Source organism: Pteronotus mesoamericanus, unplaced genomic scaffold (genome assembly GCF_021234165.1).
Source record: "Pteronotus mesoamericanus isolate MK-2021 breed Mesoamerican mustached bat unplaced genomic scaffold, CSHL_Meso_final contig_180, whole genome shotgun sequence".
Lineage (NCBI taxonomy): Eukaryota > Metazoa > Chordata > Mammalia > Chiroptera > Mormoopidae > Pteronotus > Pteronotus mesoamericanus.
The window spans coordinates 5,227,280-5,299,368 of record NW_026555076.1 but is presented as its reverse complement, the minus strand read 5'-3'; the positions used below and the strand labels follow the sequence as shown (position 1 = coordinate 5,299,368).

Here is a 72,089-nt window from a genome sequence, read left to right as displayed (position 1 = left end):
TGGTTTGTTTTTGGGTCTTTTTTGTTTTTGTTTCTGGGGTTTTTTTGTTTGGTTTGGTTTGGTTTGGTTTACACTCTTACCTTCCTGGAAAATAAATTTCTGGGACAAAAATAAATGTGTTATATTATCATAAGTAGCCACAGTCCTCTATCCTCTCTTGCAATTAGTCTTATACCTGTGCTAAACAACAAACCAGTGTCATCTGGGGACATGATCACTCCAAGTCTGATCAACTCTTTGTGGAGTATGATCACATAACAAGCTCCTGGTTGTGGTCATGTCAATCTTTATAAAGTTTAAGTTTCCCTATACTTTTTGTTGTATGATTGCTTAGGGGAAATAGCTGTATAATAGCATTTAAGACTCAGGAGATCACACATTTAAGTACTGCAATATAGCAAATACTAAGAAAAGATTATCAAAGTTTTCAGTTTTTCTCTAGCCCAGAAGTTAAGAGTGCCCAAATTAAACCAAGAAAACAGATCCTTTTATCAACTTAAAAAGTTCATAGCATGAAATACTGAGGATTAATCAAACCAAATGTGTCATCTTATGTGTGTGTATTAGATCTGTATACATAAGAATATATGCATGCATTTTATAGACTGAATTGTGTCTCCCAAAATTCATATGTTGAAGTCCTAACAACTATTACCTCAAAATGTGGCTTTATTTGGAAAGAGAGGCTTTAAAGTGGTAATTAAATTAAAATGAGGTCATTAGAATGAACCTTAATCAAACATGACCAGTGTCCTTAAAAGAAGAAGAGATTCAAACACAGACACAGAGGAAAGACCATGTCACCACACAGGGAGAAGGTGGCCACCTACAAACCAAAGAGAAAGGCCTCAGCAGTTAATCAGTTCTATTGATACCTTGATTGTGGACTTCTAGCCTCCAGAATAGTGAGAAAATACATTTTTGTTACTTAAGCCATCCAGTCTCTTGTATTTTGTTATGGCCAGCCTGACAAATATATTAATACTTTTCTATAACTTTTGAACCAAGTATTACCTAATAGTTTATGTCAATTATTAAATTTATCTAAAGTAGCCAAGTTTTTGTTTTTCCTAACTCAATATGAAGGTAGAAATCAAAAAAATATTTTTTTCATAAGCAGAAATCTATTACATTAATATATTTTAAGGCAAGTTATTTAAATGTAATTGCATATACTTTTACTATACAGATGTTCTATAATACATAAAAATAAAAAATAGATCTAGACAATGATTATTGACTAATGTTGCATATTTTTCTCTTAGAAATTGAAAAGGTATCCAAAGATTACATTACTAACTCAATAAAATATTACTCTAAGACCTAAAAGATAAGTAATCATCAAAATTTAAATTAAATGAATGCATTATCTATATAATTGGTAATATTTTAAGTACTCATAGACTTAAACACTTAACAGGTATTTATTATTACAAGTTCTTATAGTTAAGTAAAATTGTATATTTTGTAATATTAAAACAGTTTGTGAAAACACTGATGATTCAACCCATATCTTATGTACCTATTATAATTTTAAAATTTAATGTATAACATAAAATTTTTGAAAGTTTATCTTATAAGAAAGTAAACTTAGGCATGTACTAATTAAAATGTGCTAAAATATGGTGATAAAGTCAAAGAAATGATATGAAGTTTTTTTAAGTTAAAATAATATTAAGAGTTTTCTCTTTCATATGGAATATTAGATGAGCTCTGGATTTTATAGTCCCACCAGCAATGTATGAGAGATCATTCCTCTGCATTCTCATGACCATTTGATAATGTCACTATTTTTAATTTTATCTCTTCCAATAGTTATCTAGTGACATGTTATATTGGTTAAAATTTTTGGCTAATGGTTAGTGATGTTGAACATTTTGTATGTATTTATTTGTCATCTTTATATTCTTTTAAGTGAAATATTGCTTTGTTTCCTCATGTTCTTTGCATACTTTCTAAATGAAATGGTTAATTTGGTTTCTTGTTTACTGTTGAGTTTTAAGAGGTCTTTGTATATTCTAGATGTGAATCTTTGCAAATATATTCTCAATCTATAGCTTGTCTTTTAACCCTCTTTACAAAATTCAACAGCAAATAGTTTTAATTTTTTAAAAATTGTACTCAAATTATTTTATTTTTAAAATTTATTTTTATTATTACTATTTTTTATCACTATTTATCCCCCATACACCCTCTTCCACACACCCACACCTCCATCTCTGCCACCCCTTGCAATCACCACACTGTTGTCTGTGTCCATGAGTTCTTTCTCTTTTTTTTCTTTTTTGATCAATCCCTTCACCCCAAGCACCACCCCCAGAGCTCTCAGCCTGCTCTCTGTCTATGAGTATGTCTCTACTTTGTTATTTCAGTTTGTTAATTAGATTCCACTCATAAGTGATCATATGGTACTTGTCTTTACCCGACTAGCTTATTCCATTCACTTAGAATAGCATTCTCCAGGTACATCTATGCTGTCACAAATGATAAAATTTTCTTCTTTTTATAGCCAAGTAGTATTCCATTGTGTAAATGTACTATTGTTGTTTTATTCACTCATCTACTGATGGACACTCAGGCTGCTTCCAAATCTTGGCCATTGTAAGCAATATTGCAATACACATAGGGGTGCATGTATTCTTTCAGAATAGTGTTTTGGGTTTCTTTGGATACATTCCTAGAAATGGAATTGCTGGGTCATGAAACAATTCTATTTTTAATTTTCTAAAGCAACTCTAGGCTCTACAGTTTTTGTGTTTTTTAAAAGATTTTATTTATTTATTTTTAGAGAGAGGGGAAGAGAGGGAGAAAGTGAGAAATAGAGGAAGAGAAACATCAATGTGTGAGATTGGGGATCTGGCCCATAACCCAGGCATGTGTCCTGACTGGGAATCAAACCAGCAAACTTTTGGTTTGCAGCTGATGCTCAATCCACTGAGCCACACCAGACACAGCCAGACTCTACATTTTTATTTTCACCAATAACTTTATTGATTTGGATATTTTGAATATGTCAGCCATTTCCTGTGTGATATAATGTTGATTGTTCTCAATTAATGTCTCACATTGATCTCTTTCAACTTCAACTGGTCCACCTGACCATGAAGCATCATCCAGTGAAAAATCTCCAGCACAAAACTTCGCAACCCTCTTTTGACAAGTTCGATCAATCACAGCACCTTCCCATACACTGCCCAAATCTTTTTTTTTGCATTTTAGCTGTGTTTTTCACCTTTCCTAAAATACTAAAGCATAATATGCTGAACATGTTGTGTATTCTTTCAGTATTCAATATTAAAATGGCTACACAAAAAATTCACCATTTTTGAAGTTTCTTTTTAATGCATGCTGATACAACAGCTGTCAGAATACAATCTAACAAAATTGTTTTGATTGAAGTTAAAAAGACAACTAAGAGCTACTAGAGTCATCTTACAGAAAAAGACAAATGAACTTTTTGGCCAACCCAATATTTAGGGTCTTTTGTGGTTCCGTATAAATTTTTGCAATATTTCTTTTAGCTATGTGAAATACACCATTGATATCTTGATAGGAATTGTGTTGAATCTGTAGATATCTTTGGGTAATATGGCCATTTTAATTGTTACTTTTTCCTATCCATAAACACAGTATATGCTTCCACTTATCTGTGTCTTCTTCAATTTCTTTCTCCTGCATGTTATAATTTTCTGAGTAAAGATCTTTTACATTCCTGGTTAAATTTATTCCTAGGGTTTTTTTGTTTGTTTGTTTGTTTGAAGTAATTGTGAGTGAGATTGTTTTCTTAGTTTCTCTTTAAGACAGTTCATTATTGGCATATAAAAATTCAACTGCTATCTGAATATTATTGTTCCCAGCTACTTTACTGAATTCATTGATCAGTTCTAGTAGTTTATTTGTGGAATCACTAGAGCTTTCAATATACAATACCATGTCATCCACAAATAATAATAGTTTTGCTCCTTCCATCTCAAGTTGGATGCCTTTTATTACTCTTCTTATCTGATTGCTGTGGCTAAGACTTCTGGCATGACATTAAATAATAGTGGTGAAAGAGGGCATCGCTGTCTTGTTCCTGATCTTAGGGGGAATGCTTGAAGTTTTTGCCCACTGAGTATGATATTTAATATAGGTTTGTCATATAGGGCCTTTATTATGGGCCTGAGATGTGTTTCCTCTATTTCCACTTTGTTGACAATCTTTATCATAAATGGGTGCTGGATTTTATAAAATACTTTTCTGCATCTATCAATATAATCATGTGGTTTTTATCCTTCATTTTCTTATGTGGTGAATCACTTTTATTAATTTGCAGATATCTTGCATCACTGGAATAAATTCTACTTGATCACTTTTTAATGTATTGCTGTATTTGATTTGCTGATATTTTGCTGAGAATTTTTAGCATCTATGTTCATCAGGGATATTGACCTGTAATTTTCTTTCTTGTAGTGTCTTTATCTGTTTTTTAAATTATTATAAATCTGGCCTTGAAAAATGATCTTGGGAGTCTTCCTTTCTCTTGAATTTTTTGGAATAGTTTGGGAAAATTGGTGTTAGTTATCTTTTGACTCTGGTGAAATTCACCTGTGAAGACTTCTAGTCCAGGGTTTTTGTTTATTGGGAGTTTTTTTTATTATTACTTCAATTTCACTTGCTGTAATATATCTATTCAGATTCTCTCATTCTTCCTGATTTAGTTTTGGAAGATTTTATGTTTATACAAATGTATCCATTCATCGAGATTGTCCTATTTTTCGGCCTACAGTTTTTTTTGGAATATTTTCTTACAATCCTTTGTGTTTCCTAGTGTCAGTTGTTACTTCTATTTTATGTTTGATTTTATTTACTTGGGTGCTCTCTCTTTTTTTCTTGATGATGCTGGTTAAAGATTTGTTAACCTTTTTAATCTTTTCAAAGAACCAGCTTTGGGTTTCATTGATCTTTTTTATTTTTCAGACTCTATTTTTTTTTTATTTCTGCCTTATGTTTATTTTTTCCTTCCTTCTACTTACTTAGGGCTTTGTTTGTAGTTTTTCTCAAATTCCTTTCACAAGTTCATGAGGCACAGAAAGTCCCATTCAAGATGAACCCAAAGAGTCCCACTCCAAGATACATCATAATTAAAAGAGCAAAATTTAAGGACAAAGAGCTAGTAACATACAAGAGGGCTATGATAAGGCTGTCAGCTGATTTCTCAATAGAAATACTACAAGTCAGAAAGGATTCATGATACCATAAAAGTTCTAGCAGGAAGCATATGCAGTAAAAATTCAGACGTCCAACTTAGCAATATTTTTGCTGATATATCTCCTAGAGAAAGGGAAATAAAGGAGGGAAAACAAATAGGACTACATGAAATTAAAAAGTTTCTGCATAGCTAAAGAAATCAGCATCAATATGATAAGAGAACCAACTATTTGAGAGAACAAATTTCCCAAGGATATATTGGACAAAGGTTTAATCTTCAAAATATATAAAGAACACAAATGACTCAACACCAGGAAGACAAACACCCTAAGTAAAAATTGGGCAAATGACCTGAATAGACACTTCTCTAAGAAGGACATACAGATGGCTCATAGACATATGAAAAAATGCTCAACATCACTAACCATCAGAGGAATACAAGTTAAAACCACAATAAGGTACCACATCACACCTGTCAGAATGGTTATCAATAAGTCAATAAACAACAAGTGCTGGTGAGGATGTGGAGAAAAGGGAACCTCAGTGCACTGTTGGTGGGAATGCAGACTAGTGCAGCAACTGTGGAAAACAATATGGAATTTCCTGAAAAAATTAAAAACTGCCTTATGACCCAGTGATTTCACTGCTGGGAATATACCCTAAGATTCCTGAAATACCAATTCAAAAGAACCTGTGTACCCCTATGTTCATAGCAGCACTATTTACAATAACTAAGTTTTGGAAATAGTTCAATGTCCATCTGCAGATGAGTGGATTAAAAAACTGGCACATTTATACAATGGAATATTATGCAGCAGAAAGAAAAAGGACACCCTACCTTTTACTACAGCATATATGGAACCGGAGACTATTATGCTATGTGAAATAAGCCACTTGGCAAAAGACAAAAACCATATGACTCCATTTATAAGTGGAAAATAATGAACAGAATAAACTAATGAGAAAAATAGAACCAGAGAGATGGTAACATGAAATAGATTGATATATAATAAACATTGATATATAGCTTAGTAGGGGAGAAAGGGGGAGGAAAGGGTGGGAGAAAAGAAGAAACTAATCAAAGAACATGTATGAATGACTCATGGACATGGACAATAGAGAAGGGATTGACTGTGGGTGAGAGGGGTTTGGGTGAGAAGGCCAAAAGGAAAAAAATTGGGACAACTATAATAGAATAAACAATAAAAATCCCTTTCAATGTAAAATTAAATTATATATTTGAGCTTTTCCTTGCTTCTTGAGATAAGCTTGCAACACTATGAATTTCCCTCTTAGAACTGTTTTCCCTGTGTCCCACATATTTTTTTTCTGTTCTCATTTTCACTTGTTTCAATGTATCTTTTGATTTCTATCTTGATCTTATTGTTAACCCATTTATTGTTTAGGAACATGTATTTAGCCTCCATGTCTATGAGTGTTTTTCAGTTTTCTTCTGTGATTGATTTCTAGTTTCATAGCATTATGATCAAAGATGATGCTTGATAAATTTTCAGTCTTTTTAAATTGATTGAGGTTTCTTTTATGTCCTAACATGTGGTCTATGTTAGAAAACGTTTCATGTGTACTTAAAAAAAAATGTGTATCCTGCTGCTTTGAGATGAAATGCTTTGAAGTTATCAATTAAATCTATTTGATCTAGTGTGTCATTTATGGTCCCTAACTCCTTGTTGTTTTTCCATCTGTAAGATCTATCCAGTGATGTCAATGGGGTGTTAAAAATGCCTTACCAAGACTGTATTAAGTTCAATCTATCTGTTCATGTCCATCATAATTTGCTTTACTTATTTAGGTGCTCTTATGTTGGGTGCATACACATTTAAAAGAGTCATATTCTCTTGTTGGACTGTTCCCTTTATCATTATGTATTGTCCTTCTTTGTCTCTTACTATAGACTTAGTTTTAAAGCCTACTTTGTCAGATATAAGTATTGCTTTGCCTGCTTTTTTTACTTCCATTTGCATGAAATATCTTTTTTTTAAACCCTTTACTTTCAGTCTGTGTATATCTTTTGTTCTGAGGTGGGTATCTTGAAGACAGCATTTATATGGCTCTTGTTTTCTTATCCACTCAGCTATCCTATGTCTTCATGGGAGCATTTAAGCCATTTAAGTTTAAAGTAATTACTGACAGGTATGTATTAATTGTCATTTTATTTCTTTTAACTATATTCCTCTGTTTGTTTGTTTGTTTGTTTGTTTTTCTTTTTCTTATTTTTCTTTTTACAGCAAGCCCTTTAACATTTCTTAAATACTGGTTTGGTGGTAACAAACTCCTTTTGCCTTTTCTTGTCTGGAAAGCTTTGTATTTCTCCTTCAAATTTAAATATCTTTGCTGGGTAAAGTAGCCTTGTTTGTACTTCCTTGTTTTTTATAACTTTGAATACTACATGCTAATACCTTTTGGTCTGAAATGTTTCTGTTGAGAAATCAGCTGACAGTATTGTGGGAGTTCTTTCGTAGGTAACCGCCTTTCTCTTGTGTATTTTTGTTTTCTTTTTAAATCCCCTTTGTATTTAACTGTTGCCATTTTAATTATGATGTATTTTGTACAGACCTCTTTAGGTTCATCTTTTTTGGGACTCTCTGAACTTCTTGGACTTGTGTGTCTTTTTCCTTCACCAGGTTAGGGGACATTTTGGTGATTATTTCTTCAAATAGGTTCTCAGTCTCTTGCTCTCTCTCTTCTGGTGCCTCTTTGATGCAGATGTTGTCACTTCATGTTGTCCCAAAACCCCTTTAAACTATCCTCATTTTTTAAATTATTTTTTCTTTTTGTTGCTCTGATTGTGTGGGGGGTTTTCTTTTATTATTTTTATATTTCAAATACATGTGTCTCCATTTTCCTGCCAGCACTTTCCACTGCCCCACCCACCCCCCAGTCCATCCCTCAATCCTTTCCCACTTTGGCTTTGTCCATGGGTCCTTTATACATATTCCTGGACTTGACCCTTCCCTTCCCTTTCCCCGCCCACCCTTCCTTCCCACTTGTCTCTGTTGGTTTCTTTTTTCAGTGTTGTTGGTTATATTTTCCTTGCTTGTTTGTTTTGTTGGTTAGGTTCCACTTATAGGTTAGAGCATATAGTCTTTGTCTTTGCCTCCTTGCTTATTTCACTTAGCATAATGATCTCCAATTCAATCCATGCTGTCTCAAAGGGTAGTAGCTCTTTCTTTTGGTTGCATAGTATTCCATTGTGTAAATGTACCATAGTTTTCTGATCCACTCATCTACTGATGGGCAGTTAGGTTGCTTCCAACACTTTGCTATTGTGAATTGTGATGCTGATTGTCTGCTACATTTAACTTGTTTATTTCTTCTAGAGCATTATTTATTGCAGATGTTGCATTTTTTGTTTGTGATTGGCCCTTTTTTATGGTTTCTATGTCCTTCTTTGTATTAGATAGATCTCCTATGACTCCCTGTCTTGGTAGGGTGGCCTTATGTAGTATGTCTCCTGTGGGACCCAATGATGCAGTCTCCCTGATCACCTGAGCTGAGTGCTCTACAAACTTCCCTTGTACAAGTTATATAGTCACTTCTGTTTTAATTAAGTCTTGATTGCTATTAGCCCATTCACATGTGATATTGATTCTCAGGCTGGCTGGTTGCAAGGCTCAACCTCCAATACAGTGTACAAGCTGCTATACAGGTGCTGATCACACAAAGCAGAATTTACCTCAGTAGGATATGGTGCTTACTGAGATCTCCCTGTGGATATGCTGCTTATTAAACTATTAGATCTTGTCCTGCTGTTTTCTGAACCTGGCTACTGGGTGTATTGGTTCTGGGTCTCTTCAGAGAGACTCTGGAATAGATCTCTGTCAGATGCTGCCTGTGACTGGCCCTCAGCAACCTGATCTGAACTATCAGCAAACCACAGTTTGTGGCTCCCTCTGCTGGGTCTGGGTGCATGAAGAAAGGATCAAGTTGCCAGTTTTAATTTCTATAAAGTCCAAATTATTGACCTTTTTAGGGATCGTGTTTTCATTTTCATGTCTAAGAACATTTTTCCAAGTCCTAGTTTTTCTTCTAGGTGTCTCAAATTGTTTACTTTGAGTTAGTCTTCAAATAAAATGTGAAATGCTGATCAAGGTTCTTTTTTCCCCCCCATGGATAAGTAATTACTTATTTCTTTGAGTGGGTGTATTTTGGGGTCTAAAGTGCATTTAAATAAATTACTGGACCTCATATTAATTTTTCCACTACTTTTGTTCCTCTGGTGTAAGTTTTTTGTTTACATTTTTTGTTCATATAATCTTTAAAGATTAGTAAAACTTCCCTGAATGGCATAGCTCAGTTGGTTGGGCATCATGCCAAAAAGTGAAAGGTTACTGGATGGATTTCTGGTCAGGGCACATGCCTAGGTTGTGGCCCAGTCTCCAGTTGGAACGTGGTTGGGACATGTGCAAGAAGCAATTGATTGATGTATCTCTCAGACATCAGTATTTCTCTCCTTTTTCCCTTTCTTCCCCTCTTTATTAGAATAAATAAATAAAATCTTTTTTTAAAAAAGACTGGTAAAACTACAAAATTTACCATTGTTTTTTAATATAACCTGTTTCACATTATTTTAAATGTTTATTTGAACATTTCTTTCTTAATCATTCTTTCATCTTTATCCAAATAATAAATAGAAATTATATCCTACAACATTATATTATATTCACAACATAAAAGGTCTGTTCTCTAATTAGATGAAATATTCAAAACAGTGATTGGGAAAGCTTTCCTATTGTACTGGATATCATTTGGAACATGATGTAATTAAATACTAGAAATGAGCTATTGTTAAATTGAGAATACTGTCTAAATGAATAATCTTTACTTTCATAATCTTCACAATGTTTAAACATTGTCCAGAAAATTTTGGCTTTGTAAAAATGATCTGAAATGTAATGTCTTCCCATTTAATTCTCCATACAGAATGAAACTAAGAGGAAAGAGAAATTGTTTCATTGATGATCAACACAGGGCAACTTTAACTGAATTACTCTGGAGAAACAACCACTGGGTCCATTTAAATTACCAAGAGTTATCTCTATTCCTCAGCAATTTATAGAAGGTGCTGTCTAATTCTCTGCAAAGGAGAAAAGAGATAGAGACCAGATGAGTTAAGAACTGGCCTTCTCTTTTCCACTTAGTAGTATATTTTGTGAATAGATTGTTTAACTGATGCCCAGGTTTAGGACTGGTCTTTTTCAATATCTTTCATTTCACTCTCCTTACAAAGAGTCCAGATTAAACAATACTTGTGCAACACAGCAAATGGAAAGCTGCTTACTCTCTTTTAGCTGGAGTCAGAACAAAGCTACATTAATAGTATAGAAATCACATGATTCCTTCATTTTGTATGTTCTGATTACAAATATAAAGTGGTACAATTCCTCCAATTATTACCATATTCACCTGTGGTGGTTAATTTTATGTGTTAACTTGACTGGCCATGAGGGACCTCGGTAAAACATATCTGGTGTGTCTGTGAGACTGGTTCTGAATGAGAAGAACATTTGAGTCTATAGACTCAATGATGCAGGTTGCCTTCCTCAGTGTGGGTGGGCATAATCCAATTCATTGAAGGCCTGAATAGAACAAGCAGTGGAGGAAAGAGGAATTGTCCATTTTTCTGATCACTGTTGAGTTAGGACATCTCATCTACCCTGCCCTTGGACAGGGACTTACAGAGTTCAGCTCCCGCTATTTTCAGACCTTGAGACTCAGAATGAATTATACCACTGACTTTCCTTGGCCTCTAGCTTACAGGTGGTAGATTGTGGGAATTCTCAGCATGCATAATCACATGACCCAATTCCTCATAATTTCCCATGTCCCCTCTCTCAACTTGGTTCTCTTGACAACGCTAATAGATTGTTTTCAAATCACCTCCAACTGTTGCAAGATGCAAGGAGTTCTGTACACAACTCTTTAATATAAATGTATATAATAACAAAAGAACGGAAGTGCTTATTTCATCAAGAGCTCATATTGTTCAGTATCATATGGCTAAAGAAACCCTCAGATTCTTCTCTTAAACAGAGATGATTGGTATTTCATAGAATTATATAACTAGAAGGATCTCAGTTATGTTAGTGCAATTATGGTAATGTTAACTGTGTTAGGCATAGGTATACAACCTCTAGTGGAAAATTATTTTGCAGATATGAACCAAGCCTTATAGATATTTTGAAATTTTAATGTTTTGTAAGAAAATTTTCTAGTATCAATGTGAAGTAATCTTTATATGTTACCTCAGGGTAACAAACTGGTTAATATAATTTTGAGTTGTTTTATAATTACAATTAAAATGTTAAAGTTTAATATTTTTATTTTATAAGGCTCAACTATCACTTAAGGCCAGAATGATAACTTATAGTCTAAAAGTTTCTATAAATCAGAAATCTGCAACTATTTGAAATCATTCCAATGTTATAAGGATGAATATATATATGACCCTCTAGGCCATATATTATGTATCGGAGAATAGGTGGATGGATAGACGTTCCTTGACAGATGGTGTGGTTACATCCGGATAAACTCATTATAAGTGGAAAATTCATTTAACACATCTAACTTACCAAACATCATAGCTTAAGCTAGTCTACCTTAAATGTACTCAGAAATGTCCTAAAGTTGGACATAATCAGTTGTACTCACAATCAATGTAGAGTTGTCCTTGCAATTAATATACACAGCTAAAAACACACTGGCACACATATGAGCATTTTGTAGACATGATGAGGTGTAAAAATACAAAACAAAATATCCAAAAAAAAAAGTACTGGAAAAACAGTACACTGTAGAGTATCAGTATTTACCTGCATGATTGTACAGACTGGGGGCTGTGGCTTGCTGCAGCTGTCCAACACCAGTAAAGAGTATAAAGCCACATATCACTAGACCTGGAAAAGATAAAAATTTGAACTATATGTTTTATGAATGCATATTGATTTTATACCATTGTAAAGTTTAAAAACCATAAATTAGCAGAAAAAATCATAAATTAACACATTGTAATTTGGGGACTATTTCTATACACACACATACACACACATCATTGTCATCATTGTATCTATCCTTCCAGGTATGCTATATGTATGAGTATATATATGCACATATATATATGTGTGTGTGTGCATGTATGTGTTTGTGTTTAATCTGTCCAGAAGGTATCCAGCCATGTAATATGAAAAATAGAGACATTTATTGAAGAAGATACAAGATACAAGAAACATACATAGGACAATGACTCCTCAGTTCCCTTGAGTAGGCGCCTTGGCCTACTCACACAGTTCTCCCAATTGCCATCAGCTACCCTATTGTATTTTTCTAAATTTCATCAGTGGTCTGAAATCTTTTTTCTTTCAAAGGTAATTTTAGGTTTTGGAAAAGCCAGAAGTTACAGGGAGCCAAACCTGGCCCATAGGGTGGCTAAGTCACCTGGGTAATTTGATGTTTTACAAAAAAAAACACAAACAAACAAACAAACAAAAAACATCTGCATGAGACATGATACATGAGTAAGAATGTTGTCATGATGAAGCTGCCAATCACCAGTTGACCATAGCTGTGGTCTTCTGAATTATCCAAATAGTTTTGTAAAGGAATATTCAAGCTTAATGCCAAGTTTGACGCAGATTCATTGCTCTACTCTCTCAGTCACATTTGAATGCAGTGACCACACAATACACATGCTCATTCAACAGTGCCTACCACTCCCAGCAAATAGTACAGTAAAGTCATCATTGTTCACACAGGCTCATTCCAGTCCACTCTCCTTGTCTGCCAGGTTACATTGTTGTCATGGAAACCATTCTCCTTATATTAACAAAAGCTAGACTTTTTTCTGGACAGACTGGAATATATATACACATACATAAATACATATATATTGACAAACATGGAAAGAGAGTACCAATGATGGCATTATTTCTAATATAGTGACAAATATGAAATATATAAATGCTCCCTTCTTTTTTATATTGATGTCTAAATAATTTTGTCTCAATGTATATTCAGGTGTATTAAAGAAATTAGGTAGATTTAAACAGGTTTTTCTCTCCCATTTTAGACAAAATTATCTGATTGTCATGTGTGGCAAACCCAATTGAAGTATGTTTTCCAAAGAGAATTGCTAGTTCCGTAAATATAGCACTTAAATCCTGAATAGTCTGTGATTAACTTTAAGCTCAATGGACTATAAACTTGAGACCTAAAATTTCCTCCAAGCCCCAAAATTAGCAGTAACTAAATACAAGATTTCCAGTAGGCAGTGTGAACTTAGCTATTATTGAAGTTTTTTTTCTCATTTTTCATATAGCTCTTTAATGATAAAGCATATTTTTTATGTCAAGTTTATGAATTATTGATGATGTGTTGCAGGTAAGGTAAGCTTTAAAGATATATCCCATTATGTAAATAAATAAACTATAACCTTCAGATAGTAAATAATTTATTTGGGATGCACAGTTAATTAATGGCATAAAAATGATTGCATAGCTAGAAAAGTGTTTATTCCTCTAAGCAAATTTTCACCTACCAAGAAACACAATAATATATATGTGTTAAGACCCTTACGAGGATGATCAGGGAGGACATCTTACACATGGATTTAGGAATTGAACTGGGAATGTTTGAAAATTAAGGGAAGATACATATTTTTACAGGGACAAATCAAAGATGAGGTCTATTATGTTGGGCTGGCCAAAAGTCCTCCATATGTTTTTACCATAAAATAAAAAACATTTTTTTAAATTTTCACCAATAACTTTTTTTTGTTTTTCTGCATTCATGTCTTTATTAGTCTGGATGATTAGCCCACCTGCCTTACTTTGAATTCAGGCATTCGCCCCTGCATGTGCCAGGAACTGTTCATCCCACTCTCAAATTAGAAAGATAGCAGAGGAAGTTTTATTTTAAAAAGCATGCAAATATCAAAGTAGTAAAATTAAGAATAAATGGCCCTCCTTCAGGTAAAGGAAAATATTAGGATAAAGTCAATCATCTTTAGGAAGGAAAAATTCAAACACTAGCTAATGTTTTTTTAAAACTCCTGGTCAAATGCATTTTCTTTTCATTGATAATTAAAACCAGGTCATCTTTGTAAGAGCTAGATTTTTAATACATCATGGACCTCTTGTTGGTTTTATCTAAGAGTTAAAACATATTATTATCTCAATCCTTGGTGTCCATGGTCATTTTATCTCTGTTTATATTTAATTGCTGATGACTTACATACACCTCTATACCTACATATAGCATTAATCACTATTTCATTAATATGGACAATGCATAATATGAAAATAGTAAAATTGAAGTTCTGTGAAATTTGTGATAAAACAGAAATGGTGCCCAATAGCCCTTTTTCTGTATCTACTCTTCTCTGTTTCACCTTCTTTGAAACCTTACTGTGAATGCTACTTTATAAGAAAGGTGATTATTACAAAAGCCACATGCTTTCCTAGTTAATCCTGTCATCAGTAACTTTAGTTTTTTGGTGATTATATTTCTCTCATTTATTGCTTAATGTGGAAGCTGAAATATACTTGGAGTAAGTAGCACTGAAAGTGGGCCAGGAACCAAGCTCTCCCAGGCAGTTTTCCCTTCCTGGGAGTGCTCATTTGAAGGAGGCTCTCACCACCCTGCCCTTGATGGGCTGTCAGGGGCGCCAGTTCCTCACCAGTGGCACTGGGGGCTCGTTCTCAGAGCTGGACAGGAGGCTGCGCAACTTGGCCATCTGGTCGGAGCTCACAGTTATGGGCTCCTTGAGCAGTAGCCATACGATGCATTCGTCACAGGGCGGCGTGATAAAGGAGCCATGGTAGGTCCAGTAGTCACGGCAGGCAGGGAACAGGCAGGATGGGTCAAAGTTCGTGAAGTGCGCCTCCTTGCCCTTTGTCTTAATTTTGTCCAGTGCATCAAGAATCAGCTGGAACTCACCCTTCTCATGTCCTATCTTCAGAAAAATGCCAACCACGGCTGTTCCATCAGGTTGCCTCAGAGCTTCTGCAAACGTGTTGTACTTTGGATTCCAGTGAACCAAATGCAGCTCCGCTGCATACTTGACTCCATCCACAGTGTGCTCAGAACGGTGATCATCAGAGGAGCCCCAGTGCAGGTGGAACTGGCGGAGCCGGTAGGGTCCACTGAGAGGACCACCCCTCAGCTTCGAACGATCAAAAGTATCATCAAACACAACCCTGCAGGTCTTCCCATAGTTCAGGATGGTCTTGCAAGAGCCAGGGTCATAAGAAGCAGACCATGGCAGCAGAGAAGGATCGTACTTAATGTCCTTAGTATGCAGCTCGATGGGCGACTGGTTGTCTCCCTTGGCAATTGGGTAAAGCTCATGCCAGTGATCAGGACCATTGTGGCTGGCGTAGCCCCGCTCCTTGGCCGTGGTCGTTCTCTCTCCTGGTTGTTCCTGCCCGCTCTCTGCGCCTAATTTTCACCAATAACTTCATTGATTTGGATGTTTTGAGTATGTCGGCTATCTTCCATGTGGTAAAGCATTGATTGTTCTCATTTAATGGCTCAATTTGATCACTATCAACATCAACTGGTCTACCCGACCTTGGAGCATCATCCAGCAAGAAACCTCCAGAACAAAAGTTTTAAGCCACTTTTGACAAGTTTGATCAGTCATAGCACCTCCTTCATACACAGCACAAATCTTTTGTTGTGTTTTTACCTTTCTTGAAATAATAACTTATAATATGCTTAAAATGTTGCTTATTTTCTTCCATCTTCATTATTAAAATGGTTGCACAAAAATTTGCCAATTTTCATGTTTTTTTAAATGAATGCTGGTATGACATCTGTCACAATACAATCTAACAAAACTGTTTTGAATGAAGTTCAAGACAACTAAGCAACTACAAGAGCCATCGTACAGAAAAAAACTAAACAGACCTTTCGGCGAACCCAGTATTTTATTGTTTATGAAGGGATAGTTTCATCTTTGTATCATTACTAGAGAACAGGCTGGTATTGGTTGCTTGAGACTCACATTGGTTAACAAAGAGTTATCTTGTTGTATGAATTTCTGAAGTTCAACTAGATGAAGAGGTACAGTATGTAGTAGTAGTTAAATGGTTATTGTGAATGGTTATTGTGAAAGCTTTCGAGCAAGCATATCTATACAGTGCTCAGCTAGTAATGAGCCAAATAAGTAGTTGGTTAACTTTATAGAGACAAATATACTCCCTGTACCTTAGATAGTGTGCTTTCATTTTAACAAAGAAATATGAATCAGCTATTTATTCAGGTACTAATAATGACAATATGTCCAATAGTCAGTGGCCACATGTGGCTCTTTACACTAAAATTTATATTAAAGTTAAATAAAATTAAATTGTTTTGTTGCTCTAGCCACATTCCAAGTATTCAATAGACACATGCATTTAGTCGCTGCTTATTGGACCACACAGATATAGGATATGCTTTTGTAAGAAGAAAGTTAAATTAGACATTTATCCTGTAAAGAGTTCCCAGTAACAAAGCACTGTAAGACTCATAAGATACTTTCATCTTGAAACTAGCCTAACAGTTTAATGTTATTTGCTTCATTTTATTGTTAATAACTTCATTTGCAAATTATGAGTCAGAGAAAAATAACTATTTAGGTAAAGAGTATATGTATTTCTTTTTCTTTTAACACATATAGCATTTTATTTATAGCTGTTTATATCAATTTATATATTGTGCTTTCATATATGTGTGTGTTTAACAGATATACCTATTAACAAGCAAAGATGATGAAGTTCTTGAATCTCCTTCAATGCTCTAAATCTTCCACATCTCAGCTCATGAAATTCCAAAATCAATGTAATCATCTTTAAGGGCTCTTTTTCTCTTACAGATTCTCCCTTCACCACATATTGTTAACCTTATCTCCAGAAAATATCCTGAATTGCACCATGTCATCAAACTCACAGTGAATCAAGTCCAAATAATATTTTTAATTTAATTTTTTAAATGAGTTGTCATTTTTATATGGTAAAGTATATAAATCAAGTTGACAGCATCAATAATTTATACATATGTGTAAATTATATATAAATCTATATAAATATAAATTCTATATAAAATAAAAAATCTATATGAATTTTGCATAAATATCTATAAATACATTCAAATTAAGATATAGAACATTTCCAGCACCTCAGTAGGCTGCCTCATGCCCCACGCACTCAATATATCTCCAGAGGTAATGATTATTCTATACTTTTTGGTTTGTTCTTGAAGTGAATATAACTTTAGTCATACAATATGGACACAGGTAACTAGTTCTTTTCGCTCAACATTATAAGATTTATCCATGTTGGTATGTGTTATGGTATCTCATTATTTCATTTCATTCCAAAATGGAAAAATGAAATACAACTGTATTCTGAAGTTCTGTTTTGGAAATATACCACAATTAATTAATTCTTTCCATTGATGGATTGTTGGGTTATTTCCAGCTTGAAAGCACTTATGTATAAAGCTATTAGCATTCCTGTAAATATGTTTTTATGTTCAAATATATTCATTTTTCTTGGGTAAGTAATTAAAAGTGGAATGGCTGAGTCCTATCATGCATGTGTATTCAGCTTTAGTAAATACTGTTGCCAGTTTTCCAAATTGGTTAGGCCAATTTATAGTCATCATCAGTGTATGTACACATCTGTATGGAACAGCCACGGTAATCTCCCTGAACATATGACAGTCTTCTAACTGGTCTCCCTTCCTCAACACTGGGATTTTTATCATCCATTTTTCTATACAACACTCAGAAAAATGACTATCTAAGAAATTAATATTTGAGCAGAGATATCAATGAAGAGAAAAGTAAACTGAAAGAATAATGGGTAGCTGGAAAAATAAACATGAGGAGCCTGAGGACATGTCATGACCAATATTCTTGAGGAAGGCAAGGAGGCTTTGAGGTTCACAGGAAGTTGGTACCACAGAAAAGGTATGGAAGATGAGATCAGAGTGATAACCAAGGGCCCAAACACAGGCCATATTGAGAAATTTGGAATATTTCTGAATGTGATGGGAAGCCAATGGGGACTTTTTAACATGAGATTTATATTTTCAATAATATGCCTTTTAACCCCAAAGACCATGCTTTTTAAAACTCTTCAAAAATAAAATATAATCATTTTCTATCTGCCGTGGTTTCCTCGCTCATGCAAGTTAAATAAGCTAACATTTTCAACTTATCATTATGAATCAATAGTCCTTTAAAAATTGAAGATATGAAAGAAAAAAAGATTGTGGTTATGGAAAATTACTCTGAATAGTTTACTGAAAAGGATAAATTTTTGTATTTTTCTCACATATCAAGCTGGGCAATTACTACAGGTGTGGCTGCTAAATTTCAGTATAGATTATTAAAATTAAAAAAAATCCTAAAGTAATTGTCCTAAAGTATATTTTAAAAGCAGTTATCATCATGTGGATTACAAATAATTATTTAATGATAATTTGAATTTGTAACTGCCTCAGATTCAGGTGACCTTTCTCTAAACTGTCAGAGTATTCCCACCCTTTAAATTCCAACCTGTTCTCTTTGCCAGCAGTTATTAAAATTTACTAATTTCCAAAGTCATCTGCGGAACTCTTAAAAATAATTTATAGAGTTAAAAAAAGTTGTCCTAAAGTTCACATGGAAAGAAAAGCATGCAAAAATAGCCAGGAAAATATTTTTTTAAAAAACCTAGAAGAGGTGACTAGCCCTGCCTGAAATTAAAGCATGCCGTAAGACCTCTACAATTACAACAATGTGGTACTGAAATACAAATTTTAAAAAAAGAGACTAGTGTAATTAAATGGAAGACCCAGAAAGAGACTCAAGTGTATATGAAACAGATATGTGATAAAGATGATATCTCAAATCATTAGGGCAAAAAATAAAGTAATAAAAATAATAATAAGAGTAATAATGTCCAATTCCCCTTCCATATCTGAAACACTCCTACTCTCTGAAGGGTTGGAATCTACAATCTTTAAAGCTCCTCAACCACAGATCCCATGTTGGTTTCCAATAGCTATTGTAACAAATGAGTACAAACTTAGTGACTTAAAATAATAAAAATGTATTAAATTATTGTTCTAGTGGTCAGGAATCTGAAATGGGTGGTCATATGTCTTGTGGTCAGAAGTCCTCAACTCTCGGCCAAACCACTTTGGTCTATGAGCCCATCCTCACATCTTCTTCAACTCTGGCTCTCCTGACTCCCTCGTATAAGGATACTTGTGAGTACATTGGAGCCACTTGAATAATCTCCCCATCTCCAAATCCTTAAATTAATCCACTGGAGGCAAAACATTCACAGATTTCAAGGATTGGGATAACTATCTAGCAGATGTGAAATCAGTTGTGATGTGCTGTTTTGGTTGCAGTATATGCAGGAAATCTGACCTCACACAAATGGGTAGTTAGGAAAGGGAAGACACCCTCCCCTCAAAAGTCATCCTTGGACCACACTTAGAAATTCAGTAGTACGGAGGAAATCTGCACAGACTTAAGATTAGCAATTACAGGATTGCCTTTATTTAGAAGGGAAAAACACAAAAGCATGAGGAGGAAAAAAATGGATAATAGAAGGAAAAATAAAGAAGAAAACAGATAATCAGGAAAAGGGAAGAGAAAGTAAAAATGGAAGAATAGATGATCAGAATAAAAAATAAAGAAGGGAACATCAGGTAGAAAAAGAGAGAAAAAGGGGAAATAAGAATGTAGAACAAAGAGAAGTGGTGGATGCAAGAGAAGAAAATAACAATTGCCTAAGATACACTAGAGCAGTGATTTTCAACCTTTTTCATTTCATGGTACACATAAACTAATTACTAAAATTCTGTAACACACCAAAAACACTTTTTTGTTAATCTGACAAAAAAATAGGTATGATTTTGATCCATTCTCACTGGATGGCTTCTGTTGTGTTGCCTGTTGTTAGTTTTTTAATTTGGCAATCTAAAGGAAAAGAGGTCAGTGTCGCTTACTGAATAGTCAGGTATTGCATGTTTTAAAAATTCTTGCAGCACACTAGATGAAAATCACTGTACTAGATATATTGAATAATAAGCATAATATTGTAGGACTATATCAAAGTAAGATAGAGAGTTACAAGAATATTTCGGCAGTATTAAATACTAGAAAAAATTCAAGTGTTTTTAGAAAAGATCAATTGATTTAGTGATAATTATTATAATAATAATTATTATAATCAATATTTATAATCAGTGACCCTTAGGCATAAGTCCCTAAAATGAAATAAAAATAATAGAAAAATAAAATGGCATTTGGCAGAGTTAAGATATAAGCATAGATAGATTTTAAGCTATACTTAATTGGATTTTAATTCATTTAAAATGTTTAGTTTCAATTAAAGAGCTATGCATTGCAATTGCCCGGTGAGTTAACTGAAAATAATTTGACACAGCTTCAATATCCAATAAATATGGGTTTAATTGGGGGGTAAAATTAAATGTCTAACAAGAGGGAAGTAATTGGAACATACTAAATGGTTTTCACGCCTAAGCATAAAATGAAAACACAGTGAAATCAACAGAAGGGAAATCATTGGTTCATAATGAATTGTAATTTTGAAGTATAAATCACCAAGGTCCCCCCAAACCAACTTATGTACCCTTTATAGTAAATTTTGTTTTTAGGTTAAGTCTAAGTTTTCCTTTTCATGAATGCAATACTTAATTCTGAATAATTAAGATATAAATAAGTGAAAAAAGTCATAGAAAAATCGCATGTACCCAGATACTGTCATGTATCCAGATACCACCACTTGCAAAACTTTGATGTTTAAATTTCCAAATTCTACTCAACACTTAAGTAAGTTTTATTTATTTAGGATATACTTAAGCCTTTTATCAGTTTTGGAAACTTTAAAATTTTCCACCCAAATAAATAATAATAAAATAAGTAAAAATTTAAAAAATAATAATAAATAAAAAATAAAGTATTCTACCCAAGAGACTATTATTAATGTTGCTTCACCTGGTATACTAGAGATAGATATTTTGGGTTTTCCAACTGAAATCTTAAACTGTTTGGTATTAAATTTGAACCAGGTTTTTTCCTATGTTACAAATAGTGTACGTATAATTGACTTAAAATCAATTAGAAAAAAGTACAAAATTGGGGTCAATTTAAAAATAAACTGAAATAAATAGAGATCCATAAAAATTTACAAAAACCACAACATAATACATCAAAATTGCCAATGCTCAAAACACTAGTAAATGAAACTCAATTCCTAACAAAAGTTATCATGGTGACCAATTTGTTTTCTCTTAAATTGTTTCCAGTAATGAGCAAGGGGAAGACTTGGGAAGCGAAAAGAAGAGCAAAAGTTAACTTCACAATCCTTTTCTCTTCTGAGGACTGGAATAAATGACTTCCCCAGGTAATAGTTTGATAGGGAAATAAGTTACACTTTATCACTCCCCAGATTTTATTCTCTTTAACTTAATGGGCCTTAACAATTAACCCTTAATAATTAAAACTGGAATGCGGCTGTGCCCCTGGATGGAGGAGGCCATTATTCTCTCAGGTTAGTTCTACTCTCACTTCCTAATCAAATTACCCTATACCAAACACATGCATCTTTAGCTATCATCCTGGGACTACTGGATGTGGGGTTAGCTTTTGCCTAAAGAAAATATTAGATTAAGAAAAAAATACTATGAAAAATTAATTTCAAGTCCTCACTACTCTCGTATGCAAATAATATATAAAAACTAAAACTGCTTCCTAGAATAATCCTTACCTAAGTATATACCGTGTCACAAAAACTGATGTAACGTACTTAAAATTTGTTCATCAGTCCAATGATGGCAGAAATACACCTCAAAGAACACAAGTATTTAAATGACTGACATTTTAATACGATTCGTTTCTCTCCTCTTTATCAAAAGATCCAGGAAAAAAATTAAAGTCCAAAATTTAATTCCATTTCAAAATTATTAAAATTTCAAGAAATAAATCCCACAATTACCATCCTCAAGTTCTTTCTCTGGTCACAGTCTGCCGGAGGAGTCGCTTGGAATCCCAGGTAATTATTCTCTCAATTAGTTTTCTTAGGAATAAAAAAAGTTCTTTTAGGCTTTAAAGTTGAATTCATTAAACCCTAATCCATTTATATTTTACATTTTAAATAAAGATCTTAAAACAACAGAGCCTGGCACACACTAAAAATTATCATTACAATTATTATTGTTGTTGTGGTATGTACTGTTGTATCTAAAGAATCTTTTAATAACTACAAAGACATACCATGGCTATACCACACCTATACTCACCAAATTTAGAGAATACAAGAAATTCCCAAGTATCTGTAAGTGATATTACATTCTTTGTGTTGCCTGTACTCCGTACTAAAGTTGCCAAAAGTTCCTATTGAAGGAATATTCAGAACATCAGGATACTATGAATAAAGGAAAAACCTTCTTGGTTTCACTTCAGCAGGGTGCCAGTTAGCCTGGGCAGGCTGACGGTGCATACAATCTAAAGGTTTAATATTAATGGATGAAACGAGTGGTTAATTATGTCACCAAGTGTACTTTATATCAGGAGGTGAGGAAACGGGAAAGATCAACCAATTCTTTCACAATTAACGTTTATAACGAACCATCTTCATGTAAACTGTGGATATCTGCAGTGACGTTGCCCATAGTCTGGGTCTTACATGAAAAATTCCCGGCTTTCCCTTCTGGCACTTTAACCCGCTTACCATTGCTTCTCTCTCTGCAAACTGCTGACCTCGTGAAACCTGCCTACTAAAGAAAAGTTTCTTCTCGCTGTACGTTTTCCCCGATGGAAAATTACCCTCAGCAGAATCTTCACTTGAAAGTACATTTGATCCTTCTGAAACATGTGCCTTGGAATTCTGAAAAGGACCATAAACCTACATCAAAAATAGTTATTTCAACAAATTTTCCATTTTCCATACCTTGATAGCTTCTAGCACTTTAAGAGGGGCAGGCATTTTGTTTGCCAACTCTCTTTTCTGATTTATTGAAATATCTCCTTAGTGTTCTGTTTTCTTCTGCTGTTTCTTCTTTTAGGCAGGTTCGGCAGATTTTCATCTTCTCTCCTAAGTGTACTTTCTTTTTTTATCCTCACTCTTTGCTTTTGAGTGAAGATATTATTTTTTAAGTTATCGTTAGTATTAAATGCTTAACTAACCCAGGATTAGCTTTCATCTGTTAATATGCTGCCCACTTTCCTTTTATTATATTTTATGTTCTTAGGTCTTTCCTTCGAGTACTACTTATGTAAATTTCCCTGGTGTGCTGTTTAAGGGTGTCATCATATTGAAACTAATCTAAAAATAAGGTATGTCAACATTATCTTCTCGGTCTCCTTTCAGATATCTCCTAATTCCTTTCTCTTGCCATGGTAGTGTGTCCCATTCCTCAATAAGTGATAAGCCCGAGTGCCTTAATTATTGACTTCATGCCTGCAGCTTAACAGGGAACCTCTCAGCACTTCCTTGGGTGCAGTTTTTCTCTAGGCCGTCATTCCAGGTCATTCCATCAGGCCACGCCTCTCTGTTTCTGTTAGGTTTCTCTGACTCAAGCCAACCTAGTGATAACTCACATATTGCTGCCCTTAGAATACCATTTTAAAAGCAGTAAGTTCCCAGTAAATCTGCTAGAACATGAGCTCTATAAAGGGCAGGGGTTTTTGTCTTCTTTTTTTTCCCTTTGATGTATTGAAAGTGCTTAAGAAAGCATTTTTAAATGAATAAATAAATCTATATTTTTAGCCTGTCATATAGATCATATAGATCTAATTTGGCTTCAATGACCTTGCTCCCTTTTAAGTATGTTCCTTCTATACTCTCTGACACTTCCCCAGTGTGCTTGCCGCTGTTCCTAGACTTAAAATAGCATCTGGAGCTTTATCCTTTTAACATCTTGAAATTTCTCTAGTTTTCAAAGTTCTTATACTCTTTTGGTGCCAACAGATTCCCTGCAATAAAACCCCCCACATGCAAGCTTTCTTTACTGACTTTGACCTTGGGATGTGGGCTAATCTCATGCAAAGTTCTTCTACTCCTTTCAAACGGAAGCAATATTTCCATAGAAATAGGGAGCCCTTCCTATTTACCTACTCATTAATAAGTATTTACAACTCCTGTGAGATTGAATATGCTGACTGGCTCCTGGAGGCAACATCCATGGTCAGGGCTTATATAATTACTAAATCAGACGTGATGTGAAACCATGTATTAGAGGGGAGGTAGGGGTGGCCGTCTAGCTGATGGCAGGCCACATAAATACAGTAAGTTACCTACTTTACAGTGTTTCTCCTTTGGTCCTGAGCACAACTAATGGCACGATTAAATGGTACAATGATTTTGGCTACTGATTTAATATACCGATTAATGTTCAACACTAAAATTATAAGGCAAAACCCTCATGCTCAAATGCTCTGCACCCATGTGACGCACACCTGGTCTCTAAGGTTTAAAGTCACAGCCTGTAGACTTCATTGAGGAAATAGGTCCCCCCAAAACCAGTGTGTACCAAGCCCATACACTGTACCCTTTGAGGCAAACTACAGGGAAACTAAAAAACTCTCTTTTCTTGGTTCTCTAATTGCTGGCTTTGTGGCACCTACTTAGGTCTCCTCTGTTTTTCAAGGTCAGACACAGAGTCATGGATAATCGTGTTGGCTAAAAATAATCATTTTCTGTTCCTTTAAAAAAATACCTTGAATCTTATCACTAAGTCCTTAGAGATACTGAATGTATTTATTTGTCAGAATGATATTTATGGACACAGACTAAATGACTGAAAATGCTTTAGGCACTAGAAATGAAATTGTTCACAAAAGCCGCATTGTTTTCAGTCTAGCCACAGGGCAGATGTTAAATAAATAATAACACAAACTATTATGATATATAGTATTTTATCAATTTTAAAACATATTATTTGACCCTGGCCGGTAGTTTAGTTGGTTAGAACTTCATCCCCATAAGCCAAGGTTATGGGTTTGATCTGCTGTTCAGGGCACATATAAGAATCAACCAATGAATACATAAATAAGTGGAACAACAAATCCCTCTCTCTTTCTGACTCTCTCTCCTCCTTCCTCTCTCTAAAATCAATCAATACATTTTTTTAAAACATATTTTTTACATTTTATTGTTCTTTATCATTCTAATGTATCTTAACAATGAATGGTGCTTTACAGTTTCCGAAGACCAGCCAAGGCAGCGTTGTTTGACTGTCATTGTTAGCATGGCTGAGCTCTCCACTGTTGTCACTTAGTCTGAGTTATGTGTATTGTTTCAAACACACTGTGAATGTCGGTGACACAGTAAATGTCTCCAAAAGATAACATTGTGTATGATTTTTCCTTGGAATTAAAAATGTTATTTTTAAACAAACCAAAAAAAAACCAAAAAAGAAGAAGAAGAAGAAAGAAAGAGGGCAGTGTTTTGTTAAGTGTTGTATGAGGGAAGAAGTAATTAATAGTTAGATTGTGACAATAGCTTATAGGCTATATTAGTGGATTTTAATCTATCATAAGTGTGATGGTAAACCACTGAAATATTTTAATCAGGTAGATAGCATGATTCAATTTGCATCCTGAAAGATCAGTCTGCCTGCATCATGTAAGCAGATTGAGAAGCAATATCCGAAGGAGAACCACTTAAGAACTTATTAATAATGTAAGATGGTAGAATAAAGCAGAGTTTGGAAAAAGTATACAATTTGGAATACATTTGGAGTCAGAATCTATAGGATTTGACGGTGGACTGAATTTAGGAGGAGAGAAAGAAGGTGGTGTCAGGATGGCTCACAGATTTCTAGACTGAATGACTGGGCATAGGATTTATTCAAGGGGTATATTTTATAAGACGAGTAAGACTGGAGGAAAAGTTAAGACTAGTGTCCACTTGAAAACTGAGGACAAGAATACCTGTAGAAAAATGTATTACTCACTCATGATGTCAGTCAAGGCAGTTAGGAGACAGAAACTACACTATTTATTTGAAAAAAAGAAAAGAAATTTCAGTATGAAGAATTGTTAAGTAGTAACACATGGTTAACTGCTAAAAGTAATAAGGGAGTTTTAAAGGGATCTAAAAAGAGTAGGTGAGAAAGGGCAGCTACTGCTCAAATAGGTTTCTTCCTCCCTAGGATGAGGAAGAAAAATGATGAGGAATGAAAAGGAACTAAGATCCCTGAGACACATAGCCCAGCCAATGCTGAGATGCAGACTTCTGCAAAGAGAATATATGGCTGCCACAGGGAAGCACAGCTTGCGCAGCAGTGAGGAAACTTGTCAGAGGGCTAGCGCTGACAATAGTTTGTAGAAACAATCAGCTTCTAGAAGGGCTGCTGGTAGGGAGAACATGGCCTGAGGGTGCAGCTGGAGCTTGTCTGTGCAGGTGTTTGGAGTCTTAGGCTCAATAATAAGAATGGAGACCTTGAACCTGGAATGAAAGCCTTTTCCTACAGCTGTCACTTTGCAGAGTCACTCCAGTGCCCTCTACTGATGAATCATAGCATTCTGCCCGCTGGCAAGAGTTTGCATATCCCAGCTCCATTACTGCAAAGTAAGGTAAACAAGAGTAAATTTGGAGCTGAAAGACAATGAATTCATCATTGGCACAGTAATTACATGTTAAATCTTTTGATAATACTTTGCTGTAGATATATTAGTTACCTTATTTATTCCACCATACTTAGGGAACTGGCTGAATATAATGCTATCAACTAACAATTATCGGCAGATGTCAAATAAAAACAACTCTGACATAATTACTGGAATAAATGGAGTGATTACATTGTAAGGTATAAAAATGTTGAATCATTATATTGTACACCTGAAATTAATATCACTAATATAATATTGTATTCCAACCATATGTAAATTAAAAATCGATCCGTTAATCAATCAATCAATTAAAACAATAACTCTGGACCTTGGTAAAGAAAGACTTTATTAGGAAAAAATATTGCAAGAGAGGGCAAGGGACTACTGTAACTGGAGGGAGAGGGCTCTTCCATAGGGAGAGAGTTCCAACCGTGAGATCTTGAAGCATTTCAAAGGTGAGCAGAGAAGGGTTTTTCTTTTATGAGGAGTAAATAAAGCTACAATGGGTGAGGGTATGGGACTAAAGAATAGTAGACAGTAGATCAGGAAATGTTTTTTCCTGAGGCCTCCATTAGAGCCTGGAAGAGGCTCTAAGAAAGGTTGCATGTTGCTTCAGGCTGAGGGTATGTTAATGTCTGGGGGCCTGAGGGATCTTAACCAAAGTTTGGTTAATGAGCATCTTGTTCAGGCTGATCAGCTGGACAAGTAGTTTAGCTAATCACTTAGAAGGCAAAAATATGGGAATCTGGAGAGTCTGTGCCTGGCCTTGTCATAGGTACACTAGGAAGCATCCATGAGTCCTATCTAAGTCATGAGGGGAAGCATGGTCCTTCCAAGTGAGACCGTTTCAGATACACAGAAGGGTTAGGGGTGTTTCTTTAACTTTCACTGTTCCAAGGTCACATGATTCAGTTAAAGTTTAATGTTATCCCTACTGATCTGCATGTAAAATAAACATTGTTCTTTTCAGGATGGTTTATATGATAAACAAGTAAAGCACTTTTCCTAATTTCTAGTAAGTATATACAAAAGCCCGAAAGTTAGAACAAGCAAAAGGGCATCTTTCAAATTACTTGAATCTTATTGTTCAAAAAACATAAGAGAAAAAAAAGCTAGAACAAAATGATACAATAAGGCTTTCATATAAAAGCATCCTTTTGTACAGATTTTAACTAAAAGGACTGTAAGTTGAAATACTACATAGTGCTTAGAACGCAGTACAAATCCTGACATTCCTTACACAAAACAATATAAGAAAATAAATCTGTAATTAGAGTGAAGAAGAAAATAAAGTGCCAAGTTCAACAGGAAGCTACGTTGCTTACTGCTTTCCTAGCTGAAGTGCTGAAAGATGAAGGCATGCTTGTGCTTCTTTCCCTGCCTCTCTTTTTGCTGTGTTTTCACATGTAGAGCAGAACAGAGAAAGCCTGAGCTGCAACTGTTTAGAAGTATTTATCTATGCTGTCAGTATCTGGAGAGTATCTGTTGTTAAGAATATTTCAGTATGAAATGCCAACATGACTGGTGTAATAACAATGAAATGTTGATGAAAATAATGTTGTTAACAATGATGACGAGGACACAAAAGGTCCATGCCCTAAGAAGGCCATCACCTGTAACAGGAAAGAAGAGGTTTTAACATCAGGCAGCAAGCCAATACAATATTAATTCTTTTTTCTATGTTAACTTATTTATTTTAAATACATTTCAATTTTAACTGCCATTTAGAGGATAATATTTTTCTACCTGAAAAGGCTATTTTAAGGGAGAATTAAGTTAATTTGTGAAGCCCTTTGTAATTTCAAGTTATCCTTAAATCATCCCTTTAAACCACTCTAGTGAGGAAGTATAGCCAGTGTCGTGCTTTAAAAGACAATCAATTTTTAAAGTCAGAGAGATGTAAAATAGGTATGTACCTGCCCTGAGAGAATTTTGTTTATTACTCTGCCTCACAGAAGGTCCCAAGTTTAGAATTAAAGGCACATCAAAATATATTTAAAGTCACAAACTAAAAATTAGCCAGAAAAATGATACTACTATTTTTATCTCCTTGTCTAATCCTCAGTAATAGGCTTTTATTCTGTATGACTGCAAACCATAAATAACTTTTGTTTCTTTTTCATTGCAATTAGCCATATAAACTCAAATGGAGCAATTAATCCAGATCCCAGACAGTACCGCGTTCCCGAGTGGCCAGAACGTGGTCAGTCCTCCGTGACGGGGCCTCTGTATAACTCTATACTCTCACCCAGACAAATGCTCAAACAAGAGTACTGCTGGGTTCAAGTTTTGAGAATCTTATTAGCTCCTATACTTCAGTTACTATTCCAGAGCATATTTTAATAACTTATCTTGCTTTACTATTTTTGAATAGGTAGCACTTATTTCTTAACACTTTCTTCCACCATTCTAATGAGATTATTATTGAATAACACACATCTTTCATAAATTTTTAGTTTATTTTCCCAATCTCATTTGCAACAAATCCATGTCCACAGAGCAACAACTTACTTTGAAATTATTTTTAATTACAAATCCATCTTGGTTTGAGTACAGAGACTAGTGTATAGTAAGTTTTCATACTCAACACATGTAGAGAAATTTATTTTTTAACAAGAAAATGACTGAAGAGAATAAGGAGCTACTGTTAGGGAGCATGGAATACTGAAACATGATCTTAGAAAAGTTGAATTTTAAAAATATGGGAACAAAGTTCCCCAAAATAACTTGCAACAATTGCAGTTTGAAGAGGGGAACCTTACAAGAACCATACATAATGGAAGTTCTCATATTTCTGGTTGATAAAGATTAAATGAAGAGAATTTTGTGTGAGAAAAAGAAATGGTGAGGTCACAGTGGTAGGTGAAAGTATGAAGTAATGACTCTAAGACAGGAAATAGAGCAGAGGGAATGCAAAGCAGTCACTTTGTCTTAGACTTCGCAATGGCCTTTGCAGATCCCAGAGTGTTGGATATGTGTGCATTGAGCCACTCTGATATGATCTAATTGACTCAGATGGATCATTCTTTTATATTTCTTGCCTCAATAATGCATACCAAATTTTATCAAGCAAATCCAACATTTCATCAGGAAAACAATTTCAGAAAAAGGAAAGAATACACTATGCATTTTTGAGTATAGTCGTCACAATTGTTAAGTGCCTAGTAATCTGTTTGGATGAAAGATGCTATACAATGTAAGCCAAACATTTACATAAAAAGATTACATCTACAATTGGTTTGCAAAAGTTTCTTAAGAGATTTCCACATCTTAATTATTTTCTCTGAGCTCCTTCTTGCAATAACCATTCATTATTGACAACACTGTAATGCAATTCTTTTTTCCCATAAAGGGTTTTATTGATTTAACTAGCAAAACAGAGTAACTCAGAGACCCATGGAGAAGCTACCATAATGATAAAGATAAAGCAATGAAAGCTGGGAGGGTGTTAAGGGGTGGAGGGAGTGAGCAAAAAGGAAAAAGGACTCATGGACATGGACAACAGTGTGGGGACTGCTGGGGGGGAGGGCAGGGACGGAGTAAAAGGGGACTAAATGATAATGGAAAAAAAATACAATGAAGATTAAATCAAAGAAAAGAAAAGATAAAGCAAGCAAAAAATAAAATACCCTTAGATAATGAAATGCAAGTAGCAGCCAAAAAATCATCTTTTCTCTTGTATACTTTACACAAAACGAGGGGTCTTCTAAATGTAGATATAATGAAAGGAAAAGGTTGTTCACGTCAGTTGCTCCTATATTTTTCTTCATTTTATTCTGAATGGCACTTTAACAGAGACTGCAAACAGTACTGGTTGCAGAGCTGATTGGAAATAAAAAATATCTGTGGTACATGTTTGTATACATGGACTGCAACTCTGAGGTTTTGAAGCATGGGATTGCTGAATCAAAAAGCTCTCCAAGATTGTTATTGGGAAAATGATAACTCTTCTTGAACAAATCTCATTAATGGAGAAAATCAACCTAGCAGGCCACTTGCAGTGGGAGTGACAGACTCAGGGACAAAAGAGAGTGGGTCATATTGACAACATTTGTTTTTAAACAAATGGCTTTAAAATTAACTAGATAGAGCAAACGAAATTGTCTGTTGATGTTTCAAAGCTTTCTACATATTTTATTGGTTTGCTAAGAATAAAATACCTTTTGCTTTTTACTTTTGCCGTGAATTTTCACCGCAAACAGGTAGTGTGGGAGAAAGAATAATTTCTCTGAGAGAGTAAGATTAAGGAAATACAGTTTTCCCTAAAGTGAGATATTCCCTGAAAGTGTTTTTTTTTATTTTGTTTTTGCTTTTTAAGAATACAAAAGGTAAGGGTTAACAGAACAGTTAAAGATTTAAAGGAGGGAAAAATTTAAATCCATTATTTTCTTTATTAAAATCTATCTCACTTATTCTGAGATTTTGTATTTAGTGTACCTACTGTTGCATAATTTCACTTCATAATTTTTACCTCTATTGATCTTATCATAATAATTTGTATCTTTTCTATACTTGATTTTAGCATGCTTAATTTATAAACAAATTTGAGCATATTGATGTTTAATATTATCTAGACAATGCCTGAACCTCAGAAAAGATAAAAAACATAGGATGTTCCTTACAAAACATGTATATTTTGAGGCTAACAAAGCATAAGGAGGTATTTTCTACAGTTTCTGCTCAAAAGCCCAAGATCTAAAATAATTCCAATATAGGAATTTAAGGTTCCCTCTGGAGTTTAAAATGATGGGCCACACAATATAAAAATGACCTACAAGGCTTAATTGATTTTGAAAACATGCAAACAAATGTTGACCAATTATGATTTATACAAGTTAAAAAGGAAGATAATTTTCTTCTCATCTAAAGATTGTTAAGCAAGAATTTGAATTTTCTTGTCTTCTTTCTAACAATGCAAATCACTAAAGAACCATCAGATTTTTGGCTTTGGAAGGAACCTTGGAAATCATCCAGTCTGCTCTTATTTCCTAAACATGTAGCAGAGCAAAGGGAAACTTAGCAACTTGCCCTTTACCCAAGGAAGGACACGATGTCAGGTCTCCTGACCACTAAATCCAGACGTCTTTCTACTAACAAAATTATTACAAAACAAAATTATTGTTCTGACTTCAGTCCTGCTCCTTACCGTTTCTTTTTTTTCTTCTTTTTTTGGCCTTTTGACAGTTTTATGCATATTTCTTTCACAGCCCATTATCACTGATGCATTTATTGCCACATACCTTGATGTTTTATAGTCAGTCTCAAATATTTAAGGCAGATGTATTTTACAATGGTTTGCCAGTTTTTCAATATAGAATAAGATGGCAGCTGAAGTATGTACCTGTTCTAGTAAAAACAGAGCAGTGGGACTATCAAGTACTAAACTGCTTTGATGGCTTATAATAGGAAGCCTTGTCAGAATAGCAGAAACTCAAATTCTGATTGATTAGTGTGGTCTGGCACATCATAGTTGACTGCCTTAGACTTGGGCTCTTGTGTTAATGCTATCTCTCTGTTACTGAATTCTGTGAAATTGTGATCACACAACTACTGTTCTGTGCCAGCATCACAAAAATAATGTGATAAATTTTACAAGAGTTTCTCAGGGCACAGAAGTTTTCATTACATAAAAAAACTGTGACAGTGGCATGCAATATTTCAAGAATACTCTTTTGTTTGCCTAGTTACTTTTTAAGCTATTGTCTTCTAATATGCTCCTGCTTTCACTACTTATCATTTTCTCCTCTTCGGGGTCTACAACATGAGAAATGCTGAGGTTTGGTAAGTGTGTTTTATTGTTTTGGCTGTCATTTTGTTTCTGGGAAATATCTGATAATGTGGAGAACAGAACACTGCACAATTTTTTCCCTGAGTTTTTCCCTATCTAAACTTCAACATTTTGCTTCCTTTTTAAAAGTTAAGCAAACTCTAATAAATAAAGAAAATCCTGTTGAATACATAGTATTCAGGATGCAGTTGAGTTACTATAACCCTAAAAGTTACTTTATAAATTGTTTACACTTATTTTTGCTTAATTAGTTCCTGTTTCCTTTACTTCTCATGCTGAGTTTAGAATACAGCAAACATCAAAGGAGCTGGAAAGGAGGCAACTGCTACCTACAGTATCTTACTTACTAGATGACTTTATATGCTGATACTGATCCTAACTCCTCAAATCAATTCTCTCAATGATGAAGACTTTCATGTGTTCAACTAGGATCAATTAGGCCTTAGTGCAGATACAGTTCATCCTTTCAAAATATTTAATATTCATCAAATGAACTGCAAATTTAGCATTTTTAATACTTTTACAAATACACTTGCTTCAGTGACAAAACTCATCTGCCAGCCATAATTAAGTTCTCTGCCTTAAAATATATCATTATAACCATGGAATGTATTCATAGATTATACTGATACCAGGTGGAATTAAACCTCTTGGGGATGTTGTGTTGTTCTATAATACATATTGTTTACCTGGCTTTGTCTAATTTAAATATAAAAGTTTGATTGTAATAGAAAAATTCCACCTAAATCAAGGATGTTTTTAACTTACCACTTTATGAAGACAAGGATTTACTAAAACTTTAATAGAGCATGACTATTTAAAATAATATGCATAAAGGTGTGTGTGTGTGTGTGTGTGTGTGTGGAGGGGGGGAATTCTCAAATCCATTTTCAGTTTCCCAATAAGGAAACTTATTGATCCTTAACCGGTGGTGTTAAGATCATTCTTTCTATTCTGACCTAATATGGACTTCTCTATAAATGTTTCAAGGACAGTTATGGTTTCAAACAGGCTATAGTTTGCCTCAGGCTGTTTATATTAGGATATGTATTTATTATTTTAGGGCACTTATTACCATTTAAAATCCTGTTTGTTGAAATGACAAAAATCAAGTGCCTGTTCTTAAAAAGTTGAGATATTAGAGTGACTCATTGAGAATTTAAAGAGCACACTATTCCTTCTGTTACTTTCTCTGTGAACAAGTGGCACCTGCCTGATCTCCTGGGATGAGTGGCAATAATATAGACATTCGTGGAGTCTTCACTTTAACACGCAGATTGCAGTGTATGAAGATGATGTATATGTATGTTAAAAATTGCAGAAGACCGCAAGTTGCGATCTGACTGAAAAAATATTGTACGTATTTGTACATAGGACAATAACACCTCCATCCCCTTCACATTAGGCACCTTGGAACTTCACACAGTTCTCTCAATTGCCATAAGCTGCCTCACGGTATTGTCCTGAATCTCATTGGTGGTCTGAAATCTCTTCCTTTTAAAAGGTGATTTCGTTTTTGGGAAAAGCCAGAAGTTGCAGGGCCCCAAATCTGGACTGTAGAGGGTCTGAGCCACCTGGGAGATTGGACATTTCACCAAAAATCTCTATACAAGGCATGATACATCAGTGGGCATGTTGTTGTGATGAAGCTGTCAATCACCAGCTGCCCACAGCTGCAGCTTTCTGAATCATCCAAATAGTTTTGCAGAGGAATGTTCAAGTTTAATGCAGTTTGATGCATATTTGTTACTCCAGTCATTCAGTCATTTTGAATGTGATGGCCACACCATACACATGCTCACTTAACGGCATCTACCACCCCCACTGACTAGTACAGTGAAGTCATCATTGTTCACACATGTGCATTCCAATCCACTCCACTTGGCTGCCAGGTTACATTGATGTCATGCAAACCATTCTCATTATATTAACAATGGCTCAGATTTTTCCGGACAGACCTTGTATATATAGCATAGACAGTCTGCAATACTTCACCTTCAAAGGATCATGCTGGTTTCTTCTGGGAATTAGAGCCTTGTAAAACTTTATGCATTGCAGATGATAAAGGCTCAATCATAGCTAAATGTGGAAGTCATAACAGGAAAGTAACAGAGCTCAGAGAAACATGATAACGTAAATCCACAAGAATATGGAAGGTAGACTTCCTTTACCTTTTTTGATAAAAGTTTCTTGGACATTCAGGCAAGAAGAGAGCCCTATAAGAATATTACCAAAATTCGAAAGACTTGAGCAAAATTTAATTCCATTTAAGCATTAATTAAACAACTGAAACTTGCATGTAATTCAGCACCCAATATTATTCTTCCCTCCTCAATACTCATCTAAACCTATCTCTATATCTGATTTTTTTCATTTCCCTGAGTGAAAGCTTGGATAGGCCTAAAAACTTACCTTCTCACTCACAGAAAATAAAAATTTTCTCTTCACTTCTAGTTACTAGCCTGATCTCATTCATATAGTTAAAATGTCTATTATTTGTAATAGTCAAAAATCTGAATTACATTGTAAGTATATCTCTCCTTTCCTTAGTTGGACATGAAGGTCTTATATGATTAGTAGTGTCCTGGGGGTCATGGTACCTTCTGCAATGAGTAGGTATTTAAAGCTTTCTTTCTTTCATGGAGTATTATGGTTCTCTGGATTCTCCCCATTGCTTAAGATGGCTTTTCTTCTTAGATATAGTAAGATAACCCAAGACTAGCTTTCTCTTTGCCTATGGCCTAGTTTGATCAACAAGAATCATATTACCTTGGTCTATTGTGTTCGGAGTGACAGTACAGTTACTTCCCTAATGTAGCACTCTATTCTGCTACAACAGACCATTTCATCCAGTCTTTGACTCTTTTTTTTTTTATAAAGAGAAGAATGTGAGAGAGGAAGTGTTCAAATGTACCTCCAATAGCATAGGAGTCCCTTATGCCCCCAAACTGCACATACCATAAATCAAGACCCACTCACAGCTTAAAGTGAGGTAAAGCACAGTCCTCTTTATTCCCTTTTAAACAAATAGAAGCATCTCTTAAGAAATTTCCCCTCTAATTCCCAAGAACAGCCTTTGAGGGTGAGGTAGATCCTGAACTAAAGATTGCAAAATTGAGTTATGGTCTCTTCAGCTGCATATAAAACATAAGTGTCTAGCATCTCACTTTGGAATACCAGAGCCCTTACCACCTGACATTTTATTCTTGGTCTCCTAGGTCACTTGGACATTCTGGTATATAGACAAATAACTACCTATAAGAGCACTCACACCTTAAATTAGTAAAACTAGTCATACCAGTTTACTTCTTTCCAATATGTTATCCAAAATAGTGGCTGCCAACTGACTTAATTGAAAAGAATGACTATTTTAGCACTCTTTCACTTCAGCTTTCTTGTTTTGTTTGTGTTGATTACAAGCTATAATCTTCCTTCCCTAGTCAGTATTCTTATTATCATCACAGTATTGCTTACTGTGATGATGATAGAGATGTGTAAATTCCTTTGGCAGAAAGATTCATGTCTTTTTTTTTTAATAGCTGTTATAGGCTGAATTACATTCCCTAAAAATTTAAATGTTGAAGTTCTAACCCTCAGTACTTCAAAATGTGACTCTATTTGGAGATAGAGTTTTTAAAGAGGTAATTAAAGTTAAATGAGGTTGTGGGCTTTAATCCACTATAACAGGTGTCCTTATAAGAGGAAGACTTTGATAGAGGCACATAGAAAAGAGCATGTAAAGATAAAAGGAAAAGATAGGTACCTACAAGCTAAGGAGGAAGGCCTCAGAGTAAATGAACCCTGCTTCTTGAACAGAGTAAATGAACACCTTGATCTTGAACTTCTAGCCTCCAGAGCTATGAGACAATCATTTCTGTTGTTAAAGCCATATCGTCTATGGCACTTTGTTATGGCAACCCTGGAAAACTAATATAAGGTCCAAGCAGAAAACCCCTCTCCATTGGCTGGAAACAGGGATGTCATGACATTGTTTTTGTGCAAGCCCATTAAAATAGCCTTGTCTCTTAGCCTTCACACCACAGCAATTCAGGAAGGACTTTTATTTAATCATTTCAAACTCATTATCATATAGCTCTGACAGTTCATGCATCACAGCAGTGAGTATTATTGTACACCAATATCTTCCCTTAAAGAAAAAAGAAGATATTTTATTATGAACCAGGTAGATTTTTAAAAAGACAAAAAAACTTATTAACATATCTGTTAAATTAAAATATTTGTGTAAAATATGCTTAACTAGGTATGTGGAAGAAGAAAATAAAGTTTTAATTAATTTTTGTTTAAATTTTGTATAATATGTGACTAATAAGTTTAATGATTTTTTTTATTCCATATATTTGATTAATGATAAATGTCTACATATTGAAATAAGCTTTAATTTTTATTTAAACATATTAGTTTGTGTAGACAGGGCTCAGTTTTACTTTCAATAAGTAAGATAATAAGGTAAATTGATTTTTGCCACTTTTTTGATAACGGTGAAGATAATCATAAATAAATAATTCATGTCAACAAATAATTCTCTTATCTGAAAGAAGAATTTCACTCTTTCATATGTTCAAAGATGATATATCCAGCAAAGTGATCAGTTTAGGTCTTGAATTATCATTAACCAATATAAAACCAATTATTTATCTGAGTCAAGAAAAGTATTATTAAATTTTCTCACTAAGGACAAAGGCAGCAATTCCTTTAAAACAGCTCATAGAATTTACCTAAAGACCTAGGTTCTGGCATGTAAGGTCTATTTATTTCATGAATAATAATAATGAAGTTAAAGAATCAGAAAACCAATTATTACATTATCAATTTCCTCATTTATACTCTGTATCTTCTCTGTGACAAAGACATTTCATATTTGTAAAGACAAATTTATTATTAGAATTCAGAAAAAGAATTTCATGTTCATTTTCAAAGACAAGCTTTGTCTTTTGGAGTTAATGATCAATTACTTGATCACTTGAGATCAGTTGTTCTGTTAAGGTAACATTTGAGTAAGGTCAGACATTTTAAAGACGTATGAATATTCAATTTGATTTAAAGTTGTAATTTTTTTCCAAAATGTAATGATTTCTAAGTAGCAAGCAGACATTTTAGAGTTGTTGAAATAAAATATGTTCACCTAGGCCTTGAAAGAATAAATAGAAACACAAGAACTGTAGAAACCTCTTGGATGGCAGCAGAGCAATAAACTATATTAAACAGAAATACACTATTGGGAAGAACATAGTAACAAAACTTGAGAGGTTATAAAATAGAAAAATAGGTTTATATATGTTACATTTTATAAGTGCATCAGGACAATGTACTGGATTGATTTATCAGAATTTATGGGTAAAGTCATGATTTAATATTATGCATGGTGATGTAATTATGCACATTATAGATGTGTCCATCTTGAGAAAACCTATCAATATAGTGTGAGAAGCCTGACAATTATAAGTCTTCTATGAATTGAAATTAAGGCTCTTTTCTTTTTTCAAATGCTGGGGTTCAATTATTCTATACTCTCAACAAAATATTTTCCAGTTAACAATTTCTTATACCTCATTGTTCAGTGACTGGGCTTCAGTCATGTCTTTATGTGCTCTTTCTTTATCACTTTTATTTTTAAAATGTTCCTGAATGTTCAAGTGTTTTCTGTGGTATGTTAAGATTGAGAGTTTTACAATGTTAATCTAGCAAATTTATCAGTCTTTTCATTTCCTTGTGATATAATTTTCAGCCAAAATTTATATTTAACATTAAGGCTCAAAACCCCCTTTTGGATTTGAAATCAGCTAACTAACAGGGTTTACTAGGTTTTTAAAATCATTTGTTTCTTGCTTGCTTGCTTATGCATTTACTTTTAATACTTTAATTCATCTGGGTTTTGGGTGTTTGAGACGTGACAATGCTCTAACTTGATATTTGCTTTATAGACCACTTTCCCATATATTTCTTAAACATTCTACTTTATTCCTAATAGTTTGTAATGTCTTTATTATGTACTAAGTATGTGATAAGTAATATGTATATAAATATACATGTATATAAAATTTTGTTTTGTGACAATTTATTTCTATTGATCTGGCTTCTAATCCTCATTATTTTTAGGATTATATTACTATGGTTTTAATAACATGATAACATGTTTTTATATCTGGTAAGGCAAATCTATCCTTGTTAACAATATTTAATGTTGTGATATTTTGTCCTTGTACTTTTGAGAATTTAATTGAAGAGGAAAAACACATTGGCATTTCATTGGCTTTAAACTAAACCAATAAATTAATTTGGAGATAACTGACTTTTAAAAACCATCCTATGTTCATCCAAAATATGGTATGGTCTCTAACTACTAAAACCTTTCTCTCAACAGAGTTGTGTAGGAACTTCAGATTGGTACCATGTACTTTTTTTTACAGAAATTTCTAAGATTTATGGTTGATTTTTGGTAGTGCTTATTATTGTTTCCACATTTCAAATTCTGAGTGTAGCTGGCATACAAAAATGAATTAGATTCTGTGTGTCTTAAATATAATCAACATATAAATGTTTTATTAAATATCCAAAAATTTTCAGTTGCTTCACTTTGGTTTTGTAACATTAATTCATAGCAGAGACTACTTTTGTCCTACCCAATGGTTCTTCTCATCTCCCTTAATAAGAGATTCCTGATTTTATTTGATGTATCAAGACAGCTTTAAAAACTGTCTCACCCTGGCCTGTATAACTCAGCTGGTTAGAGCATCGTCCCACAGACTGAAAGTTGCAGGTTTGATCCCCAGTCAAGGCACATACACTGGTTTCCTGTTCCACCCCGCATCAGGGCAAGTGAGAGAAGGCAGCCAATTGACGTTTCTCTCTCACATCAATGTTTCTCCTTCTTTTTCTCTGTCTCCCTTCCTCTTTCTCTAAAGTAATGAAAAAATGTCCTTGGGTGAGTATAAAAAACTTTTTTAAAAAATCAATGAAAACTGTCTCTCAGCCTCACTTGGAGAGTAGAAATGATCAAGGAGGGTAGTCTGTGTAAGTAGAAATTTTTCTATGGCTTTTACAGGACAAAGAGTTAAATAACAGGGCAGACTCACTGAGCCATGACTTTTTTTTTTAATCTTAACTTTTGCCCTGACTCTCCTTGCCCAGAGTAGACAATGAAAATTAGGGCCAAGAGTTATCTTGAAAACAACCATAATCTTGCCCTAAGGAAGATGGATCAAAAAATAAAAGGCCCTTCATTCTCTAATGATATTAAGAAACTCATACTGACACTAAATGCCCTACCTCTAATGTTATTTATGTGAAGAAATGATAAAAATAATAATAATAAATTCTCATTTTGTGTAAGCCATGGTTTTTCAGGATCCTCAGCTGAGATGCAAATTTCAAACAAATGCAATAGCTATATTATTTCTATATCATGACATTTCTTTTACCACTTACTATGTACAATCTTACTATATTCACAGAACTTTACAGACCAGGTTAAATAATAATGGTGACAGCTTCTTGAATCTAGAACTCAGTTCAAACATATTTCCAATTATATTTGAGTCATGTCTGACTATATATTAATCCCCAATATTTAACATATTCTGGCCTCTATTCTGGTGGGCATTCTTAAAATTAACATGTCTCTGTATTTGTTGCCATTCCCAAACCCAAAGCATTGGCTCCTTGCAGAGGTCACTGTTTATTCATACTCAAAGTGATTGCATTGATCTGACTTTGACCCTTCTCCCACTGGTAGCTACAGTCAGTGTAAAGGGAAGTAACACAGAGGATCGTGAGGGAGAATGAGGTGCTCCTTATAATAGCCCGATCAATGGTTTGGAAGCTACATAGAATTCTACTACTATTTGAAGTTTAAAAATAAGTTGCTGAAAGAAAATTAAAACCTATGATCATAATGTGAAAAATTGTATCAAGTAAGTGAGATAAAAGCTAGCATTTAGCCTTTTATGAAAAGGCTTCAGGAAATTATATGTGGTCATGAAAATATTATGTTTCAAAAGACTTTTTCAAAAGAATAGTACAAAACTATCTTTGGAGGCACTTTTGTGATTATGAAAGAAAATTATTCCCTGTAGAACAATGCACCTAGCATAGCTGAAATGGGAAAATCATTTTTTTACACATAAGTGCTTTTATAATTATCAATAGGAACAATATTAAAGTGCATAACAGAAAAACCTCAATCAGATAATAAATCCATTAAGAACTGTTAGTCTGAAAAATATGAATTTCAATTAAATATCTGGTATACTGAAATTCACAATCAACTGCCATAAAATAAATACAATAATAATTTTATTAAAACTAAATAAGTATGATAAATTTACAAGTACTAACTACAATTACATAAAACAGATTATGTTCTGTTTGCCATAGTTTGAAGCCATAGTTTGCTTAGAGAAATAATGACTAAAAGGCTATAAATAATAAAATATAATAATGGCTAATTATATATATAGAAGTATGACACATGGAGTGTTTATTTGTGGTAGTTAAAAATTTTTATCAAAAACTGGTTAATTTTCATTTCCATTAAATATTCTTTTCCTGTCCCTCATAAGGACATCAAAGAGAAAAAATACTATATTGTGATTGCCAAATATTAAAAGAATTCTATACCTGGAGTCAGAAAGAAAGAGGGGAAAGAAAGACAAGGGATTATGTGTGAATTAGGGAAACTAATTTTTTCCCTCTTGGGTAGGGAAGAATTAAACTAAGCCAAAAATTAATGAGAAGAGCTGTAAAAAGAAATAGTTGAGAGAGAGCCCATGTAGTACTTGTCTTCTGCTCAGATCTACTCCATCCCACTACCACACTCGAATCCTGCCAAGAAAGGAAGACAAAAAAGAGCCATATAAAATGTGAGCCCAGGAAAGTTATCTGCTGAGTGTGGAGCGACAGTATTGGAGTCTAGTGATTTTGGAGATTGAATCTTTCCACCTAGCTAGCTATCAGTATTTTGGCTTTGTCTGCTGCCTAGTTCTGCACATGGTTGAAGATAGCATCTACGCTGCCAGCCACCTTCAAATGCCCGTTCAACACAAAGCCCAGAGGAGATGTGTCTCTTTTTCAGAAATTTTTAGTATACTTCCTCTCATATCTCAATATGAGAATCATTTCCTATGTCAAGGGCTAGTATTGTTCTTTTGTCCAGAATTTGTTCTTATATACGCAATTATCCTGAAGAATATCACTGGGATAGACTTAAACCAATGGGGCAAATGATACACTGAGCCAAGTCTCAAGGCTGGGTTTTCAGTGTTTTTTGCACTTTGTTTCCAGCCAGATGCTAGTTAATAATGGAATGACAGTAGTAATATTTACTCTAATTCTGAGCCTACCACCAAATTTTATAACAATGATTTGTCTTCCTATCTTGCTTATTTGCAATGTAGATAATGTATAACTGTGAGAGAGAATGTCTTGGCCTTTCACAGTTACCTCTCTCTAAAGTAATAAATTGGCTTGTTGATTTCATTAAAGGAAGGTAGAAGGAAGACAGTGTCACAGCCTAAAAATTCTTGAAGCCAGCTTTGTCAAAAAAGCTCCTCCAAGGACATTTCCCAGAATATTATTTACAAGGTAGGAGAAAGACATGAGAACAAAAGTATGAGCTGGTTAGATGTGCCAGTCTCAAATGCTTTCCAAAGAGAGCTCTAATAAGTGTTATGTAAAGATCATAAGTAAAGCTAAGGAGAGGCTTCTCTCTAGCTCTAATTTCAAGTAAAAATACTGGGATTATATCATGTTCTGGTCAGCTGTGTGCTACAAAAGTGTTGAAGCTTTGACAAGATTCTTAGAGAGAAAACATGAGTGCCATTAATCTTATACTTTATTAATGTAGGAATATATATATATATGTACATATATAAATATATATATTCAGCTACCACCTGTCATCAAATCTAAGAATTCATTATTTTTTTTCAATAAACCATTATTTCACATACCACTAAAAAAATAAAGCTACAATCAGAAAATAAAATTGCCAATTAAATCATGACATCATCATCAAGAAATATAAATGATCTAAGATTTTACTTTATTTAGAATATAACAAGTTAGCTTTCCACAGTTTCATGAATGCTGGTGGAAGGCATGAGACTTCTGGGTGAGAGGTGAAGGACAGTTTATTTTTCACATCAGTAACAAGAGCCACAGTATCAGCATTCTTGTGTTAATTCCCAAAGGAGAACATACATGAACATATGACATCTGTTCGCATAGTGGACTGTGTTACCATAGAGGAACTCTGAGTTAACGGAAATGAAACCTTTTATAATGGATGGTGACATTATTGGCAGCCATATCAAATAAGTAATTTTCACGTCTCATTACCAAAAATACATGTAATTTATAATATGATGACAATGATTCTCAGCTCATCAGATTATTTTGGCCCTTAAATAAAATAAAATGTATCAATATATGTGCAGGGTAACTGGCACACAATAGAATTTAATAAACATTAGTTTTCTTTTGTTCTTTCATATACTCCCCTGTGAAATAGACACTCTGTAAGTGCCACATCCTAGCTCCCCAGATTCCATGCCGACTAGCAGCTTAAAATTTGACTTTCTCCGAACTGGGAAAGATGTTGTGTTCCAAAATTATAAATATTGTTAATAAATACATGCTTTATATAGAGTAATGAGAGAACAGTTGAACAGGTGGTTTTGAGAATTCCAATTAACCAGTAAATGAAGGGAATATGGACAAAAAGGGGAAAAACATGGGAAATTCCTAAATCAGAATAAATACTGAAATTAATGCAATCAGCTAACCAAATGGCCTGTTACTAAACACAATAAAAATCATAAATGAACGAAAGATTAAATTAAAAAAAATTAAGCAAAGTTTTGTACTTTAGCCTATAAGTCTTTTATCACAATTTGGAAGATGTGTTGTATTTCTCTCCGGATGCTAGATATCTTTTTAGTATTTCTATATTCTATGTTTTGTCAAGTCCAGTAGATTTGAAATAATTAGGTAACACTTCAAAGAAATATGAATTATTTCTGGTTGAATTTTAATTTTTTTATATTTAAGTAGTTTTTTTACTTATGTTATTATTTACTTAATTTTTTAAATGTTCAGCCCAAATTGATTATATTTTCAGTACCATGTAGACATATTTCGAATTTAGGAGCTTTTTGACCTAAGGGCATATGGACAGCTATTTGTTTTATCCTCCTTTTTACTTACATTTAGTGCAAACCAAAATATCATTCTTTAAGTTACCTTTTTCTACAATATCCTCTTATTTTTATTTTATTATTTATTTATTATTATTTTTTCATCTTTTTAAAAAAGTACTTGATTGTTTAGGCTATTACAGTTGTCTGGTTTTTCTCCCTTTGCCCCCGCCATCCAGTCCGCCCTCCACTCCCATCATCAATCCCCGCACTGTAGTCCATGTTCATAAATCATTCATTTTTCTTTTTAGCTAATCCCCTCACCTTCTTTCAACCAGTCTCCAACTCTTCCCTCCCCTCTTACAGCTGTCAGGCTATTCCGTGTTTCTATGCCTCTGGTTCTATTTTGCTCATAGTTTATTTTGTTCCTCAGTTTATTTTGTTCATTAGATTCCATTATAAGTGAGAATCATATGGTATTTGACTTTTGCCTACTGGCTTATTTCATTTAGCATAAGAGTCTCCAGTTCCATCCATGTTGTCACAAAAGGTAAGAATTTCTTCTTTTTTATTGCTATTTAGTATTCTGTTGTATAAAAATATGTGTTCTTCTGAATTGGTGTTTCTGGATTCTTAGGACATATTCCCAAATATGGAATCACTGGGTCCAAAGGCAGTTCCATTTTTTATTTTTTGAGGAGATTCCATACTGTTTTCCACAGTGGCTGCACCAGTCTGCATTCGCACCAACAGTGCACTAGGGTTTTCTTTTCTCCACATCCTCACCAACACTTGTTTTTTGTTGATTTATTAATGATAGCCATTTTGGCAAATGTAAGGTGTTATCTCATTGTGATTTTAATTTGCATCTTTCTGACGGTTAGTGATGTTGATCATTTTTTCATGTGTCTATGAGCCAAACATAATAGAGAACCCAGAAATAAACCCGCATCTTTATGGTCGATTAATATTTAACAAAGGAGGCAAAAACATACAATGAAGTAAAGACAGTCTTTTCAATAACTGGTTGTGGGAGAACTAGAATAGTACATGCAAAAAGAAAAAAGAAAAAGAAATTAGACCACCATATTACACCATACACCAGAATAAACTTAAAATGAATAGAAGACTTAAATATGAGTTGTGATAACATAAAAATACTAGAAGAAAACATAGGCAGTAAAATTTCAGATACTTGTGTAGCAATATTTTTGCCAATATATCTCCTGGAGCAAAGGAAATAAAGGAAAAAATAAACAAATGGGACTGCATCAAATTAAGAAGCTTATGCACAGCAAAAGAAAACATCATCAAAATGAAAAGGGAACCAACTGCATGGGAGAACATATTTGCAAATGATACATCAGACAAGGGTTTAATCTCAAAAACATATAAAGAACTTAAACAACTCAACATCAGGAAAAAAAAATCTAATTTAAAAATGGGCAAAAGACCTTCTCCAAAAAAGCCATACAATATCTTCTTTTCAAAGAAAATATTTCTAATAAGTTTGAATTATTGCTAAATATGCCATTTATTTCTATTTTTATCCAATAAATGATCTACTCTGCATCACATAAAGTAACTGTTAAAACTGGGTGACAGCTACATTAAAATTTCAATAGTACATTAATAGGAATATGCCACAATAACATGTCTCTAAACATGTATAATATTATATACACATTGGGAAAAGATTTTTAAAATAACTACTAACCCAATCTTCAGTATATCATTATACTTTAGAGCAATGTTTTACAGAATTTTTAAGGTAGTCACTAATAATCATAAAAAGTATCATTCATAACTATAGAAACTTTCAAATGTAAGATTATTTATCTTGAATAAAAATGGTGCCCTCAGCTTCTATATGCCAGCTGTAGTCTCTGGCTGTAGTTATAGCCTTACTAGCAAATAAAAAAATGGTGCTTCCAATTAAGGCTTTCTTTCTTATTTTATAAATCAAAGCCTTATTACCTGTGTATTTCAATATTTTTAATCTTCATAACACTTAGATGTCCAGTTATTTACAATGTGTATCCCCTTTTCTTTTCTACCATTTGTTTCCAGCTCTGTCCACCAATTTTTCTTTAAAACAGCTATTTCAAAATGGATTTCTTTCTATTTCAACATTGTGCAGTCCAGAAAGGCACATTCTTTCAATATAGCAATAAAAAAAGCAGAAGTAAAGGTGCAGGAAAACATATACACACACGAAACACACGGGCATCCACGCAAAATCGTAAGTACACAAGATAATACCAAAGGTAGTCACAAGAAAAATTAATTGTGTTATAACCCCCCTCTCCAATATTAAAAATGTCATATTTAGTTGCCTCCCTTCTACTAACTAAACACCCTATGGAATAAAATGATCCTCAGGCAGAGTTTTTTTCAGATGGAGAAAGTGATGAATTGACAGTCAGCTTCTACAGCAAAAGGTGAGAGAAGGCAACCCGCATACGCTGGCGTACAGCAACAGTCAGAAACTCTTATGCCAGCCCATGGAGGCGTCCTCATGAAAACGTGCTTAAGGTTTCCCAGATGAAATCCAGACTAGCCTGATAAATCCCTGCTCCAAAAGCCACGGCCGACACAGTCTACAATTGCTGCTCACAGTGTTGCTGCCTCATCTGTCTTGTCAGAAAGACAGCACTTCATTGACCAGAGCCTTACTGAGTGCAACACTTGAGAACAAAGGCAAGTGGTGCCTCTACACCCAGTTCCTTCAGGAAGCTGTGGTGTTAAATATCTGGCTTCATGTTCACAAAAAATTCAGTAGGGTAATTTCAAATGGCACTACGCTTACAAAAACTAGAAGTGGGTGGTATGGAAGAAAACATTTAATAGTATTTAAGAATAAATCTTACCCTGATATCTCTACACAGTCTGTTCCTTCCCTGGAAATGCTTTCTTTTCTTTACCTGTTCTTCAGAGGTTATTTTAAAGCTCACACCCTCTATAAAGCCTTCCCCACATGTTTTTAACCATATCAGTTTCTCTCATCCTTGAACCTGGAATTATGATCCACAGAGGGCATTTGACTATTCAGTCTTTTTCTCGTTATTCCATTCTCTAACAAAATTATAACTTGCTGTGAAGAGAAAGAACTATCCTGATACACATTTTTTAAAACAAGTTTTTACCTTAAATACTAGGGATAGAGAGTTCAAGAAAAACAGGAATGTTGTCCCCCATAGAAGTTACTTTTTATTGGAAAGAAATAACACATGATGAAATCAAATATATTCAGATAGTCATAGACAACATATGGAAAGGAAAACATTTTGTTATGATAGAAGTGAAGAAGGAGCAATATCTTATATTGAAAGTTTAAGAAAAGCCCCTCAAAGGAAGTAATAAGTGAGTGTGCACTGAGCTCTAACATGAGTAAGAGCTAAGCAGTAATTGATCTAGAAATGTACCAAGCAAAAGAAAGAAGTTATTAATTGGTGTATTAAATTTTGTTTCTTTCAAAGAGAAAAGCATTTAGCTGTATCTTTACAATTCAACCCATTACACTTCTGATCTCCTTAGCCCTGTTCCTAGCTATCCAGTTTATTTTTTTAATCTCTCGAGTTAGGTTTGCTTATCTTTTCCCCACCTCCAGGAAAGGGGAAATAATATGAGTGGGATTTATCTAATCTAAGGGGAAAAAAATCAGAAAGAGAAAGATTAGTGGGGAAAATGAATACTAATAAAAGTAATGCAAAATGAGAAAAGCATAAAATCAAACAGATCTGACAAACGAGAGAAGTTTTCTATGAGTATGGAAAAGCAAAATGATTTAAAGGAAGAAATGCCTGCTCCATCAACATGCTCTGCTCATGGTGGCTCATTTAGTAGAAATACAGCAGAATGTTTAAATCATATTGTTCTGTAGAGACCAGAGATTAGCTCAAACTTCTTCTTTTTCTGTAGGAAAAACACTAAATTCTAATAGTAAAGACATCACCCGATGAGTTAGGGCATAATTAAGGTTTGCTTTAAATATGTCTTGGGGGAAGAGGACATCAAATTTATATTCAATTAAGAAAAGAAAAAAAAAAGCAAAAGGCCTTACTGCTACAATCCAGAGGTTGGTTGGTTTGTTTGAATACCTATTATGCCATGGATTCATAAGAAATATGTTCTAGCAGCTCAGGATAATTCCACTGGTTCTCACAAAGTGTGCTTCTCTGGGTGGGGCAGGCCAAGGGTTCAGCTGAACCTACTAGGTACAGTACTTTTTCCTCATCTTTCTTCTTTTCTGATCATTTTCCTTTACAAGTTTCAGGAAGCTAATGCAGCTCTTAGAGTGTTTGTAGTCAATAGCTACGTTAATTCTCTTGGCAAGGAAAACATTGCCCTTAATTTGTTTGTTTATAACATGTCAACAGCATAGTGGGTAACACTATAGACTTTACCAGTTTTGCTATGGTAAATTTGTGGGGTACTCCTTTTTGAAAGGTACCAATTTCTTTGATGTCTATAACATCACCTTTCTTATAGACTCTCATCTGTGTGGCCAAAGGAACAACTTTGTGTTTTCTAGAAGGCCTAGAGAACAAATAGCGGGCGCCTTGCCTTTTTCCTGTTGTGTTAGTCATTCAGGCGAATTACCAGAAGAGGGCAGTTCCTATTGAAAATGGCACCTATTGTTCCACTGTAATTTTGAGGGGAAGTACATGGAAATGTAGTAATAGAGATGTCCCATTTTAGAGTAGATAGACCAAGCAAAGATGTCAAAATGAAAACCAATCTTCTTGCTTGCATAAGAAAATTAAAGGTGGTCATTGCCTATAGATTTGACTATATGGTTTGACTGATGTAATTGAGAATTATTATCCACTTAATATTACGTTGTCTTTGTAGTGCCTCAAGGTGACATTCTTACAATACCAAATAATTTCTCTTTATGTGTCACTAACCCTCTTCTTGATTAATTCATTCAAGAATACTATGTGCATATATATTTTAATCAGCTCCGGAAAAAAGTGAATCTATGCTTGCTAAATAAATAGAGAAGTGAGGTGTCAAGAAGAGTCTGACTATCAAAGCTATTGTTTGTTGTTTGGTTTTTAATTTTTTTTTTCTAATAGATAAAGTTAACCACTGTGTATAGCTTCAGATATGGACATTTCTTTCAGCAAATATTTAAAAAGCACACTTTAATATTTATGCAGCAAAGTGTCTGCAAGTTTTATAGCACAATAAAATATCAATTGATAATATACTGTTAGTCATAGTTGTTACTAAGAATTAGTTAACTAGGTTTTTCACATTTTATATCTTCATTAAACACTTATAGTCCTTGCTGTCTTTTAACTCTCCCATGTTTCTGAGGTGGGAGAATCAATTAATACTATTTTCCCTTTCCTAAGAGCATTAGGACTATTTATAATTTATTGAGATGATTTTAATTTTTTTCCAAAGAACAAAGAAGAAAATGAAAATGTCTTTAAGAATTTTAATAAAATTTCATGTTAAAAGTAAGCCTGTCAATAAAGGTTAAATGCACAACTTAGCTTTTCCCCATTATGTTTTGAGATATCTTGATTTTGTTTAACCAGTTTTAAGAACCTGTCAAGTGGATAGAATTGAAGAGGGCATTTTTGGTAAGGGATGAGTGGGTTTAAAAGTATGAACTCATGAAATAACTGAACTATCCCAATAATATCTATACACAACCTGATAGTTTTAAATTTTCCCTGTAGTTAACAGAAAGCCACTACAAATAAGTACTGGAGCAACATGATCATATTTTACTTTAGAGAAAAAACATTTCTAGTGTTAAAGTAGAAAACAGATTGTAGAAAGACAAAGCTGCGTGCAGGAAGATGAGAAAGATGCAGCAGTCTAGGAGGGAAATAGGAATATATGAGATTAGCCAGTGAAGATGGTGCTAAGATTGGAGAAATAGTTAAGAGACAGGATCAACAGAGAAAGAAATATAGAGACACTCCCAGGACTTGAGTCATTTTTATTAAACAAGTATTTACTAATCACATTTTAATACCCACTGATATTCACCCACAAGAGCCTATTCACCAATGGATCCTACATCATCAAGCAGACTTTTAATGTGGTAACATTATTTTATATAAGAAAGTATTCTAATAGATCATTGCCTCATTTTTATAAGATTAAAAAAAAAGATGCTTTTATTTAAAGGGATCTAAATAAAATAGCAAAGTAGAAAAACTGTTGTGTGTTCTCATCACCTTGCTCCCACATTAAGGCTGCTAATGAAGAGACACTCATTTATGCACCTCACCCAAATCTGACCACTAGCTGCTGGATAGTTAAAAGATGCCTGTCACTGAGCTAAACACCTCCTATAATGATTTTCTAGTTCTCTTAAATGCTTCATCCAATCTATCCCACCTCTCTCTGTCTGTCTCTGTCTCTTCCTTCTCTCTCTCTCTCTCTCTCTCTCTCTCATTGACAGATGTCTCTAGGACCACTTACAACGTGATAATGTCCGAGTTATAGTATATGTAAAATCACAATAACATGCAAGGTAGATTCCAGCTTTTATTTTTCTGTCTTTTAACCTATTGGAAAGTACTGCACATCTCCCTTTCTTTCTCCCCCCACCCTTCCTTCCTTCTTTCCTTCCTTCCTTGCTTCCTTCCTTCTTTTTCTTTCCTTTCCTTTTCTTTTTTTTCTTTCCCAAAATATGTTTCATTATCTAAAAGAAATGTTGTATCATTTCTCAAAGGATCTGATCTTTGGTCTCCCATTGCACATCCGTAATACATATAAGTATATTAAAATCTAATATTCCTGAGAAGACAAAATTTATCTCACTTTATTTAACCTAACACTTTCTAAACATACATGATCTGTGAATTGTTAGTATATAATGTCAACATCTAACTAAAAATAATCCAAGAAATAAACTTGGGGACTATGGTCAGAGAACTGTAAACATACTTTACTTATGAAAATGCCTGAAGAAATAGCAGCATGTTGTTGTTAAGTAATTTGTAAGGACAAAAGTCTACATCTGTGTGATTAGATGACTTTATATTACCTATTTTAATGGAGACACAAAAACAGTTAAGTACTTCTTACGTGCATTGTAATATAAGGTGTCATTTGTTATATACTAAAAATTATTATAATTATTACTTTATCTATTTTATTAACTGTTAGATAATTGTACACTGATTTTATCCGGAAAATTCTTATGTTTGAGTGTGTGTGTATGTTTATATATATTTGTCTGCATGTATCTATATATAAATGAACACTGAAGTTTACCTATAATAAAGTGGTAAAGATAAAACTACTGAAACTTCTATATACACATAAAGGTTGTAAAAGGTTGGACGAAAGCTGAGGCTGCAGGCTGCTGCTTTGAGTTGTGAAGGTGCTGGTTATATAAATAATGTTGAAAGATTTCTCCTTTTATACAAATAAAAGGATCAGTGATGATAGAGGTCTCTGGTACCAAAGCCATAATATAGCAAAGCCAAGACTTATGGATTGATATCAATGCTCTTTGACCAATTAAAACCGTAGCAATGTGTATCAACCAGAAGGATTAAACTATGTTATTCAAAGGGCATCAGTGTAAGGTTGGAATGTACGGACAGGAGTCACGAAGATCAAGGCTTCTGTCTTCTGACCAGACTGTTCTACTGCTGTCTTTTTGAGGCAACCCAGATCTATATAGAACTAAGCCTCCTCTAGGTGACTTTGCAAGAGGACCAGAGCAGGCACTCTGACTTACCTGTCTTAATTTTATTACTTCAGGCTAAAGTTGGGCAAGTGATTTTGGAAATTTATTTTTTTAGAGAACAGAGTCTTAAGACAAAATGAATATACATTAAACATATTTTATGTGCCCATTTGGCCATTTAATAGATTTATTACAATGCAACATCACATTTCTTCTCAAGTTCACTATTTTTACTCTCTGACTTATAGGACTGACAGTTCTTATAGTGTAGTCTGATTATGCCTGGAAAAGCAGGGAGGAATTTAAGAGATAGAGGAAAGAGCTTCATAGTAATTAATAATATTGTCGTTGGGTAACATATCTCTAGATGTGATATTCCTATGATATCTTAGGATATGATATGATAGCAAACATTATCTCATAGTCTTTAAGGGTTAGAGATTCAAGAGTAACTTAGCTGGGGTTTTGTGGGGTTTTTTGTTCTTTTTTTTTTTGGCCTTAGCATCTCTCACAAGGCTACAATATGGCAGCCAGGGTTGGTGGCATCTCAGGAGTTAGGTAGGGAGGATTGCATCTAAGTTCACATATGGCTCATAGTCCTCAGAAGATCTATGCCTAAACTTACTCCCATGGTTATTTGTGGGGCCTAAGAGATCTGCTTCCAAGTTCACTCATCTGCGATCTTCCAAAGGGTTCCTTTAAAGCATTATAACGGACTTACTTCTCCCAGAACAAGAAATATAATAGTGCGATAGAGAACCCAAGACAGAAACCATAGACTTCTTATAACATAATCTCAATAATGACTATCCATCTCTTCTCCTTATAGTCTAACCATCAGAAATGAGCCAATGTAAGTACATCTCAGAGTTAAAAGGATAGAATTACACAAAGGTGTGAATGCTTGTTGAGGGCCATTGGGGGCCATGTTAGTGGCTGCCTACTCCATAAGGAAAAGGAATTAACTGGGTTCTCAAAAAGTTGTATGACTTGATCATTAGCACCCAAGTCCCTTAATAAGTTTGCAATCAAGTATCCATTTCTAGGAATAAATATGGCTGCCTAACAATCTTGGACTGTGACTTTTTAGCATGATCCTAAAACTAATTATTATAAGTATTATCTAAATAAGTGAAGAATATGGGAACCATTTGATATGATAAACACAAGACATGATTCTTTGAATTTACTACGGTGAAAATTATAAGGTTTATCAATGTTAACAATAAATGCAATTTTTAGATTCTTTGCTACATGGTATAAGAAAGCAGTGGTATTTTTATCCTTTTCAATAACTTCTTTGGTTCTGACATCAGTGGTTCAAAATTCCCCCATCAGAAGTCAATTGAACACTTTGGAAATAGACACTGTAGCCCCGCAACCGACACCGAGTTCATCACCTGTACAGTGTTTTGAGAAGGCATCTGGTTCAATTCCAGGCATTTCAATGCAAGAATTTCTTGTAATTACAGAACCAAATTCATAAAAAATGTTTTTAGAAATCATTTGGTCATTAAATTCATTGTTTTAGTGCCTGCTCTGGGGAAAGGATAGGCTAGTCCTAGTAAATAGAAAACGCAAAAATCCTGAAGTAGAAGCCCAATTAGCATGTCTGTGCACATCGCAAAGATGCCCAGAAGCCAGTTTGAAAAGAGCGAGCAGGAGTAGATTAGAAAGGGATGAGATTAGAACGATAGTAAGGACAGGGAGCCAGCTCACGTAGGGTGGCATGAGGTAGCATATAGGGCAGGACGTATGGGATGTAAGCGATATTGAATACCATTAAAGAGTCATGAGCACAGAAGTGACCTGGTTTTACTTATTTTTTTAAAAAGATTAATCCAGCTGCTCTGTTGAGCATAGACTGTAGGGTAACAAAGGCAGCCAGTTGGGAGGTTATTGCAATAACATAGGTGAAAAGATGATAATGGTTTTGAACATTTTGATTAACTGTGAGGACAGTAGAAAATGTCAGACTTTTGAAACTAGAAGCAGAAAGACTTGTGTCAGGTATGGACTATGAGAAAAAATAGAGGAATAAAGGTGGTTCTAACATTATTTTAGAAGCAAACTCTTTCCTTCAGTTAAAACACTTATAACAAGTAGGAACAAACTGGTTGAAGCAGAGGTGTTCTATTCAGAAACCTCAACCAAGACACCTTCTGGCCCCTGACGCCACTCTAAGGACCTACAGACCTTCTCAAAGTTTGAAAGCACTTGGAGTAGGCACACGTTTCCCAATCTACATATGTATTTTTTAAAACTATATCTGTACTTAGTTTGAACTTAGTTTCAAATTTCATTCCAAGTGATTGCTAAAAATATAATCTTACACAATGTCAGATAAACAGTCATTCTAGGTTACAATAAATCAGTTTAGAACCTTTTAAAGCCCCTTTTGCCCAAGGATTTGAAGGTGCCATAGTGACATGAGTGGAGAAGGTCATGATACTTGGTATTACTGTTCACTACTCCACCCCATGTATCCACTGCAATGTAAATTACTATACAATTATAGGCACATCTCTGTTTATCTAAGTGTCCCAAGTTAAATGCAGTTTACATATGTATGCCTCTTTGAGCTATTGTGTCTTTTTAAATTGACGGGGAGGTGGTAAAAAGTAGTTAAATTCTTACCCCAATCTAGTGCTTAGGAAAGTTGACGAAGTTTCGTAGGGCTACTTAAAACCCTATTTGCCAGTTACAGCTAGAGTAATCATGTAATCTGTCATTCAAAATTGGGACATGGTGTCTGAGACAAATACTATTGAAAAGCAAATGTAAATCAGGACTATCCTGGGCAAACTAGACTATGTAATTAGCCTACAACCAACTCAGATAACCATCTATCTTCCCTTGTCCTCATGCCTTTATGGCCCAGGCTGCTAGACTGAAGCTTTCCAGGTTTTATTGACAAATTTGGTGAGTATGTCTCCTTTAAACTCTCAGATACCAAGCTTATCTGACAGTTTCATTATACCAAATGAGAATGCTTACACTCAGAAGTTGAAGGGTTAGAACACAGACTCTTTTCCTTCACTAGGGTCTGCTCTCACTTCCTATCATCATCACATCTAAAACTCAGCACAGACATTTAATCTCTTCTGGTGTGGGTGCAATTCACCCCCTACCTTAGAGTGTTTTGGCAGCTATATAACAACTACTACAGACTGGTGGCTGTAAACAACAGATATTTATTTTCCACAGTTCTGGGAGCTACAAATTGCAAGGTCAAAGCAGATTCTATGTCTGGTGAGAGCCCATTTCCTGGTTCAGAGATGGCCTTCAAGCTGTAACCTTACATGGCAGAAGGGGCAAGAGAGCTCCCTGGGGTCTCTTTTATAAGGACACTAATCCCATTCATGAGAGCTCACCTCCAAATACTATCACACTGAGAGGATTTAACATATAAATATGGAGGGACACAAACCCTCAGTCTGTGGCATCCAGGAAGCAGTCTTCCAGATCTCTTAATTTTACCTGTGCACTGTTACCGAAAAGTTAAGCATGTACTGTTTCTATCCACTGGCTTGGCAACTGTGACCATGCAAGCAACTGTGACTTCATGACTCAAAAGGGCTCGTGCATGGGATTAAAAGGAGAGTATGGTAGAGTAAACACATGGTAGAAATGTATCCTATCATTCACTCAACATCAGTCAAACACAATCATTTTATAGATGGCATTACTTGTATCCCAGATCATATAGCTAGTAAACAGCAGAGTTAGAATGACAAATCAGCTCTCCTAATGCCTCCTCCATTGGACTTAACTCTTTGATGATACCTTTAAAAACACTGAATTTGCAACTTTTCTCAAATTAGTAAATCAAAACTAATCTTGTTGTTCTTGTTGTTGTTGCCTCCAAACTCCCACCAAATAATATTGTTTCAAGGTTTTAAATCCCTAAGCTTTAAAATATACCCAAGTATATTGAAGAAATATAAAACTGTCTACGTGTTCTCTGTACATATCAACATCTTGATATAGTGAATTATATTTTAACTTATCTCATGATGTTCTAAAGGATACTATAAAATATGTAGTGATATAACTCAATTAGTGTAAGTGAATAAAAGAAGTATCTATATAAGCTAATATTGCCATAACCACAATGATTTCAGAAATCTATTCAACTCCAAAAATTATAGCTGTTTTATAACTTATGGGGTATAGTAAAATATATCCACCACCTCACACTGAGTTTCAGAAGATTAAATGTGCAAAATTTTGACATTCTTTAGATTGATGGCTTTTGGGGTAATTAAAGATTATACTGTTCCATTTATAAAATGACTTACCCAATAGGGAACAATTAGGAACATCTTTTTTTCAAAACATAGATGAATGGTAGCATTAAGCTAGAACACCGAAGATATAGATTATCAACATCAAAAGAAAATAACTCATTTCATAAATATGAAAAAAAATCTAAGGATAAAACTAAATTAAACATATTCATATACACTCCTAAATTCTTAAGAACAATACAATAAAAAATTAAATAAAAGCTGTTTCAAGTTCACTTACTTATTAATGTTTATTATTTGACAAATTTTCATTCTACTTTTTCAATTATATTTTATTGATTATGCTAGTCCAGTTGTCCCAATTTTTTCCCACTTTGCCCCCTCCACCCAGCACCCCCTACTCACTCAGGTAATCCCCACACCATTGCTCTATGTTCATGGATCATGTGTATAATTTCTTTGGCTACTCAATGTCCTATACTGTATTTTACATCCCAGTGGGTATTATGTAACTTACTGGAGTTACTTATTTGTACTTAATCTACTCACCTCTTCATCCATTCCCCTACATCCCTCTCCTATCTGGCAACCATCAGAATGCTCTCTGTATCCATGATTCTTTCTCTGTTCTTCCTTGCTTAATTTGTTTTTCAGGTTCAGTTATTAATAGGTATGTATTTATTGCCATTTTATTGTTCATAGTTTTGGTCATCTTCTTTTTCTTAATTAAGTCCCTTTAGCATTTCATATAATAATGGTTTGGTGATGATGAACTCCTTTATTTTTTTCTTATCTGGGAAGCTCTTGATCTGTCCTTCAGTTCTAAATGAGAGCTTTGCTGGGTAGAGCAATCTTGACTGTAGGTCCCTGCTTTTCATGCACTTTAAATATTTCTTGCCAGCCCCTCCTAGCCTGCAAAGTGTCTCTTGAGAAATCAGCTGACAGTCTTATGGGAACTCCCCTATAGATAACTAACTGCTTTTCTCTTGCTATCTTTAAGATTCTCTCTTTATCTTTAACCTCTGGCACTCTACAGGACACCTACTACATTAGGCCATACTATCAAGACATGGAGTCAAACCAGCTCTGCCTAATACAAAAAAACAAACACAGGGAAGCTGCCAAAATGAAGAGACAAAGAAACATGGCCCAAAAGAAAGAACAGATTAAAACACCAGAAAAAGAACTAAACAAAATGGAGATAAGCAATCTGTCAGAAGCAGAGTTGAAAACACTAGTTATAAGGATGCTCAAGGAACTTAGTGAGGATCTACACAGCATAAAAATGATTCAGATATACTAATTGAAATAAGGAACAACTTACAGGGAAACAACAGTAGAGTGAATAAAGCTGAAAATCAGATCAATGATTTAGAACATAAGAAAGCAAAAACAACCGATCAGAACAAGAAATAAAAAGAATCCAAAAAGACAGGGGTTGTGTAAGCAGCCTATGAGACAAGCTCAAGTGTGCTGACATTCACAATACACAGGTACCAGAAGGAGAAGAGAAAGAGCAAGAAATTGGAAATCTACTTGAAAAAATAATGAAAGAAAACTTTCCTAATTTGGTGAAGGATATAGACATGCAAGTCCAGGAAACACAGAAAGTCCCAAATAGGAATGATACAGAGACCCACTCCAAGACTAATTTTTGTTTTAAAATCTCGTATTGCTTAGGTCCTGTTTTATCAGGGCTATGTTAGTAAACTGTACAAAGTATCTGAATACAGAATTGCTTAGGATATAATTAAGATGTTATTTAAATAAATCTTAAAATAATTATTTAAAAGGATAATGTAAAGTGGTTTTGAAATACACAAAAATAAAATAAAAAGGGTGAGAGGATAGAAAATAGAAGGTGGTCGAGAGAAGAGGTTGCTATTTTAAATGTGATAAGGCCAGTTCCCTGAAGAAGAATTTGTCAGGATTAATGTTAAAAAGACTTACTGGAGAAGTGTTCACAGGAGAAGGGAGGGACTCAAAGTAGATAAAGCAGAAGTAGAAAACATAATGAACTTGTGGCTTCAGCTAAAGATTAACTTCAGGCTTATCCCATGGGGAAGCTGGAGGACAGCAGCACAGCCACAAACCTGGCCTCATCTCCCTGACAGAGAGTGAATGGCTAGTGCTTTTGACTTACTGTCTTGAGGTTAGGAGAAATTTCAAGAGCTTCCTCCTGGCCTTTTCTTCTGGCTCTTTGTCTACAAGTCAAGGAAGAAATGTGAGGGTTGTATCAACAGCTAAATATACCAATTCAAGTGTCAGAGAAATTAGCATAGGCTGGTTCAAAATAGGTTCAGTGGCCCTCCTGCAAGATGAACCTGAGCTCTGTTTGTAAAGGAGCACAGCAAGCCCCGCCCCCTCCTCCCCCCCCCCCCCCCCCCCCGGGCTCCGCCCGCCGCCCCACGCAAAGGGTATTTTGTAACGGGGTCCAGAGATTGGGGTGTCCAAGAAAAATATATTCTCCCTACCCCAGGGCGGGCTGCCATGGGGGATGGGAGCCTTGAGCAGGGCCATTGAGAAGTCAGTTTGCATGTCAATAACAGGATAGCTTCGTTCCTCATTTGCAAAGAGGATTATTTGTCTTATCACCAAAGCTAATCAGGAAGGTTTAAAAGACTTATTACAGAATGTAACTGGGAGAGAAAGAGAGACAGGGGCCCGCAGGAGAGAGAAAGGGACACAGACTCTGGGGAACAGTGTGTGAAGACCACGTGGGAAGAAAGAGGGGAGAAAGGACTCTTGCTAGTGGGCCAGGAGAAGGTGCCACATGGTTATGGATTAAGAGCTGGAGATCGCGGTGACGCAGTAGATGGTACTGAGACCCGTGAGAGGCCTCCCTAGCCGAGCCCCGGACTTCTGTTCTTTTTCTTCAGAAGGACGGTACCCCTGACAGGCCTCACTGGCCTAACTGGGCAAAGGGGGAAGCCAGGACAGTGTGTGTGCTGGTGGTTGTTTTGAAGGGATTTTGAGGTTTAAGGGTGATATTTAGCCATTAATCAAACCTGTATAACTTTTAAATAAATAGTTCCTTTCCTTTTCACCAAACTCTGCCATTCAGAGCCATAACTCCAAGGGCGGCGGGCAAAGGACCCACAACCGAGGGGTCCCGGGGAAGGAGGGTGTCTTTGTTTCGGTAATAGCATCTGGGCACCGCCCCCCACCACGGGTCCTTCTGTTCGGTAACATTTTTTACCCAATCCCATAACTGGAGACCATGCCAACACTTTGGATCGCAAATATCAGTATCAACCAGGATCCTGCACCAAGAATCCTCTGAAGAGCTATTGTTCCCCCTTTCCTAGGGCATAGTTACCCAAATAAATGACCACAGGTCCTCTGAAGGAGAGAACAGGTAGACTACTGCTGTTCGATTTACAATTTCTGGGCCGTAGAATTGGCTCGTGTCTAGGAATTACACAAGCAATCATGACTTCACACTGGGGCAAGCAACCTCCACTTCTGTTTGCCTTCACATCTGATCTAAAACCATATGGCATCTAAACTTATTTCCAATGATTTTATGTATCCCCAATGTTAATAATTAACATTACTAAATGATATTCATGTGATAATTTCAATTCAACATACCATTTATGTTTTTCAAATTGTAAATAATTATCTTTAATATAAAAAAATGACCATCTGCCTTGTATAAAGCACTGTGCTAGGCACAGAGTTGATTTAGAACTAGAAGGGTTGCATTTGATCTCTGTGACAGTTTTGGGGGACCAGAGACAAATTCATTCAATCTTGGTTTTTCCCAGTCTTCACTACGAAAGTAAAAACATTGGCCCTATATTACTTTTCTGTTTTGAAGTTTGAATTAAATATATCTTTTGAAAAATATAAAAGCCCTATGTACATACATTACATAATTACCTTCAGTTGAGTGGATATCTCAGGTGTTCTACTCTAGAATATATATATACATACATGCATACAAAAATAAATTAACACATAAATAATGACAAGTTAGAACATTAAAAGAATTTGGTATACTGATAACTTTCTACTAATAACTATTTTGTTAGCTTTTTCTTTTCCCTCTTTTAACAATTTACTCTACTGTTCTGGTCCTAAAATAAGAACTTTTTTTTTTTTTAGTTGAAATGTAAAATTGGCCTTTCTAATACATGACTTTTCTTGCTTCCGAAATGGCCTCCTTGTAAAAACTACAAAGGACTCTGACACTTCAAATAGTTCCCTCAGACATTTTGATAAGTGTAAATGAATTTTTTAATCTTGTGGCAGATTCATATGCCTCGCAGATGTGTCCCTGGCTAAGAAAATCACAAAGACGTCTATAAGAGGAATGCTGTCCACTAACAGCTGCTATATTGCTTCCAGGGCCTAAAGTGCTGTTCCCAGCTGCCATTTCATTCTTCCTAGAGTGCTTTTATGTTGCAAACTTCAAGCTAGAAGAACATTTCTTATTATGGCCATTCAGGAGTGTCCTCCTTCTGACAAACTCCACTGCATAGGACTTGGGACTTGAATGAGAAAACAGGCACTGAGTTGCTTTAAAGATAACTTCTCAGGAAGTTCCCCTGGGGGGAGAACAGGAGAAAGAGAGGGAGGAAGGGATTGAGAGAGGTTTACACAGAAGCAACTTGTTTATGTTATAGGTAGAATTTATTATTTCACCCAGAAGCGTGTGTATCTAAGGAAATATTACTGAGGCATGTTTTCCAACAGTATTTGCTCTGAGGTACCTGGAGGGTAGATGGGAAATGGAAGAATTCAATCTGAACATTGCCCGGTGGTACAATTCAAAGCCGCTCATCTATGAATCATATCCTCCCATGAATTCGGTTTACAATACCAGATTTTTAAAGTTAACTCTAAGCAATCTACAATGCTGTAGTTTATTCATATGAATTAAAATAACATAATTACGTAGAACAAAAACCTATCTTGAGCATGGCATTTGCTACTTCATGTCACCTCTACCGTTATATCTGTTTTTTATTTAATAAGGCATGGATTAAAAAAGATAAATTTTACAGTTTTCCAGGTTTCATATTTTTCTTCAAACATCAGGCATTCTATTTCAGTGCCTTGCCTTTCAGTTTCTTTTTCTCATTATAAAATGCATTCATTTAAAGGATCTTCTCGTTTAATAGGTATTCACTTTAGAGGGCTTTTCTGGAATGGGTTTTCCACCAGAAAGGTAATTTATCATATTGAGTACTGTCTCTCAAACTAAAAAGGAAATTGGTAGATAAACATTCTCAAAGCACCCTTAGTATTTGCAAGTGCAGTCTTTAAAATAAAAAGGATAGAGTTTAAGCAGTTTAAACAATGTGGGATGCAGTGCCTAACACATGTGTACATTTAGTCCAAACTATTTTTTTAAAGTGGCTGATATTCTTGGCACGCTGTAGTAAGGCATTTGTAAAGTTTGAATCCTAGCCATGCTTTAAGATAACCAGAAGTGCTACTTTTATTTTACAACACATGTACTTATTAGAGATACAGTCTATTTTAGGCAATCCACCTTCCCAAATGCTTACATATTTTAATAAAAATAATATTTAAATGGTAAATATAAGATCTATTTACCAAAATGTTCTATTTTTTCAAAAATATTTTAATAAAAATTGACACTATAACCAAGTTTTTAGAAAAATATGCATTTTAAGAAAAATGTTAAGAACTCTGTCTAATGTGTAAGTATTTAAATCAACATTTAAAATGGATCTTCCAGTGTCAAAAGCTTATTTAAGGGGAATCTCTACATCTCTTCTTGTTTTTAAGTGCCAAATTATATTTCATAAACATGCATTTAATGGGAGACTGGACAAAAGACTTTGCAGAGCGTTTTGATAGCTTTCCTGAGCCTTCTTCACCACTCCAGTTGTTTAGAAACTACTGCCTCATGCAGGACTATGGCACCATATGCTGAACTGCCAAGGCCTCTCAAAAACTTCATTCATTGATGTAACACATACTCATCAAGCACCTCCTATTGGCTATACTTTTTTGTAATATGAATACAGCTGTTAGCGGAATAGTCTTTCACTCATGGAATTTCATTCTATGGGAACTTTTCTTTATTTTTTTTGTTTCCTTAATGTAAACAAATATTCCAGATAGTGATAAGTGCTGTTTAAGCAATGGAAGGGGATAGAGACTGATGTAGGTTTGTGGAGAGGGAAGTGATTAATGAATATTATGGTCAGAGAGACCCTCACTGAGGAAGGGAACATGAAAAAAGAAAGAGTAAGCCATATCAAGATCTGAAAGAGTCCTTTCCGGGCAGTTAAGGCGTAGGAGATGGTGGGAATGACCACAAACTTAGATCACATCAGTTGGAATCCTGTGAAACATGGTTTTTAGTTTTGGTTCACTCTAGGTGCAAAAGGAAAACATTTTTTTTAATGGTTTAAGAAAGGGAATATATGATGAAGAAAAAATAGCAGAATCTTTGTTTTTGCATTTCCATTGTCCAGCAGAGTCCTATATACCATGGCAACTACTTGAAAGATATTTAATTACTAATTTCAAAGTAGTTATGTAAACAACCCACAGAAGGCAACCTTAAGCCTACTCCTGGTGGTGTTCTAATTGTTTGAAGAAAGTTTTAAACGGTTGGTCTGTTACTTCTAGATGGGAAAATATAGTCTCTAGTCAACTGTATTTTATTTAGCAAAGATTTCGCGTTCAAGGAGTAAAATTTCAGTAATAGTGCATTACCTCAACCCACACAATCCAAAAGGTAAGTTTTCCTCTCAGGGGCAACAAGGCGGTTTCTCATTATTCACAGAAGCCGCATGATTTGTAAGTATGATTTTTTTTTTAACGCTTTCACTCACAGTCCACAGAGGACTTATATGTTCAAGTTCTACTTTGTTTAAAGGGATACAATAGTAATACAAAGATTTCTGAAGAAATGAGCACATGTGAGATAAAAGAACAAAAACTACACAGTATTTTTTTTTGTAGTAATGGTACAGTCAAAGTCTCTATTTGAAGTAAAGCGTAATTTTATTCCAAAATTTATTATTTGACTAAATGTTTACAAACGTGGACCCAGTTTCTGATGAAATGATAGCATATATTTAGAAATGATATGTTTTCAGGCCAGTCATTACACTGGCGTTCTTTCTTCTGGGCGTGTTTTGTATGTGAGTTCCTTTTTCATGCGTCATTCACTTTCAGTCACTTTCCAGTTTCATTGTTTGGAGAATAAAGCTCTAATTCATCACCACATGCAATTTACAACATTGATGTTTGGGTGGACCTTTTTTTTCCCTCTTAAAATATACATGCATACACTGCTGCAGGGTCTACTGCCTATTGAAAGCAATCTCTTAATGATAGCCACCAGCTCTGTTATCAGTCAGAAATTTGATGACAGCCCCTCAGCTCCCTGAAGCATTCTCTCTGTCAGACAGACTGTCCTTTCACTCTCTTCCTCTTGGCTAATTTGGTCTCTGTGCTTCAGTTTTTCAATTTATCCCAGTTGTCATTTTATACAATAGATCAGCATCTTTCAAGTGTCTCTCTGTATCATGCAAGGTGAAAAAAAAAATAAAGGCAATGACCTGATTCTTGGGATCAAAAATACAGAAAACTGCACTGTATAGAAAGTGATAGAAATAGCCAATGAAAATACTGAAGATAACAAAAGAAATATAATTAAAGAAAACTTGGGGATCATTATCTGCCATTAATCCATGACCTACTAAAAATTTATATATTAGAAGGAGGAATTCCATAATCTAATCATTTATTCAGTAACTTCGGCCCTCTTGAATGTCTACCATGTGCCTTGTTCAACACTAATGCTATATTTTGAGTAGTGACCAAGACAGGCTCCCTATCTCTTAAAAAGCCTATATTTTAGTAGTATATATACTGGTAAAAAAAAAAAAAATTCCAGTATAATGAGAAACATTATCATTGGAGAAGTATGGATTAATTAAACACACACACATACACACACCCACACACACACACACACACACACACACACACACAGAGTTTTCGGTGTTACCGTAAAAGAGTACCTCTTCCAGATTTGAAGATCATTCAAGGATTCCTGGGAGAAGTTATGTCTAAACTGAGAGCTTACCTATGAATAAGATTTTTAGTTGAGAGGGCTCCAGGCTGAAATTTCACCTTGTACAAACTACCAGAGGTAAGAGGGAGTATGGTCTTTCTTACGAAATGCAAGCTTGGTCTGACTGAAGCACAGAGTGTAACGGGTGAGCAGGGAAAGAAGAGGATGGAGGAGTAGACAGAAGATAAAAGTACAGAGGTAGACAGAAGTTATTTCAAATCATGCAGAGAGTTTCATTCCATCCATGGTCCATAGAAAATGCTGAAGAGTTTATACATAGATCGCTCTGGATGTTGAATTGGGAATGTTTTGAAAGGAGTTAATATTGGGAAGAATGGCAGAAATGCTAATTAAAAAATTTCCATAGTAATCTAGCTAAGATATAAATTAACATATTCATGATGTGACTGGAGAAAAGATGATAGATTGGATGGATATTTAGGAGAGAGAACAAATTTTGTTTTCTCAAGTAAATTCATTAAATAGCAGGGTGAAGAGTTATGAATGATTTCTAGATTCTTGTCATTCTTGATAAGTAACACAAGTTACCAGTCAATATCAGACAAACCTTCTTTTCACAGAATATATTATTTCCCTAGTCACTCAAGGTACTTTTTAGTTTCTCAGTGTTCAACCACTCTAAACCCCTGTAACTCTCTGCTAGGATGGAGTGAATTGTGTCCCATTTAATATAGGGCAATTGCAATGCCCTTTGCAAATAGTCTTTTTAAAGAGGTAATTACAGTTAAATAAAGTCATAAAGTGAGCCTTAATCCTGTACAATTGCTTTCCTTATAAGAAAAGGAGATCAGGACCTACCGAGAGACACCCTGTAGATGGCCATTTGCAAGCTGAGGAGAGAGGCCTCAGGAGAAACCAAACGTGTGACACATTGATCTTGGATGTTCACCCTCCAGAACTCTGAGAAAATACATTTTTGCTGCTTATGCTTCCCAATCTGTGGCATTTTGTTACAGAATTTCTAGCAAATTCATGCACACTCCAAACCAGAATTTTCCAAAGAGCAAATTCACCATAAATATATAGGAATTGCATTATATCTATCAGACAGCATGTTAAAGTCCAAGTAGTGTACATGTTATAAACAACCTGTTAAGTAAGAATACCAAATGCTATTATACAAATATTCTTTCCTAGTTATTGCCATTGCAAGTAATTTCAGAATTTGTTCAAGTTAATGGATAGTGTTCCAGGAAAGAAACCGTAAGAAGTTAGGTTATTTAACACAGTAAAAACCATTCCATTGATGATCTCATGCAGTGATCATGACACCGTTGGCTTGAGGACGGTATCCCTCTCCAACTCCATCAGCCACTTAGACGCCCCAATACATCAATACTGTAAGATAAAATAATGAGATTCCTAAATAAATACAAGTTCAGGGTAAGTCCACTGATCCATCTTCCAACCAGATTTCTGGCCCTAAGACTCTAATTCATTAATCCTCTAGTTCCACCATGAATCTCCTGCAAGCTTTTAAAGTTATTATTTTTTCCTCATATCTGTAGCAGTTTAAATAGTAATTGGTTTCTGAAATTATAAACAAATGATTCAGCATCTTATTTGTAATGGTCACATTGTTCTTCAAAGGGCTGAAATATTTTACACTCATAATTTCTGCCCTCAAAAATTCATAACTATTTATGTGGGATTGAGGCTCCATATCAGAACATTTTCTTTCAAAGAATTATGAAATGTACCAAGACTTTTCTACAATATTTGCACTATTTGCTAAAATCAAGTAAAACTAACAATTGTACCCTCTTGGGTCAGAAGTACTGCATTTATAAATAGCCTTTCCTCAAGAATATTTTGAAAGTAAAAATGTAGCAACAGTAAAATTTGTAAAAGGTGTCTTTAAAATAATTTGCCATACCAAAACCTCAAATATTTTAGGGTTATTCGTGTATTATTATGTGGAAATAGAATAACAAACAATGAAAAATCTCCCTTCTCTGTGCTCTTACTGTTACCATTTTAGAACATTGTCTATGCTTTAATTTTAATACAGTTATTTGCAATTGTCTTATGTTCCCTAATACATTATAGTAACTTAAGAAAATTACCTTATCCTTTTTTTATCCCTACATTGTATCATTCAGAATAGCTCATGTACAATATATACTTCTAGATAGAATGAAACCAAATATACTCATATATCTGAAAATCAGAAGATTTTCTATAGAAAGCTAAGGACTTCAGAGAGACTCCAGAAATGGACTTAGTATTATCCATGCCAGTTCAAAAATGAACCACAAACTCCAGCTAGTCGTCATCATGAATCTTGCCAGATTGCTATTACTAAGAGATAAATTAAGCTTAAATTACATTGAATAAAAAATCCACAATGAATTTTTATTCTTTTTAGATTATTAGCATCAAAGGGCAAGTTCAATGGCATTAATCCAGGCCTGAAAAAAAGGCATACTACCTGTGGAAAAGATAGTTCCATGGAGGTCACTTTACAAAACCACTGCAACTACAAATGTAATCATATTCAAGAAGTCTAAAGCAAAAAAAAAAAAAAAAAAAAAAAAAAAGTGCTTGCATAAAATAATATAGTCTTTTTCCGAAATAGTGGCACAGAAAGTTCATAGAAAATAAATTTAGGACTCTAAACTACTGTTTAGTGGTTGTACGAATTTCTGTTCTGTCCTACACTGAATCATAAGGATGCTTCCCAATGTCTAATCCACTGAGTAATTTGTTGTGAGCATGTGTGTATATTCAAAATGGTGATGGAAGTAAAAGTGGGTACCAAACAAAATTATTTTATTGTTAATGCCACAATTGTATGAACACATATTCAAAATACAGAATTTAGAGACATTCGGTATACAAATAACAATATAAACAGCATGTCAACCAAATCAGGAATTTATGACTACTTGGGATGATAGAATTGAGATCCTAAGATACTTGGCAGATTCTCAAATATTGGCCCCTACACACTCAGATATCTGGTTCGTTTGTTCTGGCGTAGTCAGTTGAAAAGAGAAGAAATCATGAATTAGAGCAAGGGTTGGAGCTTGCATGAAACGGAGCACTAGAGGATGAAAAATGAGACAAATGAGGGGAACTCACAGGCCTAAACCACAAGAACCTTGAGATTCCACAGAAAAAGGGAGCTCCAGTGACATTAAGCTACTCACTATTAAAGAATGTGTGAAAAAGGGTAACTAAGGGCCAGGATATGGAAAGCAAGATCAAGGTTATGGAATTTAGGAGACTTTTCATGGGCAGCCAGGCAATAAGCAAATTATGTGGAATTTCAAATACCAAATTCCTCCAGCTCCCAGAATACCGGACATTTTCTAAGATTATTTTAACTTGCAGACTATTTTCTTGTAGTGATTCACAGAAGTTTTATATGGATGTGAAATTTATTTGCAGCTTTGCTTCTAAAACCTCCTTCTATTGGAGCAACCAATGCACATAGGCCTCTTGTCAATGTTCACTCGTTTACGTAATCAGGTATTACATCATACATAAAATTGTCCAGCATCTAAATGTACTACATTTCTTTGACTTCTATGAGTATTAGTAGCTCACAAGAACAGTGCCACACAAGCAAATGGTAACAGATAACACATTCAATGTGAGCAGTTGGTGCTCTAAAATAGGAGTATTAGAGATAGCTAATTGACCAGTGATTGAGTATTTAGGATAAGTCAGTAGAATACATTCAGGCATAAAAATTAATATAACAATGAATAGAGATAGCTAATTAACCAGTGATTGAGTATTTAAGATAAGTAAGTAGAATACATTCAGGCATAAAAACTAACACAATGGCAGTCTCCATTTCCTTTCGCATATGTGTTCAATTTAGAACTGGAGGTACAGCAATTGGAATTTTTTACTAATTCAATTGTACTTTTTTTTTTTTTTTAAGAAATCCAACAAAACATTCTTTATAAAACAAAATGCACCCCTAGTTTCTAAAATTAAGATTTTAAAGTAGGTTGTAATCATTGAACTTCAAATACCCTTTATGTTTGCCTACCATTACACAGCTGTACAATTGGCATAGATTTTTCTCAATGAAATATAGCACCATCACAGATGGAAGAGTTTAAGGGCTTGTCTTTGCACAGAGAGTAGGTGTTAGAATCACAGTGTGGTAACATTTCTGCAAAGCAGCATGAGCTTTTCCTTCTTGCAAATAAGCCAGGTGATAATTTGAAAATTTTGCACCTACCTTGGCACCTGCATCAATATTTGTCACAAAGTTTAAATAATAATGTATTCCCAGTTTGTATCTCCCAAGCTTACATATAATGCTTGCATTTGTGGAGGCTCATTTGTTACATTAGTTACAAAATCAGTGCAAAATCTAGTGTACACATACATACTGCATGAAAAGGATTCCTAAGTAGATGCTAAGTTTTGGTAGCTTTCAGTATTTAATTAGATTTTGGGGGGCCTCAAAAATTTACAAAGTAGATTCACAACTTCTATTAAATGTTGAAAACAATTCAGAGCATTTTTTTTCACAAGGAAATTCTGCACTTGGCATTTGCTTCCTAAATAACTGTCACTTGAGTTTTATTTCAGAAATGTGGACATTTTTTCCCCAAAATTATTGTTTTTAAGTTAGGACAACCATTGGATTTTATATGAATAATGGAATGTACCACTATATATTCAACTCTAGAGTGAACAGAAGGCATAGATTTTATCTTCTTTTTATCCTTTTTTTAAATGTTAGAATAATATACAACAGTGCTTACATTTTATTAAATAATATGGCCAGCTATAGAATCAATGCACTAAACCCGAAGTAAATTTCTGTGATACCTTTAACAAACTAAAAATTTGTTAACTCACTATATTCTATTTCTATCAATGCAAAGTATCTTTCCTGACATTAAAATAGAAATTATCTTCATCAATTCAAACATGCTCTTTATTACTCTTCAATGCCCACTGTTGCTTTAGGCAAGTAGTTTTACCTTGCTGTCATTAAAATAAATTCTTTCTATATCTGACCTTGACCAGTATTCCACTTTACTTTGGGAATCTCCTAACTACCCTCTTTTGGTACTCAAACATCACACTTTTGATAATCCACATGTGTAAGTGACTTGCTATTTCAATAAGAAGCAAATAAGCAAATATTTAAAAGAAATGTTAATAATGATAACTTCTAATTACCTAATCTTTTTATATTACATGGCTATAGAAAAATTAAAGCTCTGCTAAATAAAATCTTGTGCAGGTTCAAAGACTTTTAAAGAAATACCTCAGGAAAGAAAATTGCTAGCATCTTACTCCATACTTATATATGTTAGAAACTGCAAAAACACAAATAATTTAGCTTTAAAGCAAAGCATTGGACAAAATGTAAATGCATCTATGTGCCTGTGTCATTATCGCCCCAATTTAAATTGATGGCTGCTCCTGACTCAGTTGCTAGTCCAGGCCACCCAAGGCGGCCTCAAAATGTGAGCTCCCAGCTCTGGGAGAGTGGGGTTCTGCTCAGGCTTCAGAATTTCTTGGCATGTTTATTCAGGCTGAGAAAGCTCAGAAAGTTTCCTAAGGACAGCGTTCACAAGTATTTATTAAAGAATGTCTTTTCTTTTTTTTTTTAATCGAACTCTTCTCCTTCCTCAGATGAGAGGTGACCTTGAAGAGTTGGTGGGGTTGCCACACTGCAGGTCAGAGAGAAATGGAACGGGCGGGAAGGAGCTTGCAGGAACGGAGGGGAAACATGTGAAAAGGAGTTCTGCAATAAGAGAACCATCTTCAAGTTTGGCAGAGTCAGAAAAAAACAAAAGGTGGGAGAAAGAACTTCAAAAGAAGAATGGAGTTGTTGAACAATAACATGTCAGCTAAAACAATGGTACTTTTTTGTACTTAAAAGTAGCATGGTACAGCAGATTTAGGATAATGAAAGTGTTATAACAATCATTACTTTAGAAATAATTCTTAAAAATCCTAAACCATAAGAAAATGGCTTAGTCTATGCTAACATTTAAGAGGTGAGACCTGGATTAGAGACCTTTGCAAAGTCTCTCTCTTTTGAGAGGAGGGGAAATGAATCCTCACGCAAGTTGACAGGTTAGAGATTAAGAGACTTTCAGTTCAAAAACTCTTGTGAATATATTGAATGTGCAGATTCTACAAGCATTTAATTGCATTAATTAATTCAATATACCTTTATGTGTCAACCTCTGCTGGGTGAAGGAAGAAGGGGATTGATTCTGGCTCGCACCGAGAGTGGTTTTATTGAACATCCTTTTTAAAGTTCTTTGTACTATATTTCTCTTCTATTGTTCCCAAGCCTTCAGTAAAATCTTGTTAAATATTACAACCTGTTCTCAGTGATTCCTGTGGGGAACTGAAAATCCAGCTTTGTGCCCAAGCTTAAAGCAGTTTGGACCAGCAATGGTCACCTGAGAGAAGTTAGTCTTAAGATAAAAGATGAGATGACATGATACAGAGCATGTAGTAAACTGTGAGTCGAGGAGGTCAGGATCCTAGAGCCAGGTGGCTGCTTAATGTGGCCAACAATGACCAGAAAGATGTACGGACATACTCCAAAGATATTGTGAGTTTGGTTCCAGACCATGAAATAAAGCAAATATAGTGAGTTACACAAATTATTTTGGTTTCCCAGTGCATGTAAAAGTTATGATTACAGTATATTATAGTCTATTTAGTGTACAATAGCATTGTGTCTTTAAAAAAAACTGTACATACCTTGTACATTGAAATTGAAAAATACTTCATTGCTAAAAAATGCTAATCATCATCTAGGTCTTCAGCAAGTGTAATTTTATTTTATTTTTTTTTTTATTTTTATTCTTTTGCTGGTGGTAGATCTTACCTCAGGGTTGAGGTTGCTGACTGATCAGGGTGGTGGTTGCTGAAGGCTGGGATGGCTGTGGCAACTTCTTAAAATATGACAACAATGGACTTTGCTGCATCAATTGATCCTTCCCTTCATGAATGATTTTTCTGTAGCATGTGATGCTGTTTGATAGCATTTTACTCACAGCAGGACTTCTTTCAAAATTGAAATCAATTCTTTCACACCCTGCCACTGCTTTACCAACCAAGTGTATGCAATATTCTAAATCCTTTGTTGTCATTTCAACAATCTTCATGAAATCTTTATTGAGAACAGATTTGATCTCAAGAAACTATTTTCTTGCAGCAATTCAATCATATCATCAGGCTCCAATTCTAATTCTAGTTTTCTTACTATTTTCACACATCTCGCAGTTACTTCCTCCACTGAAGTCTTGAACCCCTCCAAGTCGTCCATGAGGGCTGGAATCAACATCTTTCAAACTCCTGTTAATGTGGGTACTTCCACCTCATCCCATGAATCACAAATGTTCTTAATGGCATCTAGAAAGGTGAATCATTTCCAGGAGGTTTTCGATTTATTTTGCCCCGCTGCATCAGTAGAATCACTATCTATGACAGCTATAACCTTGCTAAATATATTTCTTAAATAATGAGACTTGAAAGGCAAAATTATTCCTTGATCTGTGGGCTGCAGAATGGATGTTCTGTTAGCAGGCACAAATAAAACATAAATCTCATTGTATATTTCTCCATCAGTGCTCTCGAATGACAAGGTTCATTGTCCATGAGCAGTAATAATTTGAAAGGAATTTTTTTTTCTAAACAGCAGGTCATCACAGTGGGCTTCAAATATTCATGTAACTATATTGTAAATAGGTGTGTTGTCGTCTGGGCTTTGTTGTTCTATTTCTAGAACATGGGCAGAGTAGTTTTAACATAATTCTTAAGGGCACTAGGATTCTTGAACGGTAAATGAGCATTGGCTTCAACTTAAGGTCACCAGTTACATTAGTCCCTAATAGGAGAGTTAACATGTCCTTTGAAGCCAGGCATTGACTCCTCCAAGCTGCAAAAGTCCTAGATGGCGTCTTCTACCATTATAAGGCTGTTCACCTACATTGAAAATCAGTTTAGTGCCTTCATCTTCATTAATTATCTCAGCCAGAGCTTCTGGATAACTTGCTGTAGCTTTTACACTCAGCCCTTACTGCTTAACCTTGCACTTTTATGTTATGGAGACAGCTTCTTTCCTTAAACCCAATGAACCAACCACTGCTAACTTCAAACTTTCCTTCTGCAGTTTCCTCACCTCTGTCAATCTTCATGGAATTGAAGAGAGCTAGGCCCTTGCTCTATTCTAGGAAATGTTATGACTTAAGATAATGTTGTGACTGGTTTGAGAGTCTATCCAGGCCACAGTAAAGCTTTTTCATTTTTTTTCTTTTACTGTTTGTGTGTTCACTGGAGTAGCACTTTTAATTTCCTTCTAGA

General features: G+C 34.7%; 1 protein-coding gene and 1 pseudogene across 1 annotated transcript; both read right to left on the bottom strand.

Moving 5' to 3' along the window:
• Positions 1-14,674: 14,674 nt before the first annotated feature.
• Positions 14,675-23,198, bottom strand: LOC129065509 (carbonic anhydrase 3-like). The gene is given in 4 exon segments (XM_054566743.1): positions 14,675-15,642; positions 22,513-22,606; positions 22,944-23,117; positions 23,163-23,198. Coding segments are annotated over 4 exon segments (1,128 nt in total). The 3' UTR covers positions 14,675-14,818.
• A 24,673-nt stretch (positions 23,199-47,871) lies between these two features.
• LOC129065484 (60S ribosomal protein L21-like) lies at positions 47,872-48,357 on the bottom strand (annotated as a pseudogene).
• Positions 48,358-72,089: the final 23,732 nt, after the last annotated feature.